The sequence below is a fragment of the Phragmites australis genome, chromosome 16 (genome assembly GCF_958298935.1).
Source record: "Phragmites australis chromosome 16, lpPhrAust1.1, whole genome shotgun sequence".
Taxonomy (NCBI): Eukaryota; Viridiplantae; Streptophyta; class Magnoliopsida; order Poales; family Poaceae; genus Phragmites; species Phragmites australis.
This window is the reverse complement of record NC_084936.1, coordinates 27,018,538-27,083,161: the sequence shown is the minus strand read 5'-3', so window position 1 is coordinate 27,083,161 and position 64,624 is coordinate 27,018,538. Positions and strand designations below refer to the sequence as shown.

Sequence of the window (64,624 nt, the reverse complement as noted above, 5' to 3'; positions counted from 1 at the left end):
AAACTTTATGAACCGTTTTTTTTATAGGATATATGTCACATGGAGCAAGAAAGAAGTCATAGAACAATGAGGAATATACTCATTTATACAACAAAATATGATTATTGCTGGAATATGTGTTGAATACGTGTACTAGTCGGTTACATTTAGACTTGAGTTGTATTCACTACAACAGAATAGGTCATCCGTGTCGCTCCATCAGTGCCGGTTAGACACAAACCGGTACTGATATAATATCAGTGTCGGTTCGGAACATTCTGAGTTCAATCAATGATCGAGTCAGGCTGAACCGGCACTGATACTCATTATCAGTGTTGAGTTCGTAAACATGAACCAAAACTGATATAGGGTCCGGACCAGAAATTTTACTTCAATGAACTTTTAGCTCGCAGGCCCTCACGTTAGCTCTCTCCTATCTCCTCTGCGTCGTGCGCCCTTCTCGCATCATCCTCTCTCTCTCTCTCTCTCTCTCTCTCTCTCTCTCTCTCTCTCTCTCTCTCTCTCTCTCTCATCCCCTTTCTATCCTCCCTCTCTCGAACTCTCCTCCTCTCTCGCCGTGCGCCCCTCTCTCCTCCCTCTCTCGCTACCAGGCCGATCACGCCGCTACCAAGGCTGAGCTGGTGATGCTGTAGGAGCCAGCGCCAGAGCTCAAGCTGCATGCGCTTGCCAGCCTCAACTCCCTCATCCACGCCTTCTGGCCGAAGATCTCCACCAGCGTCCATGCCTTTTGCTACTGATCCACGACAGGGCCGCAATTCGCTCAAATTTGGTAAGGGATTCAGGTTCTTGGAGGGTCAAAGATGGGTTCTTTGGGTGGGATTTGTTGTTCTTAGGATGGAAAGGTGAGATCTTGGCGCCGATTCAGGTGTTTCTTGGCACAGGATTTAGGGTTTTGGAGGTGGTCGCGGTGGTGGGTTTGTGCCGCCGGGAGGTATGGCGGTTGTGGCGTGTGCGGAGAGAGCGATGAACAACATGCTAATCGGCCTAGATTGGGCTATGAACATTGAACTCTGCGATATCATCAACATGGATCCCGAGTCTGACCAAACTCTCTCTAACTTGTCTCTGATGCGTTTGTTCTTTAATATGTATGGATCGGTGTTGATGTTGCATCCATTCAAAATTATTGTTGATTTGCTACTATATTCATCCTAGGAGATTAAGCAGGGTTCCGATGGCATTTTAGCACATTGCCTTGGTTCCAATGGTTTAGTTGTGATTTCATTCATTATCCATGGTGACGGAGGGGGAGCTTGAGGAGGCGGTGAACCAGCTCAGCACCACTATGCTCGTCGTCGACTTGCAAGACAAGAGCTTCCTCTACAAGTGAGCGATCGGATTCAATCGAAGCAACCATTTGTTATGTGAATTCAATTCAGAGTTCAGACCTATGTTCTAAGCTCTGAATATGCAAAGTGGTTAATTTCCTTCTGAATCATCGGCTTCAACAATGTCAGACAAGTACAGTGCATCAGCTTCATCACCTACAAGCCACCTAACCGTGAGGAGTCTAGTGGTGCCTAAGCACTGCTAGTCTCAGTTTAAGTTGCTTCGCCACAGTGAAGTAGTTAATGTCCATTACTCAATGGAGTACATCAGAAGTTTGTTTAGAGAGCTTTGGAGCCTTTGATTTTCTTTTATCTGTTTTTTTTCTTTGTCCATCAGCGTATTGTGGATGTGCTACATATGTGATGTCCCTTTGGCAGACTTTGCGCTAAGACTACTACAACTACAATTGTTGGGTGAGGAACATGCCAATGCAAGCACTGGCTATACCCAAAAATATTGTATCATGTAAATATGTGTGTCGAATAAAGTAAATGTTATGAACAAGCAGCATATATGCTGAAATCATTTTTATTTCTAGAATGCAAGTTTTTTTGGCCTTGTGATATGTATCACTGCCAGTTGGTATTAGGAACCAGCACTGATAGTGCCAGTATCAGTGTTAGTTCTCTGTTAGGAACATGCATTGATACTGATTATCAGTGTCGATTATATAATTGGCACTGATAATCTATGATTATCAGTACTGAGTAATCAGTGTCGGTTAAAAAACCGTCACTGATGGTATTTTTGAGCCGGCACTGATGACCATTTCTATACTAGTGATTAGCGGTAAGGGTATAATTTGTGTTGGACTCGTATAATCCAGCCTCCTCATAAATATGGGAGAACCACTATTGTAATCATCATTACCGATAGCGACGGGCTCGTAGGGAGTGCTTGTGGTTTTGTAGAGATCTATCTATCCATCATAGTGTGATGTCCATTAGGGTTTATTTGGATTTTCATTTGGTGTTATTTATTCCTTCCCTAGTATAGACCGTTAATGATCGTAGTCATAATTGCAAAACCGCCAGAATTCTACAAGTACTGCGCAGGAAGCGTCAGGAGCGAGGAGGATTCGGACTACAACCAAGACCTTAAAGAAAACTTCGTAGAAGGCAAGTCCTATTTCCTTGATCATATTAAGCCCATGTTTTTAGATAATCTACATGACCAACTAAAACTTGACTTATTATTACATGTGCTATGTATTGTGCTTTTACAAACTACTTATGGTAGTTACTCCTATCAAATACTTATCATGCATTAAATATCATCATCCAGAATACATATCACCTTAGGATTTACCTGTCGTTATCTATATTAAGGTTGGATGACACCTTGATATTTAGCATGTATAGGATTGATTACGTCTCGTCGGAGACGTCACTTTTAAAGTACATCTCTTTGGAGATAACAATTTACTATTACCAATATTAACTCATATACCATGAATCCTTGATGGTTGTAAATTCTGTGATGGTTGTGAAATCCTTGATGTCGTGTGGGATATGAAGAGTGATGTGTAAAAATGGGCGAAATTATTTTGGCATGGCCAGGTAGAGTGGTCCTCTATGGAGGATGCTCTTAGGGGCTTGAGTTACCTAGTGGTATTCATTGTCAATGAAGATGCCTGGCCCGACTACTTAAGGACCGATTCATTGTGCCGTCATGCTTAACCACCCCTATACAAACATACATCCTATATGGGCAGGATTTGACTTTTCTTTCACCTGACTGGGTTGGGCATCGTACTAGGAGGCTGGAGAGCAGCAATGAGTCAAGTGACCATCTGTCCCTATGTTTGAATGTTTCGAGAACTGGCCAACAACCTAAAAAGGGGGCTAACATTCAATACAAGGCATCTGGTACTTAGGGTATATCATAGAAAAGTCTGGTAGGAAAGGTGATTGAAGTGTCTCGGTATGATTCTCTCCTTTGCTTGCAACAGTTTGAAGGTTGAACATATTGCATGGGTACAGTGTATAACCTCTGCACAGTGTAAAACTATTTAAATAGTTGTGTCCACGGTCATAGACATGCGACAACAGTAACTGTTTTGACTAGACTCCGGGTGTGTATCTTGATGAGTGAGTGTGTGGACTAGATGTCCGTGTGATGAGGTTACTGGCTCAATCTGCTAGGAGCTGTGTGGTACTAAAGGTATACCAGATGCGATGATAATGACTACGGAGCAAGGTGTAACCCCTTCCAGGACCGAAAACCCCCAGATATAGTTTGTTACCTTGTTTTTAAACTATTCAAAATGTTTTAAGGTCAATAATAGATGATACAATAGAATACCTATATAAAACTGCTTTGCGCTAACTAAAATTGTAAATCCCCATCTTTGAATTACCCTTTTATATATCTATCAATATTTTGATGTAGTATAGGACTTGATGAGTACCTTTCGTACTCACCCTTGTTATAATTCAGATGAGAAGCTGATGCAAGCGAGGATGAAGAGTAGTCGTAGAAGTCGCGCTCGCATCCTAGCTGCTTGTGGCTATGGGTCTTTGCTTTTCACTGTGTTTTCTTGGCCCTTCGGTTGGGTTTGTAATATATGGTATGGTTTGTAAATCTTTTGTACTTTAAACCTTATTATTTACATATAAAGTTTGACTGTGATACTATAACTGATATATTGTGTATATCAGCTACTTGATACAGGGACTAATATAGGAGGTATAGGAGATCCCGGGTTCGGGGTCTTACAGTAGGCTTCGATTAAGGCTTGTTAACAAATATCATGTCTCCGGTATTGTGTATGGCATCTCACGCGCATCGCTTCGATAGATTAATCACTTCCGCATGTTTCTAACAATTATATGGAATTGATCCTTATGGAAATTTTACCAAAAACTTTTCATGTAACAACCTACAACAGTCAACTTCGAGGATTTTTCAAACCCCACACCGAATGGAGTTGTTCTCTCTATCTTTAATTAGCACATAACATAACATTAGTGGGATTAAATTAAGAAAAGGAGCACTAGCACCTTGTCAAAAGATATCCAAATATATGCAAATCTAGCTACTTTTTGAATTTTGGCCCCGCCAAAAAATGTCCAAGAAAAGGTAAGAAAAAGGTTACGAAGAGGATGGCCAGCATGCAGTTTCTAGGCTGATTCGTCATGCTGGTTGAGACAGGGTGAGGTTTGGTCATGTCACTTTAGTTTTAGCACTTTTAGGTCACTGGTTTTTTCTAATTAAGCACCATATCGTGGCCTTGAGTAAGTTTCCACCATGAGAACACGTACGTGCAATGTGCTTGACACACTCGCAGTTTGGCCCTCATCTCCTCGCGCTCCCATCGACCTAGTGGCCGTCAACTCGGCCGGCCGGCCGGCTCCCATGCCTATATAGCTAGCTCCACGTACGCCTGAGCAGACAGCTGCGGACGCCTCACGGTGCATTTCGGGAAGGAGAGATAGGGATCAAGGAAGAGGCTGGTGTTGCCATCGATCAAGCATGGCTTGGAGTAACAGCTACTTGGACGTGGTGCTGATCCCTCTCGGCATCCTCTTCCCCGCCGTGTACTACCTCTGGCTTTGGCGCACCGTCCGCCGCTGCCCGCTCAGCTCCACCGTCGGCATCAACGCTGCCGTTCGCCGCCTCTGGGTCTTCGCCATGATGAAGGTACGCGCGTTCTTGCATGCGTGCGTGTCGCGCATCTTAGCTTCTTGATCACTCGTGGCTTCCCGTTGCGTCTGCGAGTTCATCATGCGTGCCGACTGATCCGATCCACACGTATCTGCGCGCGCGTGCATGCAGGACAACGAGAAGAAAGCGGTGCTGGTGGTGCAGTCGGTGCGGAACGTGCTCATGGGGTCCACGCTGATGGCGACGACGTCCATCCTCTTCTGCACGGGCGTGGCCGCCGTGCTGAGCAGCACCTACGCCGTGAAGAAGCCGCTCAGCGACACCGTCTTCGGCGCGCACGGCGAGTACATGATGGCGCTCAAGTACGTCGTCCTCCTCGTCATCTTCCTCCTCACCTTCCTCTGCCACACCACCGCCATCTGCACCCTCAACCAGGCCAGCTTCCTCGTCAACGCCCTCTCCCCAGCGTCCTCGTCTGCCGCCGCGCTCCGCCTGCCCGCGGTCACCAGGGACTACGTCGTCGAGGTCCTGGAGCGTGGCTTCCTGCTCAACCTCGCAGGAAACAGGCTGTTCTTCGCCGGCGCGCCCCTCCTGCTCTGGATCTTCGGGCCGGTCCTGCCGTGCCTCTGCTCCATGGCCATGATACCGGTACTGCACAACATCGACATGGTCGAGTACGCCGAGAAAGGGAGCAGCAATGGTGAGGCCAATGGGAAAGTGCAGATGGATGTTGGTAACGATCAGAGCAGCATGGAAGTATGAGATGATGATGCAAGACAAAAGCATCAGCATGGGAATATGCTTCAAATTGAAGCCCATCCATTCTGCAGTATGTTTGTTGGTGATGCATATATGTGCAAGCTAGGGTTCCTTTTCGCTGGCAACGGGCTAGTTTGTGCTCTAGCAACTTACTAGCTAGTGGGTTGCATTAGTGTTTTTTTTTTACCTTTTTTATCTGTAAGGAAACTCCATGGCGTATTGACATGACATCGATTAGTACCTTTTCAGTTCAGGAAGATATTTTCTTCCTTATATGTCGGCCTTTTCTTCTTTTTAAAAATCATATGTTGTAGTGCTGCCCCCCTCAATGTAGTAACCATAATCAAAAGATAAATCAAACACTACTATAAAAACCCCAATAAATAACTGTCGTTTATTAGTGTCGGTTTAGCTAGCACCGATAGTGATAAGTATCACTCCGGTTTATGACTAGTAACGACAAAAAAATTAATGAGTATATTAGAACCAGCAGTGATATCGATTCATACCACTAATCGGTAGTGATGTCTGTCAGCCTGTGGCATCATTCAATAGTGATAAGGAGTGTATCACTGCCGCTTTCTACCATAAACCGGCAGTGATACATCAATGTTATCTTATGGCTAAAATCAGCAGTGACACATTTTATCAATATCGGTTGATACCAATACTGCGCAACATCGACATGGTCGAGTGCGCCGAGAAAGGGAGCAGCAATGGTGAGGCCAATGGGAAAGTGTAGATGGATGTTGGTAACGATGAGAGCAGCATGGAAGTACGAGATTGAAGCCCATCCATATGCAGCATGTTTGTTGGTGATGCATATATGTGCAAGCTAGGGTTCCTTTTCGCTGGCAACGGGCTAGTTTGTGCTCTAGCAACTTACTAGCTAGTGGGTTGCGTTAGTGTTTTTTTTTACCTTTTTATCTGTAAGGAAACTCCATAGCGTATTGACATGACATGGATTAGTACCTTTTTAGTTCAGGAAGATATTTTCTTCCTGATATGTCGGCCTTTTCTTCTTTTTAAAAATCATATGTTGTAGTGCCCCCTCAACGTAGTAACCATAATCAAAAGACAAATCAAACACTACTATAAAAACCCTAATAAACAACCGTCGTCTATCAGTATCGGTTTAGCTAGCACTGATAGTGATAAGTATCACTCTGGTTTATAACCAGTAACGACAAAAAATTAATGAGTATGTTAGAATCGATAGTGATACCGATTCATACCACTAATCGATAGTTGCTTGTGGCATCATTCAACAATGATAAGGAGTGTATCACTGCCGCTTCCTACCATAAACCGGCAGTGATACATCAATATTGCCTTATGGCTAAAACCAACAGTGATACACACTTTATCAATGTCGGTTGATACCAAGAGCTGGCAGTGCTACAGGACATGTCTCCAGAGAGGACTTTTTGCCTGAGGCTTGAAAGTGCAAAATAAAACACTAAGCATGAAAGTGCAAAATAAAACACTAAGCTTGGAAGTGTAAAATTAGACTAAGAAGGTAACTACGAAATAAGTTCCTAATTGCACTAAGAAATATCATGATTACACAAAGAAATATGTTCTTGGTTACAATAAATAATCTGATCGATTACAAAATATATAAGGTTCTAATTACAAGAAGTTCCAGATTACACAAAAATCAACATCTGGATTGCACAAAATCAACACTAAGCTTATGCTAGCTAGCCTACACTTCTTCGATGGCGGGCCACTATTGTCGTTGTCATCGTCTGACGACGACGACTACTTCTCGAGCTTGTCCCAGTCAATACCACCGCTGCCGTCATTATCGTTGTTGTCGATGATAATGGGGTCATTAGGATCTCTAGTAGCAACGGCTTCCTCCTCCTTGGCACCGGCCTTCTCTTCTTCATCGACATCGGAGCCCTTGATGTTAGCATCCTCCTCTTCTTTCTTCTACTCCTCTTTGAAGGACGTGTCATCCATGGTGTCAATATCCTCTTAGCTCATAGGCACGCATAGTTGCAGAGTGCCCTCCATGAAGTTTCCCTAGTCGTAATCGCGCATGGAAGAGGAGAGTGATTGTAGGAGGCCTCCATTGCCTCCTACTCCTCTGATGCTGGTGGTGGCGATGGTGGAGAGGTCGGAGGTGATGGCGGTGAAGGTGGAGCGATGGGTGGAGGTGGAGACAATGGCTGATAAGTTACGGATGCCAAATTAGTTGTAGACTAGATTTGGACACCTAAATCACTTCAAATAAAACATTATTAACTACAAAGTTGTAGATCTCGTCGAGGGCTACAATTTTTATATAAAATTGTCTCTATCCGACTCCATATGAAAAAAGTTATAAAATTTCAAAAAGATGAGTTGCATTATCGTTATTGTTTTTTTTTAAATCGACAATGATAATACTACTATTGGTTTATGACATGATATCATATGATATCGGTTCATGACATGATATTATATATTATCGATTCATGAAATGATTATCGTTATCAATTTTTTTAATAGACTATTATTATCGGTTCGTGTTATTAATCGATAGTGAAACTTTATAATTGCCTATTTTAAATGAATCGATAGTGATAGCTTGATTGGGGATGAAAATATACGGGAATGGTAGGAAAAACTCCCTAATCGTTTTCACTTTTCCATTTTCTCAACCGTACGGAAACGAAAATAAAAATCAGAAATGAAAAAGAACATGGGATTGACGGTTATAAAAAAATAAACCAATCCGAACGGAAATATGTCAGTACCAGACAGAAAATGGTGATTAAAATCGGGAAGACCGAATCTCGGAACCATGAATCCATGACTTGAAACATTGAAATAAAAATAATGATAACATTATCAGAGTATTGAGTAAGGGGACATTTTGAATAACGGACCCCACAAGGGATGTGGAGACCGGTGGTGGATTTCTTTTGAACCCTGACCCATCGAGCGACCAACCCTTGGCTCGCACGACCAGCGCAAGGCTTGTGCGGCCAGCCTCCTTACGATATAATATGGTATCACGACCAGCTCTTGTTGGTCGCTGGACGCCCATACCTAACATGTCTAATCGTATTTATTGTTGTCTACTCAAATGTTTTTCTTCCCAGAGCACCTCCTCCAGCGAACAAAGTTGTGGCTGACACAGATGGGCAATGCCCTGTCCCATAGCATTATTTGCTACGGAGTGGGATGTTGCGGACCGACTTGCGTCACGCAACGGATGGGATAGGATCTGCAGAACGAGCGGACAAGTGAATGATTTTGCAAGTAGACTCATGGAGCGCAGGGACGGGATGGCTTGGTAGACAAACTTGTGGCGCAAGGCGATGGGACAGGCTGGGTGATCGGGGGAGGCAGGTGCGGCGGCGTTCCACGGATGGGACGGATAGGTAGAGCTTTCAAGGCAAGTTAGGTTTACCTGATTCTCCATGATAATGATCTAAGAGTAGAATATCTAGCTAGACATTGGTGTGCTAAACAGGGCTCACTTGTAAGTTCTCCTTCTTTCTAGTATATAAAGAGAGGAGGACCCGATTTGTAAGGGAGGAAGAGGCAGGAGTAAAAAAAAACTCATCTGTAACCAGTTCACAAACACTGATAATAAAATACATATGATATAGGGATGTTATACTTAGGGATGCCTAAACCTGGATAATCCCTGTGTTCTTGAGTTCGTCACAAACACACGCACACCACATGCATCGTTCATGCGCCCATCGACCGGTACAGCCCAGTATCATTATCAGGGATTAACCCTTGATACTTGGCGCGCCAGGTACGGGGGCGCGTTTTTGCATTTAGGTAGGTGTTGAAGATTAGATTAGGCTAACCATGGCCGGATCCACGGTAACCGTTGAGTCCAGTTCCAAGGATCTTGGTCACCACGATGTGTTCGTCATAGGATACGACCTAGATGAGCCTAGTGTGCTCCAAGAATAGGATACCGAATCAGAGTCCGAGGCCTTCAAGGCTCAACGGGAAGTTTGCATGACAATTCATCCAACAAGGGGCAGTGGAGGTTCTGGTGTCCCGGGTGCCGGCGATGATCCCGAGGCCACGCGCCCAGAGGGGAACCAGGCCAGCGCTGGATAAGGGGATGCTCTGGCATAGCCCCAACCACCACAACATCGGCTGGAGGAGCTTCCATAGAGGACTCGGTCTTTGGCGGTGAAGTTACCAAGGCCGTCACGCCACATAAATGTTGAGGCTCCCCCCTCGCGATATGTCACCACTTCGCACTTGGCAGCTAGACTATAAGGCCATGACGCCTGCACAAAATCTGCAAACCGTGTGAATGCTTCTTAGTCACTCACCGGTAACAGTACCGGAGGGTTCGCCAGTTGCGCCATGGTTGCATGACCTCACCCTCCTGGTTGATACCGCCCGACGCCAAATTACAGTGACAAACACCACATCCGTCACTAGGGCTGATAAAGGTTGTGATCGCCAAGAATCGTGGTAGCCCCCACGGCAGGAAAGATCTCGTCCTCCCTTAGTAATAGGGAGCACTCAGAGACCCCCACAACATCGGGACAGCCAACCCTATGACATGCTTGACTCTCTGTGTCAATGCAACATGCGTGGCGTGATCCAAAGCCAGGTGGCCACGCGAGAGCAGGAGGACCGCGCCCGGTGAGAGTAGGAAAAGGGCAAGCAGCCCTACCACTCGCCCCCCACGTAGGGAGGTGTCATATTCCTCTATCCCATCCCCAGGATCTTATGACCGTCGTCTCTCTGCCCGAGCACATGTTATCGCCCATCAGTGTGTGACTCCCTGTTACGAAACAGGGTGCAACACCCTATCAGCCAGACTACGGGAGGATTCAAGAGAGGGGTTAGAGACCAAAAGATGATCGAGAAGCTGGCCACCAAGAAAATCCGAAGAACTACCAAGCTCTTCGAGCTCACAAACAATTGCCCATAAGCCATTGAGGACCGAAAGCGTCAGATTGACGCCAGGTCGTGACCGACCTCTGATCAGCCCGCCTCCTCCAAAGGGGTCGGCCGGAAGGAGAAAAGAAGAACAAACGCGATGAGGGACCATCCGACGTCATGGCGGTCGAGCAAATCGACCGATCGTGCGACTCTTCGAGAAAAGGGAGGGGCAGTAGGGTCGTGACTACTGCCCGATCCATCGCATAGACGCCCACAACCTGACCAAGTGTAAGATTGTGGGGGCCATCATCGATAAGGAGTTTGGAGAGCGTAAATCTAGGCACGATCAGAATGGTGAGGATGGGGCTAACCTTGACCAGTCATCACTAGGTACCAGTAGGCCGATCACATGGTCCATCACATCTTCCGGGGCATCATGACACCTCGAACAAGGAATACAAGTTGGTGGTCTGGGAAGTGTGGACGACCACGCCAGGCCCAAGCCCACGTCTGAAGTGGTCGGAGGTACCCCTTACCTTCAGTCAGGCCAACCACTCCACGAGTGTCAAGCGACCTGGTCGCTACCCTATTGTGGTTGAACCTACCATTCAGAACATCCGACTGGGTCGCGTGCTAATCCATGGAGGGAGCTCCATCAACCTTCTCATCACTGACGCGCTGGACGCCCTGCAAATCCCAAGGAGCGCATTGAAATTGTCTCCCTCTTTCTTCGGGATTACCCCAGGCTCTTCAGTTAAGCCCTTAGGGCGGGTCAAGCTACCCGTCACTTTCGGCTCGTCAAGTAACTTCGGTACCATTTATAACGTGATCTTGGGGTGACCAGCGATGGCCCGGTTCATGACTGTCGCACACTACGCATATTATGCGATTAAGATCCCTAGTTCGACCAGGGCCATCACCATCTTTAACAACGCAAAGATGGCACTACACTGTGATAAGAGGAGCCTCGACATGGTCAAGCTAACTCCCAGGTCATAGTCGAAGAATGCTGCGCCTAGTCACCACCCGGTGAAGGCTCATGTCATCGCCAGCTAGGACGAGGGGCTCAAGGTAGCATGCCTTGATGACTCTAATCCAACATGGACGGTCCAGATAGGGGTCGGTCTGGACCCCAAATAGGAACTCGCGCTCATCACTTTACTCCGAGCGAACACGAACGTCTTTTCATAGAGTCCGTCTGATATGCCCAGAGTCCCTAGGGACGTGATCGAGCACAGGTTGTCCATGCGACTTGACGCACGACCAGTCAAACAAATAGCAAATCGGTTCGTAGCCGACCAAAAGGAAGCACTTCGTAAGGAGATCGACAATCTCCTGGAAGCACGCTTCATCCGAGAAATACAGTACCCAGAGTGGCTGGCTAATCCAGTCATAGTCCGATGGTAAGTGGAGGATGTGCGTCGACTTCACTGACCTCAGCAAGGCATGCCCAAAATATCTCTTCTCTCTACCCCGGCTTGACCAGTTTGTTGACTCAACTGCTGGCAGCGATCTTCTTAGCTTCTTAGATGCCCGTTCAGGGTACCACCAGATTAGCATGTATAGGTAAGATGAGGAGAATACTGCTTTTGTGACACCCTTCGAGGTCTTTTGCTATGTAAAAATACCTTTTAGTTTGAAAAGCACCGGTGCCACTAATCAGCGTTATATTCAGCTCATTCTTTGATCATAACTCGGGTAGAAACATCGAGGCGTATGTTGATGATGTGGTTGTCAAGAGTATAACTAAGGATGACCTGGTCACGGACCTCCAGGAAACGTTCGACAACCTTCAGAAGTACCACATGAAACTAAACCCTGAGAAGTGCACGTTTGGAGTCCCATCAGGGAAGTTGCTCCGGTTCCTCGTTTCTGGTCAAGGGATAGAGAAAAACCCTAACAAGATCAGAGCCATCGACCGGATGAAATCCCCGACCAGGCTAAATGAAGTTCAAAAACTAACAGGATGTGTGGCAGCATTGAGCAGATTCATGTCAAGGCTGAGAGAGAAGGGGATGCCGCTCTTCAAGCTCCTGAAGAAGAACGACCACTTCCGGTGGAACCTAGAAGCAGAAGCGGCCCTCCAAAATCTAAAAAGGTACATATCATCTCCTCATGTACTGACCACACCTCGAATAGACGATGAGCTCTTGCTCTATGTTGCAACTACCCCAAAGGTCACGAGCGCGGTACTGGTCATCGAGCGAGAAGTTCTTCAACAACCAGTTTACTACGTCAGTGAGGTCCTACATGACGTGAAGGCTTAGTACCCACAGGATCAGAAGCTACTATACGCCATTCTGATAACCTCTCGTAAGCTCATACACTACGTCCAGACCCACAAAATCAAGGTAATCCCCTCACTCCCAAAAACGGCAACTATAGGGAGTGAATAGATGTCTTACAAAATTCTTATGAAATAGATGACATACTCCTTCACCTAACACTCCTCAAAAACGCATAAATGAAAACATAAATTTTAGATAGACAAAGCGAGAAAGAAACTTACAAGGCAACATGACTACAAGGATGAAATATAAATCGTAGCTCTATTCAAAACCATTCTATATATCTTTGAGCACAAAAGTTTGAAACTTGAATGAAGAATAAACCAAAAAAGTCATCGAAATAAGCAATTCTCCAAATTGATGGTCTAGAGACAAAAAAATTCAAGACCCTCTTAAATACATGAATATATGAAAGTTTATGCCTTTAGCAACCAGAAGAACAACTTACAAAGATTGAAAATCGCAGCTCAAAGATAAAAACAAAAACCAACAAGAAAATCACAATTGAAAAAGAAAAAACTTGCAAATGAATTAATAGAGAGAAATTAGAAGGAAGAGAATTCAAACATATATAAAAACATAAACTTCATTGTTCAAAGAGGTCAGCTCTATTTTAGACGGATTATAAGGATTTTTCTCTCAGAAACTCTCCTCTAAAATCCTAGCACTAGCTCTCAAATGGGTGGCATAAGGGACTCAAGTGGCTATTTCGAACTCTCATAGCCATACCTCTCTATCTATAAGCTTATGAAACTTTATCGCTAAGTTTGCTAGCTTGTTATTAAAATATGTCTCTTATAATACACTCCTACCTATCACGAGGGTATTTTGATTCATTTCTTGCTTCGTTCAGTGAACGATCGCAGCACCTTCATAACTTAACTTCGCATCGACACATGCTTTGTGATGGTGCCACATACTCCTCGAATCTTACTATAGTTTTGAGACCCAATCGTGAAATTCTCTACACGCTTCTCAAAGCATGACTCACCATTTGTTTACACCTTAAGCAAGCGCTCTAATATCAACAAGTGTACTCCATCTTACGATTCTGACCGCCGACAAGTCACCAGCTTCTGATCTCTCAGGCCGCCTTGTAACATGCACCGGCATCCATTTCATTTAATTTTATCAACACGTTGTCTTCATCCTTCGTTTCATATTTTGTTTGACCTCCACTTGTACAGCTAGGATCATCTTTGACTCCAACCGATCTCTTTGATCGTCCGATAACAAGCACTCACTTAGTCTCGATGATCTGTCATTAACCGTCAAGTTGCATCCGTCATCTGCACACCACAAGATAGTCAAATACATTTCAACTCCAACTCCAATTAGTACATAATCAAAATACTCAAACTATACTTAAACAATCCAAAATTCGACAAATCAAATCGATAACTTGTTAATTACTCATCTCATATAAATATTTACCTCATATTTTAACTTGATGTCTCATTTACCTCAATAGTTCTTTCATCTTCTGAAGAACCTCCGTATCACGCTTGCTAAATATTTCAGGATGGTGCATGGCTGCTGCAGAAGAAGGAAGCTCCTCTGGGTCATCCACAGGTACAGCAAGGAAGGTATATTTTGTGCAATCCAGAGGGTCCTCTGCTCCGGAACAATCAGTCTCTTGAAGGCTTGCCTGGATACTTCAGCTGGTAAAGAAGGCCACCTGTAGTTGATAGTTGGCAGTGCAGCTCCTGCGAGCCTGGACACACAAGCTATGTAGCTTTATATCTCTGAAGAGTTGCATATTTCATCAACATGTGGCTGGAGTTGCTATTTTTGCCTGTGAGGTATATACTGGAGGCATCCCCAAATTGAGTATCCTCCCATTGAGACCCCTGAGACATAGAACTTCTGCTCAAGCTCCAGCTGGTCTGCAAGCTCCTTAATATCCAGTGCCTCGCTCTTGACATCCCGCCTGGGGTTCGGGTCACTTTCCCCATAACCAGCTCTGTCAAAAGCAAGGAGTTAAATTCCCAATTCTTCACAAGTTCCTGAATTGACGAGCAAAGAAACCAGTAAGCGTAATACGAAGAAATAAACCGGTATTTCACTTCCAGTTGTGCTGTGCTGTATGCTTTACCTTACAGGCAAGGGGAAGTCCTTGGTGCTACCGAATGCATGTACCGTGATGATCTTGTACTTGGCCTCGTCTCTCTGTACTCCGTCTTCTCTGTATGCAAGGTGCCTTCCGTCCCTGAGCTTAATCCTGGGAGATGTCAGAGGAGACCCACCTGGGGAGCCACACAGTTTCGGAGGCAGTGGCCGGAGAATTGCCTCGAGTGTCCAGCCGAGGAGCACAATTGCCAGAACCAAGATTAACTTTGGAGCCATTTCTCCAAGATCTGGTGCTTTCAGGTGAGAGAAGTCAGATGCCAAGATAGCTGGTGCCCGCATCTTCCGCGGGGTGAGGCGGCGCGGTGGAGCGGACGAGCGCGTAGTCGCGCGGTGCTGCTGCTGCCGCCGCCGCCTTGCTAGGTTGGCCTGGACAGTTTCAAGATGCGGGCATACGGCGTGTGTGGGCAGTTGGCTAGGTTGGCGAGTTGTGGCCTCGTGGGCTGGACCTGTACGAAGTGCAAAACGTACTAAAATCAGGATCCTTCTGAATAAAAATGGATTCCGAGAAAATGGGTAGATGAGACATCAACCGTTTTTTGCCTTATTTTTAGACTTTATCATCCTGTTTTCCTCCCGTTTCCAAGTAAGAACCAGAAAAACAAAAACGATCAGAGAAAAATGAAAAACGGTCACAAACAAGATAAGATATTCTGGTACCGCTTTCATCCCTAATCTTGATGCGAATTGGTATTTTTTAGCAGTGTGACTATGATGCGTTGAGTCTAGAATATTCCTTGTTGTGAGTGGTTAGCATAGATCTCAATCCACCTACCAATGGAGTAGACAGACATTGCAATCACTTTTACAGGTAAAATATACAATCTCCACTATTTTTTAAAACCGAACTGGCAGGAGAGTTGTCTATTATATTAATAAGAAGAAAAATCCGATAAGCTAGATTGCTTGGTTAATTAAGGAAAAACTGAGTAAAAATCACAAACACAGTGGGTGAAATACCTATCTAGATTAGGTCTAGAGCACCGAAAAAAATAACCTAAAAACCGCAACACCTAATCATCCACCTAACTAAATTAGACTTGAGATGGTCAATAACACCGCAAGACAGGCCAAAGCTGGACCTAAACCAGCAGCCACCCAAAAACACAGGGAAAAGAAACTCCAAAGCGACACCTCTAAGGAGGGCACGACGTAAAGGACATCACCGTCACCATTCAGAAAATCAGATCTAGGTTTTCACCCAGAGAGAGAAACACCATAGCACCGCCTCCATAGAGCGAACGGTGCCCGAGGACGTTACCGGTGCCAGCATCAACAAGAAGCCGAACAGGACTTTCGCCTGATAGTCTCGCACCCAACTAGTTCAAAGGGGTCAAAAAAAAATAGTAATGCCACAAGCTCAGTAATACTAAATTTTGACTCCAGCAGGTGGAAAGACATAAGTTATCCAAAATAAATTCATGTTGAAGGAACCGAAGGAGTATGTTAGGTGGACATGATTTCAGCAAAAGGAGGCCTTATTTATTCAGCTTTGAAGCGTCACGTTGTCCGATCAAGAATTTAGCATTGTTACAATGCATGATCAATGTTCAACTATGCCAAAATTATATTATGGTTGATTGCCCTATACCGTCCAATACAAACACTGTTGCTATGGACTGTGTAACTGACATACCAGGAAGGTTTCAAGCCCACAAGATATCTGCACTTGAACAGGCATCAAGAAAGGTGAATCCTTTTGCTGCCAAGAGCTAACTTTAGAGCAGGCTTCGTCTTAACCCATATCGCATCGACTCAATCATTGAATTGTCAAACTCTAACTTGTGGCGCAGAGTTACACTATGAACCAAAATCGAAATTGTTTGCTTGTCCTGTTTTGAAGCAAGAACATGCATACATGCTGCAGCAATGTGTGCATGATGTTGATTGATCACTGCAATGTTTATTGGTTTGGCCTGAAAGTTCCAGATATAAATCAACCCACAAATCAAGGGATGAATCTGCAGAAGACTCTGAAAGAGCTAAGATGGCGACGGCCATGGTGGATGCATGCTGTAGCGGCTGAGAGGTCTCAAGGAGGGAGGGGCCGACGAGCCACAGCGTGCAGCGGAGGAGGCGTTGCATCGACCCCATGGGGCGGAAAGCATTTGATGTAGAACATGGTGGCCATTGCGGCGGCGCTCCGGCGAGCCACGGCGTGAAGCGGCGGAGACCGTAGGGTGGTACCTGAGAGCCGTCTTGTACTAAACATTGAAATTTCATAATGTATAGCATGGCTGACGACTCTGTCATGATCATATAGTTTATTGAAACTCGATGACGATTATGAATCGTAACGTTTCCTGAATATTCAGAATGAATATTTGATCATGATCGACGCAGAAGTACGCACCAAATACTTGTTCAGCCTCATATTTCCTATTCGCAGGCGTCATGAAGGGTTCAAACTTCAAAGTCTTTGACTCACATCTCATCGCGAAACCGTATAAAGCTAGGGAAATTCTTCTACACGACCACCTCTTCTCGGTGAGGACTGAGGACGAACTGGATGGCCAGCGTGTAGTAGTCGGCGTACATGATGCGTACGCATGGGTGCTTGGCCCGGAGCTCGGCGATCTTGCGCTGCAGCGCGTGCTCAGCCACTGTACTGTACAACTCCGGGCTGCTTGCGACAGGTGGACAGGTACAGCGGGACACGATGGGCAGCACCCCTGGCACCACCAGCTCCACCGCCCCCTCCCCGATCAGCTTCTCAATGCCGCGGCCGATGGAGTCATCGATGTGCTGGAGAAACGCGAAGATCTAGCTCTGTCTCGCGTTGGCGTAGAACTGCCCACGTCGTCAAAGGCCTACCCACCGCCTACCAAGCTCTGCCGTCTGTCAGGAGCGGCAACTGAAGAAAGCGTGAAGCGTTAGGTGCGCTCCAGATGGATTCAATTCAAAATTGTCTAGCTATCGTGAGTGGTGAGCTGGCGTGTGTAGGGTTCAGAGGGCAGAGTGTTTGCTAAGGGGATATATAACCCGGCCGTGTAATTAGAACAAACTAAGAAATAAAAAATAGAAATAAATACTTCCAAATCCTCTTGTTCTTCTCTGTTCTGTGATGAGTCGCTAGCTCACATCACGATGATCGTCGCCAGTGACCACGGACGTAACAAGTGGTATTAGATTCATCATCCTCGGTGGCGCTTCGATTGATTGTCACGGTATTCCTTCGACTCGTGTGGTAATTCCTAAGTGGTGGTCGAGATCGAATTCGTCTGTGTGCCAACACGATGAATTTGACATCCTAGAAATCCATTCTAATACGTTAAGTTTGAGGTCCGACGAACACAGTGCCATCGAAGCCTTCTCCGTAGACGTTATTCATGCTGGAGAAGATGAAGGCGGCCGAGAAGAAGTCCAATGAGCATTGGGATCGTGTTCTGGAGTGTTTGGACTTGCTATTCACGAAGGTGACCACGATTGACGACGCGCAACATCAAATGCGTGCTCAATTGGACATCATGATGAAGGCCATCGAACAATCCAGTTTCGATCAGCAAATCCTGGCGCAACGAGTGGAGGCAGCGAGTCATGCCGTGGCCAAGCTAACGTTGTCACAATTGGCGGATTCCGTGGATCCACAGGGCGGCAGTCCTGCTCGTCTGGCCAATCCTCGGGGTGATCCGGTTCTACCACGACTAGGTCCTCGAGTTCATCAGACAGCTTCTCCGTCGTGTTCAAGTGAACCTCATAATACCTGTTCGACGTTTGGTCCATATCGGAGTGGGGGATAATCAGCATATGCATCGGAATGTTTTGCCCGAGTTGTCATTTCCTAAGTTTGATGGTGAGCATCCGCGGATTTGGAAGGATAAATGCTTGGATTATTTTCAGTTATATAATATTGGGGAGTCCATATGGCCTATTGTGGCATCTCTGCGTATGGAAGGGAAGGTAGCCAAATGGTTGCAGGTGCATAAACTGAGAGTGGGTTCAGGTAATTGGGACCAATTTATTGGGGCTGTCGAAGAGAAATTCGATGCTCAGGACTACAGGGAGGTAGTAGGAGCTCTGTTGGAGTTAAAACAGACAGGATCAGAGGAGTTGTCGGAGGGTGAACTCCTAAAGCAGGGATCCGGAGGGACTCACTTTGAGATTCGGCCGGGGGAAGATTCTGAATCTATTTGCGGGAGAAATAAATGGGCGTAAATGCGATGGCAGGTGGAATGGAATGATCAAATGCAGAATGCAGTAAATGCAATGGAGGTTTTTAAACAGGTTCGGGTCGCACTAAGCGTAATACCCTACTCCTGTGTGGATGCTATAAATACACTGAGAATGTCTCTCAGGGATGTTGCTGGTTACAAGAATGTCTGTCTATCCTAGAGCTTCAGGCTCCTTGTTCTTCGGTAGTCTCAGCTTCTGTGCTTGTACTGAGTGTTCTTCTGTCTTCGATCTTCGTCCGGGTCGGAGAGAGCGAGAGAGTCAGAGTCTCTGTGTCCACTGGCTCCTCTTAAATACTCGCCGGCGATAGCGTGCCCCGAATGGGAGGGCACGAGTTCCAAGGCACCATAAATGGAAAAACAATTATCATGGGCTGCTGCGCGAAGTGACAGGGGGTTGAAAATACGCCCCCGCCCGATCTCGGACGTCATGATGCCGTTCTGCAACGAGCGCCGCGGAGAGGGCCCACCGGGCAGCCACCAAGCAGCCTTGCGCGCCCGTTCGATCTTGTACGCCTGACACCGCAGGGCGGCAGGCGGGGCGCCTTAGGACTCGCGATGCTATCCCGAGGCACGCCGGATGACGCGGGATGGGACCCGTGCATTAAATGTCCCCACGCCCTCCCGCCAGAATGTGGCAGGGGCTGACACCGAGCGTGGCAGGGGCAGTTGGAAGTGACGGGCCATGCGCCCTCTTAAATGTGGCATCGGACCTTTCACTGGTTGACACCTCACCGCTGGACCTCTATGGGGGCCACCGGCGAAGGACTTCTTAGGCCGTCGGGGAACCGAGTGCTCGGGGCTCTCTGTTCACAGCCCCGAGCACTCTCTTCCGGATATGCCTTTTCTTGGTCCTCGGGGAACCGAGTGCTCGGGGGGCTACTGTTCATGGTCCCGAGTACTCTCTCCCAGAATTCATTGTTTAGGTCCTCGGGGAACGGAGCGCTCGAGGGCCGCTATTCTCGGCCCCGAGCACTCTCTCCCGGAACTATCTTCCTTGGGTCCTCGGGGTACTCGGGTGCTCAGGGGCCACTGTTCGCAGCCCCGAGCACACCCTTCCCAGTACTCGACTTCTCTGGTCGTCGGGGGACTTGGGTGCTCGGGGGCCACTGTTCATAGCCCTGAGCACTTTCTTCCCGACACTTGGTCTTCGCGGATCATCGGAGAACTCGGGTACTCGGGAACTACTGTTCATAGCCCCGAGCACCCTCTCCCGGGACTTAGTCTTCTCGTACCTCGCGGAGATGATCCCCGCGGGAGGACGCCACGTGGCAAATTGCGGATCTGGCCTCGGGACTCAGGGACCCCTGGTTCCTGATTCACCGACAGGAGTATACTCAGGCTTTTGAGGATCTGCACTATCAGATAGCTATGCACAATATCGGTTATGATGAGCTCTTCTTTGTTTCTCAGTTTGTGAAAGGGTTGAAGTATGAACTGAGGGGTGCAGTGCAATCTCAAGTTCCCAAGTCTGTTGATAGAGCTTCTCTACTAGCTCGAGTTCAACAACAAGTGCTGGCTAAGGGTAAGCCCAAGTATCAGTTAAATAACTTTGGCAATAAAGCCACAACGGCTCTGGGAAAGGATGAGTAAAGAGGAAATAGATTATGGAAGGAAAGACTATTAAGAGAATATAGAAGGGTTAATGGTGTTTGTTACTATTGTGGCGACAAATTTGATCCCACTCATGCTCAAAGTTGTACAAAGAAAAAGAAGCCACATGCACAGCTTCATGCTCTGACTACTGAAGATATGACAATGGCTTTAATTGATATAGTGTTACAACAGTTGGAATTTGAAGATAAGTTGGACACTGATACATATCAGCTTCCTCTCAATGCCATTTCTGGAACCAAATAGAAAGATCAATTGAGAATAAGAGCCCAGGTTCGAAATAAAGTCATGTTGATCTTAGTTGATAGTGGGAGTTCACATAGTTTTGTTAACATTGCTTTTGTAGACACTTCGCCCCTACCCACCATGCCGGTTCAATCAGAACGGGTGAAGGTGGCTAATGGAGATGTTATGGTGTGTGATAGAGTAGTACCTCAATTGGAATGGTGGACTCAAGGTCACACTTTTCAACATGAGATGAGAGTTCTGGATTTGGTGCTTATGATGTCATACTCAGTTATAATTGGCTTAGGAAGTTTAGTCATACGCTATGTCATTGGGAGGACTAGCTTATTCAGTTTGAGTATAAGGGCAAGACAATTACATTGCAAGGCGTCGGTGTTCCTTCAATACCTATTTCTGAGATGCCAGCAGAGCGGGTGGTCAAATGGGGTCAAGCAAATGAAATTTGGGCTCTAGTAGTGTTGCAATATTCTCTATCTACCCCTCAAGCACAGATACCTGAGGAAGTACAAGCTGTATTGGCTGAATTTCATGATGTGTTTGCTTCACCAACCTCATTACCACTAATAGATCACATCAAAGAACCTCATTACCACCAGTAGATCACATCAAACAAATGTTGGACAAGTTAAGAAAGCACAAGCTCTATTTGAAGTCATCCAAATGTTCTTTTGCCCAAAACCAGTTGGTGTATTTAGGGCATATTTGTTCAGCAGAGGGTGTTTGTACAGATCCAAGCAAAATTGAAGCTATGGTCAAGTGGCCTTCACCTACTAATGTGACTGAATTGAGGGGTTTATTAGGCCTCACTGGTTATTACAGAAAATTTATGAGGAATTATGGGATTATTGCCAAATCTTTGACCAATTTATTAAAGAAGAAGAGTTTTCAGTGGAGTGAAGAGGCTCAATCAGCATTTTCTATACTGAAACAGGCTATGACCAGTACTCATGTGCTTTCCTTACCTGATTTCAATAAGAGGTCTGAGATAGAATCTGATGCATGTGCTTTTGGTATTGGAGCAGTGCTTATGCAAAAAGGGAGACTCATAGCCTTTTTGAGTCAAGCTTTGGGGGCAATGCACAAACTCCTTTCGACCAGTGATGGGCCTCACTAGTCGAAGATGCACTCGTATTCCACCAACGTTGCTGCATCTGGCGAGCGCGAGTCGGAAGTGATGCCAAGGCTACGCATCAGGACATTTTGAGCTTCAGTTATCAGGTTGGAGACACGCGACCTTTGCACCACCACATGCTTACTACGACGGGGCAAGGAGATAGCACCCTTGCCAGATTTAGGTGAACGCGCCCACCTCCTGGGAGGTTGCGAGCTCAGGACGAGCTGCGGGATTGGAGTGGACACTGAGGTAATGAAGTTTGTGACTGTTTCCCCCTCGACCGGATCGGAAGCTTCCACCAGGAAGGGCAGGGGTGACCGCGAAGCAACCGGCAGAACAAGAGTAGTCTGCAGATCCTGAGGCAAATTCGCCTGAGTCACAATCGACAGGGCGCATTCTGGTTGCGCCGGTTGCACCAGTGAAGAGGCACGTTGAAATGTAGGAGACATAGCTCCAAAGGGGGGGGGGTCACAGGGGCCCATCAAAAACTTAAGCTCCTCTAGAGTTGAAGCGTCCAAAGTACCAAGCCCAGGCTGAGGCCCGACTTCCTGTGGGGCACAATAGAAGGGGAGCTCATCAGGCCGACCGGATTCGAAGGAAGGGAATCGCAACCCCTGCCCGGACATGGGGCGCAGGGCTGGTTTCAGTACAGATGTGACTGGGCCACTGGCGCGGCAGACATTCCAACCACTCCTCCAAGATGATGTGTCGAAGGCGAGCAGAGCGGCCACAACACTCCAAATGCATTGGATCAAAAGCCTCTGGGGGAGGAGCAGAGTCAACCTTGGGAGTGGGGCAAAAGAAGTCGTCAGGTACTCGGCAGACGTCACGTGACCCGTCCAACGCACCGGCTCCTTTTGCTTTTGCGAGTGGCGGGGGAAACGACAGGCACGACGAGGTCCCCACCCCATTCAAATGACCAAAGGGGATGAGGGCCCACAAGGGAGTATGCCAGGGAATCCACCGGTGAACGATCTGTTCTTCCCAAGCTCGCCGGCAAGGAGGCAGTTACCCAGCGGGAATCGCCACCGAGAACCATGGAAGCAGTGCGACCAGCCAGAGGACGACCCACAAGACCGGCGAGCGCGCTCGATCCACCGGAGCTTGGAACACGACAAGCGACAATGCCTACAACAGGACCGCCAGACCCAGGATCGACAAAAGCATCTGAGGTACCAGAACTACCAGCCGCCGATGAGTTATCAAAATGTGTTCGCTTCAGCCAAGGCTTCGAGCGGTACGGGGGGTCGAAGCCCTGGTAGTCATCTCCATCACTGTCCCAAGTGTACGGAGGCGTACCTCCATCGGAGGAGTCCAACGGCGCACCCCAATCGTGAACCTCAACAATGCGAATGGTGACTCGGTAGTGGAGGCAATGGAGTTTTGAATGGATGATTTCCTCCTAGCGTAGGAAGAGGCCTCGCTCCACATATTCTTGGACGGGCTCCGGCACAATGTGAGTCTTCTCAACTGGAATAAGGTCTGGATCAAGACACCATGCGACCACACCAAAACAGCTCAAGTCCTCCTTAGAGGTGGTCTCCGGCATTGGTTGCAAGTCTGAACACAACGAGCCTAGGATGCACTCAACCGTGGACAGGCTCCAAGCATGCGCCGGAATCCCTCTAATCTCCAACCAAAAGCGGAAGACACCCCCCCCCCTCCCCCTCAGGAAGTCCCGCGATGATGTCTCAGGGAGGAAGGAAGACGCATGCGGTGAACTGGGGGCACAGCACGACCGCAACAGCAAGGCTCAGCGAGAGACATGGAGGGAGCTGGAGCCTGGAGCGACCTTAGGTGGAGGTCGGGGAAGCCTGCAATGCTGTGCCTGGTGACCTTTGCGACGACATCTCAAGCAACGCGATGGGTTTGAGCAGACCACCGTGACGTGCTCGATAGAGAAACAGTTGAAACAACGACCAACCAAATCCACCAGCACATGCCTGGAGGGAGGCAGAGGCGCACGAGCAACTCGAGGCCGCCTCCTTTTCTTCTTCATGACCAACTGTCAGCCATCCGGATCGACGACCGAACGGCACTGACGCGCAGCAACCTGATGCAATGACAACGCAAGGCCAATCACGAGGCAGGGAGGCGGCGCAGCATGAGCCGTCTAAGGAAGCCGTGACTCCCAAGCCGGGTTGTGCGGGGTCTCCTTATGCATGGCTGCGACAGAGTGTGGAGGATGACGGGATGACGAAGGAACATCGGAGGCCAACGAAGAAGCAGAAGAGGGGCTAAAATGGAGCCACTCCAGCAGATCTGTGACAGTGCGAGGGTGGCCAGCCGAACCAGGTTGGAAGGGGGTGGCGTCAGGGTTGAGGGGGGACGGCGGTGCGGCCAGGGAGGCCGACACCGTAGGGAGAGGGCTAGGGGAACCGTCCATCCGAATCGAACCATTCATTTTCTTTTAAAAATCAAACTAAAGATTCGTGTTATGAGAAGTAACTTCTTTTCTTTCCAGAGTCTAACCATCGGCAACAGAGAGAGTACACATTACTAGTTCATGTTGACTGTCGGCATGCGTATCTTATATCGAGCTGAGTTGATGCACACAACACGGTCCCAATGGATTCCCAGTTCATGCATGTCGATCAATTGATGGCAACATTGCTGAAGTCCTCGTCATTCACTGACGAGTAGAAGGAGTACTCCTCGTTCGCGAGCTCCTTCCCCTTGAGCTCCTCGATCCTCTCGATGGCGGTCTTGAGCTCCCACCTGCTCTCCACGTTGCCCTCGCAGCACGCCATGCCGATCCTGATCAGCTTCACCATCTCCTCCTTGTTCTCGTCCTCCTCGTTCCTCAGGTCCGGGTCCACCACGGTGTCCAGCCACTCCCCCTCCGGCGTCGAGCTGACAACGCCGAGTAGGTCGTTCCCCGCCGCCGGCTCCGGCTGCTGCTGCTGCTCTGTCCCCGGCGCCATCGCCTTTGGCGGGTCGTAGGTCGCCGGCCTCCCGGTTAGGATCTCGAGGATGAGCAGGCCGAGGCACCAGACGTCGCTCTTCTTGGAGGACCGGCCGAACTGCTTCCGCTCGGGGGACTTGAAGGCCACCATGAGCTGTGCGGCGTGCGACTGGTTCATCACCGGCACGAACGCGTAGTCGGTGAGCAGCGGCTCGAAGTGGCCGTCGAGCAGGATGTTGGACGACTTGAGATGGCCGTGCGGCACGGTGAGCATGCACAGCTCGTCGTACAGGTAGTTGAGCGCCCGCGCCACGCCCTTCACAATCTTGAGCCGCGCCGTCCAGTGCACCACCGCCTTCTTCAACCCGCGGCCCTCGCCTGCGTCCGTGCAAACACCACGCAACCTCAAAAAATTAGAGATTTTTTTTTCTGTGCACGCAAATGATTGATTAATCTCGAGATGGTCAGTCACCATGGAAGAGGTTAGCCAAGCTCCTGTTGGGGACGTAGTCGTGGATGAGGAGCTTCTCCTCCTTGCGATAGTAGTAGGCGACGAGCGGCAGGAGGTTGGGGTGGCTGAGCCGACCGAGCCGGCGCATGTGCTCCTCGAAGTCCTCTCTGCTCACCCGGTTCATCTCCTTGAACCGCTTGACGACGACGGAGTGCCCGCTCGTGAGGGTGGCGCGGTAGCAGACGCCAAGGTTGGCGATGCCGAGCACCTCCGCCGTGGCCTTGAGCAGGTCCTGCAGCTCGAAAAACCGGCCGCTGCCGTCGCGCACGAACGTCAACCGCCCCTGCTCCACCTTCCGCACCGTGCTGCCGCCCACGCGTCTGCTACGGTCCTCGTCGTCGCCGCCGCCACTCGGCGCGACGTGCGCCGCGCGGGCGTCCTTCGGCGGCGGGTGCGGCTCTATCTTCGGCGGCATCGACGTCTTTGTCGACACGGCCGGACCGAAGTTCTTGGTGTTGTACTGCCGCCTCCTCTGCAGTGCGACGAACGCGATGCCGATGATCGCCAGCGTGCCGAGGAACGCGGCGAGGACGCCGGGGGCCGTCGAGCCCTCGGTGGGCGCCCGAGCGTTTTGCGCGGCGTCATCAGCTGACGGGCCGCCCGTGGACGTCGCGGCGTGCGGTGCTGGCGGCGACGTTTGGGTCCCGATTTTGTCGGAGGTCGGAGGCGACGATTTTGGCGGCGGGGACGACGGGGCCTCGCATTTGGAATTAAGCGGTGCACCGCAAAGCTTCTTATTGCCTGCATGGCACAACAAGATCGTATAGCTTACACGTGGACGTTGCACGAACATCATGTTGCAAACATATATGTTGCTCACCGGCAAGCATGTCAGTTTTCATGGATTTGAGATTCGCCGGGATCTCCCCCTCGAGCTCATTGTTTGCCAGATTGACTTCCTTCAGCTCCTTCTGCGGGAAGTCAGGGATTTTGCCCTGAAACTTGTTGTCATTGAGCTGCAGTTCGAGGAGCCTCGGTGCCTCGGCGAGCGACGCCGGGATGGGACCAGAGAAGCTGTTCTTGGAGAGGAACACCTTCTTGAGGGAGCCCATCCCGGCGAACGCGTCGGCGGGGATCTCTCCGGAGAACTTGTTTCCGGACAGGAAGATGGCCCGGAGTCCCCCCAGCTCCTTTATGTCGGGCATCGGGCCGGCAAACTCGTTGTCCATGAAGCTCAGCGTGCGGAGGCCGCGCAGGCTCTTGAGAGGGAGCAGGTCGAGCGTGCCGGAGAAGCCCATCTTCTCGAGCTGCAGGCCGTGCACGCCGTCCTTGTTGCACATGACGCCCGCCCAGTTGGAGGCGTCGCCATCGCAGGGGCTCGTGCCGGGGGACCAGCTGCGGAGCGCGTCGGTGTCGTTCTTGATGCCGGACTTGAGCTGTAGGAGAGCGTCGGCGTCGGCCGCGAGGGAGGCCGGGAGCCGCGCGGCGTCAGCGAGCACCAGGAGGCAGCCGGCCAGCAACACGAGGCGCGCGAGCGATGGCACTCCGGCCATGTCCGGGACGGCGGTGCCGGGGAGCCAGCCCGCCGGCGCCAGCGCTTGACGACGGCGGGTGATATTGGCGGCGGCACCCTGTCGTCGCGCGCGCTGGTGGCTGGCACGCAGTTTTCTTGGGAGGGAAAGCAGGAGGTCGATGCGAAGAGAGAGAAAGAAAGGCGGAGAAGCGGGAGGAGAGAGGATTCAGGAGCCCCCCGCGCGCGCGAGGGTGGTGGGGAGAGAGATGAGGCGTCGCGCATAGGATGGGGGTGCGGCTGCTGGTTCTTGGCCAAGAATAGCAATGCCTACATGGCACACGCTGATGAGGTTGTCGTCGTTTCAACGCGTCTCCTCTCAGCTAGTACTAATTAGCCTATTTGTCTCAAGCTGTAATCTTGATTTTTTTTTTCTCCTGGGTTGCTCTTGCATCCGCGATCCGACTCATTTGATCCCAGTAAGCCAAATTATTGATTGAATCATCCTGTAATATATCGGCCTATTAGTATTTTTAGTTTTGATTCATGTGGCTCAAATATTCTAGTACGATGAATTTAATATCATCTTATTAAATTAAGTAAGTTCAAGGTAGCTTATAAGCTTTTATGTTTTAAATATAGCACCTCTTGATTTACTCTTTTTCACGAAACGGTGATAAAAATGTAAGAGATGTGTTATGTACACATGGCCCGTCCGTCCCCTGACGTTGAAGCTAGATTGTAAGTGACTTTTGGGGTGAGACCTCCGATTTACCTTTTTTACATAAAATAAAGATATGCTATAACTACAAATGTGGTGTGTTGTAAGGGAATTTTAAAGATAGCATGTGTGTTCCTCTCCTTCTATTTCACATGACACTAGAATGATAAGTGTTCCACAGTCATCGGCAGTTAGAATCAGAGTTTTTGTTTACTGGTAAATAAATTTTCCCATAAGTCACGGATAAATACGATTTATCGGACAAACCAAACAAAATTTAAACAATTTTAAATAAAATTCAAACAAAAATTTAAATAAATATCAGTAAATATGATAATTTTTTTCTACCAGAGTCCACTGATAAACCGGATATATTGGATATACCGGTCTGAATTTTTTCCCTAATTAGAAGATGATGTGCGTTTCTTACACTTATCAGCTATAAGGGCATAGGAGGTTGTGTCAGTCTATTCGCCATTCAGAGTCGATTTTGGAGCAGGTGCCAAGAGAAAAATTTGCATTTCGGCGCCGCCGAGGACTTGCAGACAAGCTCTTGAAAGGAGGTATACGTGGAGCCGAGGAGCTGTGCTCTATATGCTCCATCGCCAAATGGAATATATGTGGCTGCCGCGAGGAGTCTGGCCGTTTCATCGCAAGGTGTTTCCATACTAATCCATGTATTTGCCCGGTGGTTTCCATTAACGCCAATTGCCAAAGCCATCGCTGACGAAGGGCCCGAACAAATTTCTGGAGGTTTTGGATTCTAAGCCTCCTAGGTCCGTCGGTCGGCTAACCCGTTTCCAATTGACCTTGTATTTCTCACCCGGAAGCTCTCTCATATGATTTTGCATTTTAATCAAGACAGTCGTAGCTGAATTATCTTTCAACCAATAAGTACACTTGCGATCAAACACAGACGTAACTGAATTTATTCCCAATAAATCAGATTAAATGATGATCCGACCATCTTAGATACATATATACACGATCCGACAACCTACCACACTGACAAGTTCTTGATTTACTTCAAAAACCAAAGCATATAACACACCGGCGGACAAACATGGAGTTCAGTGGCAACGCTCTCAGATAGAGCTGAGCCGACAAGAGTTCAAGCTCTATCCCCCAGGTCTTTAATGAAGATCGCGCTGTGGGGAAGCGCCGAAAAAAAAAACACATTCCGGAATCGACATAGCCATTCGTATGGTAGATTCTGCTATCTTAGTACCAGGCGGGCAGCAGATGTCATCTCGAAGACGAAGATCTTAGGAGAGGACCACAACTTAGGATCCATAGCACCAGACTCATCTCGAAGACGAAGATCGTGTGGAGGAGTTCCCTGTCGAGCGTGAAGCCGAACAGGGTGACCCCGCCGCCGTTGTAGCACAGGTACGTAACTGCAGCACACAGCAAAAGCAGTAACAAAATTAAGCTTCGGTTAGAGGCAAACAATGCGAAAATCACAAGCTCGGTTGCATTGGTTGATTACCGAGTGCTTGTCTGCTCTGGTACGAGCACGCTGCTCCGGGCTCGGCTTGGAGCGACGCCGGCGCGGCCGTCGACGACCCGGAGACGTGGTCGTTGTCGCTCGCCGACGTGCTGGCCGGCAGCGATTTGCCGTGGTGCATGGACACCATGCTCATGTGCCACTGGCTCGCGATGGACACGATCCTTTGCGCCTTGTGCGTGATCCTGGCCGCGACGAACAGGCACATGAAGAACCCGCTCAGCTGCACCGCCGAACCTACCTGCAAAACGAGACAGGCTCCAGTACGGTACGTGCTCTCTCGAGTCTCGAGGTCTTGCCGTTGTACGGTGCCAGGAGGACGCCGGAGTTGGCAAAGCTCTTGGCGTCCCTGGAGGAGAGGGCGACGAGGAGGGCGCCGAGCTGGCTGACGGTCATGGTGACGAGGCAGAAGATGATGAACACCCTGTACCGGTGGTTGGTGGCCAGGAGCCGCGTGCGGATGCGGCGGTGCTCGGCGAAGATCTCGGCCGCGGCGGCGCGCGCCTCGACGTCGAACATGTGGTAAATCCCCTCGAAGCGCAGGATCTGGAGCTCGCAGGTGAGGCGGTGCAGCACGCACACCAGCAGGAACACTCCCGTGCGGTACACCCACGACGCCACTGTGGCCACCAGCGCCACCGCGCGCCACCGCGCGCCACGGCACCCGCGGAAGGACTGGGAGCGGCGCGGGCGGCTCGACCCTCACCGTGCAGAAGAAGAAGACGGCCTTCTGCGCGGCCTCGGCGCAGATGGAAGGGAGCAGGAGCGCGGCCAGGAGGCGGAACGCGCGGTCCAGCTCCCACGCGTAGCTGCGGCGGACGAAGGCGGTGTCGTCGATGTTGGCTTGATCTCCCAGCGCCCGTCGCCGGAGAAGATCAACCACCCCTCTGGAACTCTAGAGAACGCACGCACACACACTTGAACGAATGGACGCGGAGTGTTTTTGGTGCTGTCCAACTGACCAGCGTTTTCTGTGTTTAGCTAACAAACTTATACACGAAATTACAAGACTCAAACGTGTGGCAATCATCCACGACGCAGCGATCTTCTCGCCTCCGTAGTAGTCGCATTATCCCACGACTTGGAGACCAGGCCACCACTTCCACCTAGCCTATGATGCAACGGAAAAATAGCAAAGCCGGTGCATGCACTTATGCAGCAACGGTCTGTACATGACGCGCTCAACGTGCTATCATTGAGCCCTTTATTCTAGCTAAAACATGCAGAGAGCCGAGCTTGGATTATCTAACAATCTCCCCCTAATTCATGCTCGGTTCTTACCTCAACTTGACGACTCCAATTCTGTCACGAAGCTCACAAAATCTTGCACGCCCAAGTGACTTCGTCAGAATATCAGCAAACTGCTCCTGTGTCTTCACGTAGTCCAGGCATATCCTCCCTTCCTCCACACATTTCCGGATGAAATGAAACTTAGTATCAATGTGTTTACTCCTGTCATGAAGTACGGGATTCTTGCTCAGAGCTATCGCTGACTGGTTATCCATCTTCAGAATAGGTTGCTGGGCGTTGGTACCTGCAATGTCGCCCAGCAATCTGTTGAGCCACACAGCTTGGCATGCTCCTGCTGCCCCTGCTATGTACTCAGCCTCACATGTTGACAGGGCTATGGTTTTCTGCTTCTGAGACAGCCATGAGATCACCATCTGCCCCAGGAAGAAAATCACCCCTGTAGTACTTTTCCTCTCATCTACATCTCCCCCATAGTCACTATCAGAATACCCTGTAATCCTGTTATTTCCCTTTTTGAACTTGGGGTAGACAAGGCCATAGTCCACTGTTCCTGCAATGTATCGCAGCAAGTGCTTGACAGCAGCAAGATGTTCTTGCCTAGGCTTCTCCATGAACCTGCTAACATATCCCACAGCATAAGTGATGTCTGGCCTTGTATGAACCAAGTACCTCAAACTGCCCACCAAGCTTCGGTACATCTTTGCATCAACTTCTTCTGTTGTGCTCCTGGTGGATAGCTGAAGCCGAACCTCCATTGGCGTACTGCAGGAGTTGCAGTTCTGCAACCCTGCCTTCTCAAGAAGCTTCCTTGCATATGCAGCTTGACAAAGTGAGATGGAGTTGTTCCCTTGCTTCACCTCAATCCCCAGATAAAACGAGAGAAGACCAAGATTACTCATACGAAAAGTTTGCTGCATCTCTTCCTTGAAAGCTTCTATTGCCACTGGATTAGCACCTGTGATAATAAGATCATCAACATAGACCCCAACCACTACTCGTGCTTCTCCAATGCCCCTGGTATACATCCCATGCTCGCTGATGCACCTTGTGAACCCCATGTCCTGCAGACTGCCATCAAGTTTCACGTTCCATGCCCGCGGCGCTTGACGCAGCCCATACAGTGCCTTCTTCAGCTTCAGTACCTTAGCTTCGTGTCCAGCAGCAATGAAACCCGGCGGCTGCTGAACATACACCTCCTCTTTGAGTTCCCCATTCAGGAAAGCCGATTTGACATCCATGTGATGCACTAACCATCCCTCTTGAGCTGCCACTGCTAGCAACATCCGAATTGACTCCATCCTTGCAACTGGAGCGAATACTTCATCGAAATCCACTCCCTGCTGCTGCACATAACCCTTTGCAACAAGACGTGCCTTGTGCTTGACAATGTTCCCAGCTTCATCACGCTTTAACTTGAACACCCATTTCAAACCGATTGGTTTATGACCTCGAGGGAGACTCACCAGTGTCCAAGTCTCGTTCTGCTCGATGGAGGCCATCTCCTCCCTCATCGCCTTGACCCAGCTCTGCTCATGTTTTGCTTCCTCGAATGTGGCCGGTTCCCCTTCACCTACAGCCACCATGAGCTCACCATGTACTGCTCCCTGTTCAGCTTCTCCCAGCAAAGCAGCTCCTCTGCTCAGGATATTGTCCAGTGTCCTGAACCGCAGAGTCGCTCCTTCGTCATGATCGTCGTCGAGGTCAAGGCTCTGGCTTGGTGGAGACGCGAACTCCACCCCTGGCACTGCGGGTTCAGGGTCGCCGCCCTGTTCAGCCTGCAGTGGCGTGCGCGCGCCACTGGATGCGCCTGGCATCGCTGGCGCATTCCCGGCCGCACTAGGCGTCCTGGACACCGCGTGTGGCGCGGCCTCAGCAGCAGGCGTCGCTGGTGTCGCGCCTGGTGTGTAGACGTACTCATACTCGACGACGAACGGATCATCGTCATCGCCCGTGCTGCTCCCGGCGCCATTCTCCTTCCAGTTCCAGGCACGCCCTTCCTCGAACACGACATCCCTCGAGACGTGCACGCGATTCGTCGCCGGGTTGTAGAGTCGGTATGCCTTCGTGCCCAGCTCGTACCCGATGAGCACCATTGGCGTGCTTCTGTCGTCGAGCTTCCGCAGGTGGCCGCCTGCCACCTTGACATGTGCAACACAGCCAAAAGTGCGGAAGAAGTGAACAGCGGGCTTGTGACCATACCAGGCTTCATACGGCGTCTTGTCTTCCAGAGCTTTGGTCGGTGCCCGATTGAGGACGAACACCGCCATTGTCACAGCTTCTCCCCAGAACCGCCCTGGAACGCCCATCGCCTTGAGCATGCACCGTGCCATCCCCAGCACGGTTTGGTTCCGCCGTTCAACCACCCCGTTCTGTTGTGGCGTATATGGCGCGGTGAGGTGGCGCTGGATCCCCTGGCCGGCGCAGTAGTTGCCGAACTCCCGTGCCGTGAACTCACCGCCGCGGTCGGTGCGCAATGTCCCCAGCTTGTGCCCGACCTCCGCTTCTGCCCTTGCCTGGAGACGGATGATCGCAGCAGTAGCTTCGTCCTTCGTGGCCAGGAGCACCACCCACATGAACCTGCTCATGTCATCGACAACGAGCAGGAACGTCTTCTTGCCGCCCGGCGTCGGTGGCGAAACCGGTCCACACAAATCAGCGTGGACCAGCTCCAGCTGCCGCGTCGCCCGGTACTTGCTCGCCGCCGGGAACGGGTGGCGACGCTGCTTGCCGATGAGGCAGCCATCGCAGACCTGATCGACTTGCTCGATCCGCGGCATCCCGCGCACCATCTCCCCCTTCGACAGCCTCTGTAGTCCCTGGAAGCCAAGGTGGCCATACCGCGCATGCCACCGCCACGCCGTCTCCCCCGCACACGCAGCCAGGCACACTGGCTTGTCAACTTCGGCGTTGAGGACGTAGAGCCGGTTCGCCCCGCGCCGCACAACTGCCACGAGTCGCCGCCGTGGATCCCAGATCTTCAGCGCCCCATCCTCAATCACGATCTTGTACCGCTCCTCCTCCAGTTGGCCCAGGCTGATGATGTTCGCCGTCAGCCTGGGAATGTGGTACACGCCCGTCAGCTTCTGGTGCTCCCCGGTCTTGCACTTGAATAGCACGGTGCCGCGCCCCTCGATCCCCACCGTGGACCCATCTCCGAACCGGACAGAGCCATGGACGCCGCCGTCGAGCTCCGCGAAGGCCGACCGGGCACCAGTCATGTGATTGGTGGCGCCCGAGTCGAGGATCCATCGCGTAGTGGCACCGTCGCTTCTCTCTCCGAGCTGGACGAAGAGGTTGCTCTCGTCGAGGTGGATCGCCGCCGCCGCCGCCGCTGGACGGATTGGGGAGGAAACGGCATTGACTTCCTCCACGACCGCCGCTACCAGGAGTGTATGGGCCTCCTGGTCTTCCTCTACTTGGGCTGTGTGGGCCTGCCCATCACGACGGCGTTTTGGGCACTCCTTGGCCCAATGCCCCCTGGTGCCGCAGTAGCGACACTCGTCGCGCGCGACGTCGCGGTTGCCGCCGCGTGCAACGCCGTCCCCACTGCGCGCGCCACCGTCGCCCTTCTTCTGCCAGCCACCACGGCCAGTCTTGTCACGGCCACCGCTGCGACCGCGCTGCTGGCCTCCCCATGGACTGCTCGAGCTCCCCGACCCCTTGTCGGTGTTGAGTTGCAGCCGCTTGGACAGCCGCGCCACGAGCTCGTCCTCCGTGAGGTTGAGCTGCGGGACGCCGGCGCCGCTGCCCGTGAGCCCGTATCTCTCCTCCGCGGCCTTGAGGCGCCCGACCAGCTCCTCGATCGGAACCTCCCCCAACTCCAGGAGCGTCTCAATCGCCATGGCGATCTGGTGGAAGTGCTTTGGCAGGGCCTGCAAGAACTTGCGTACCACCACCGGTTCCTCGATGTCGTCGCCGAGGGTGCGCAACTGCTGCACCACCTTGTTGATCCGCACGGAGAAATCGTCGATCGACTCACCATCCTTGAAGGACAGAGAATCGAACTCCTTGCGGAGCGTGTGCGCCTTGGCCACGCGCACCCTCTCGACGCCGAGGTTCGCCGTCTTGAGATCTTCCCAAGCCGCCCGCGCGCTGGTCTTGTTCGCCATGACTTCCAGCATCTCCTCGGGTACCGCCTTGCAGATGGCCTCAAGTGCCATCTGATCTTCGTCCTCCTCAGGGTCGCCTAGGTTCACGGCGTCCCAAAGGTTGCGCGCCTTGAGCATGACACGCATCATCGCCGACCACGCGCCGTAGTTCGTCTTGGTGAGCGTCGGCCACTTGGCGCTCCCGACGTCCTTGACGCGGCGCTCCACCGTGCGCTCGATGACGACCGTGCCGTCGCGCTGCTGCGGGCGCCCTCGACGCCGCGGCGGCGAAGGCGACTGCCGCCGACTCCCCGCTGGCGTGTTCGACCTCCCACCGGAGTTGGCCAGCGATGACATCGCGTCCCGGGTCCGTAACCGCTCTGGTACCACTTGTTGGCTTGATCTCCCAGCGCCCGTCGCCGGAGAAGATCAACCACCCCTCTGGAACTCTAGAGAACGCACGCACACACACTTGAACGAATGAACGCGGAGTGTTTTTGGTGCTGTCCAACTGACCAGCGTTTTCTGTGTTTAGCTAACAAACTTATACACGAAATTACAAGACTCAAACGTGTGGCAATCATCCACGACGCAGCGATCTTCTCGCCTCCGTAGTAGTCGCATTATCCCACGACTTGGAGACCAGGCCACCACTTCCACCTAGCCTATGATGCAACGGAAAAATAGCAAAGCCGGTGCATGCACTTATGCAGCAACGGTCTGTACATGACGCGCTCAACGTGCTATCATTGAGCCCTTTATTCTAGCTAAAACATGCAGAGAGCCGAGCTTGGATTATCTAACAGTCGAGGAACAGCAGCTGCCGGAGGCTGCCGCAGCGGCGGAACAAGGCGGCCAGCGTGAGGAACGAGATGACGGTAAGCCCCGTGGCAGGGAGCTGGTTGAATGTGATGGCCGACGCGGAGGCCGGGGACAGGGAGGCGTCGGCGCGGAGGGAGAGCGAGACGGCGGCGGGGACGAGGAGCGCGAGCGCCAGGAAGGCCGCGTACGAGGCGGCGCGGGAGGAGTGGTCGAGCGCGCACCACTGCAGGAACACGCGGAAGTTGCGCAGCTCCTCGTGGACCACCGACTTGCACCGCGCGTACGCCGGGTTCAGGAGCAGCGGCCGCTGTGACGACACCGGTGGCGACACTGGCGACAAGCCCTGCTCCTCCTCGTCGGAGTCCATGCGTACGTTGTGCTAGTAGCTTCCACGCAGTCGCGAGTCGTGACTAGTAGTGAGAAGCTGGTCGGATCGCAGGTAGTGCAATATATAGTGGAACGTGTGGCGATCGATGACCAGTATGGTACTATCCATGCTGCGTAAGTGTGCATGAAGAGAAGGGAGGTGAAAGGAGAGGCGCGCGAAGGGAGGCTCGTGACCGTTCACGAGGGCGGCGACCGGCGAGGGCGGCGGAAGACTTGCGCGCTGCCTGTGTGTGAGTGATGCTGCAAAAGGAAGCGAAGGCTGGGACTAGGCAGTAGGCACGCAAATGCGCGGGAAGTAGTGATTAAAAGCAAGAAAGGTTGAAGCTGGAAATGCATTGCATGCTTTACAAATTTGTTTAGTCACAGTTTGTCAACTTGTGAAGGCCGGTACTCTCTGGTTTTACAGTAGTTTCCCTCCCCGTGCTTACATCTTCAGAGTTCAGAACTCGAGACGTACAGTGTCTCAGGTTATCAGACACGTACTTCAGAATTCAGATACCGCAGAACCTGTAGTATTCAAACTATTCATGTTGGTCGTGAATTCGTGATCATACTCTTAGTCTCTAGCACACGCATTCGCCAAACTACGAGCAAGTTAGGCTCGCTTAACAATGTCATTGTCTGAGTGAGCATATGTTAAGGACATTTTTAGTGAATGAGATGGTCACCGGAGATAACCTAACAGCTTAGCATTTTTTTTTTCAGCCATTGGCCCATTGCATTCGTTTGCTCACTATACATATAGGTGCATCTATATATCAATCACCTGAAAATTGAACATATATTTCCGTCAAATTCTAGGCTGTTAGTTCATAACCGCACCTATCCCTATTGTTGACCCCTGTCCAGTTCTACTAGCCTCGTTCTTTCCACCTCCCCCACGAAGCCACGATTCAGCAACCCAAGAAGCCAAAAAACTTGCCGTTTCAACTCGCATGGTTCGTACGTCCAATCCAACCAAAGCATCGTTCTTGAATCTCAAAGGTCAGCCTTCGCCCAACTAAACCCGCATCAGCCTTTGACCAGTACAAATCTACAGGTGGTCGTAACATATTGCCAAATCAGGTAAAAGTGACCACCCACGCAAAGATGGGCTTAAATGCCACACGTCTCACCGTCCCGAGTCCCCGCCCCATCCGTGTAAATAGGATGTGATCGGTTATATGTATGAATTGTATAAGTAGGTTAGGGAAAATAGGTTTAGTAGAGTTAGGTTGGTTAAAAAAAAATAGTGTTGTTTCGTATAACTATTTAGATAGTATGAGTCGTGTTACTATTTGATTGACTGAATTTAAGATTGTATGTGCAGATATAAGAACTGATATTCTGATTGTTTGCTCGTATGAAGATATTTGTAACACTAACAAGTGAATCTGCATGTATGAGCGGATGCAGGATATGCTGAGCTAAGTTTCTGTTTAGTTAACTGAATCTAAGGTTGTATGAACGGATGTAAGAGCGGAGATTCTGATAGGTTGTATGTATGAAGATGCTTTTATGACACTGATAAGTGGATCCAACATTCATCGAGTTAGGATGCGAGCGTATATTTACATCCGTCAAATTAGACTGAAACAATAAATACAAATAATCAAACACTTTTCTCTTTAAAATTATATGTATCCATCTAACTAGAATATATTCGTGTAGGCAACCAATCTTCCCTTACACCCGCCGACGGCTACGATACCTGTGGTAGAATTTGCTCACTCAGTTTCGAGAACGATAATGCTTCGTCTCGGACATCCGATGCCAAACACGATTGTCAAACACTCCAATGGACCTACAACAACAAAAAAACTAGCTGAGTCCAAAATATCCATCCGCTCAATTTAGGCTCCCTGTTTTTCACGTTTGTCACTCATCTCCCTACCTTCAAATTTCCAACCATTCGTTCTTATCCATCTCACATTGATTCACTTGCTCTCACTTGCCCCGTGCACCCATGATTGCTTGCTTGCATCTTGAGTTGCTCGTGTCCACTTTCCACTTGCTCACTCCTTCTAAAGGGAGGCTGTGAATAGAGCTCACTAACTAAAGGAAGGCTATGAGTAAAATTCACTAACACTACTCATTACTCCGTGAATGTGTAGGGGTAGCTCGCCAGTAATGGAGAGAGGCCCAGAGTAGCTCGAGCACCCTATACTGCCTTTAATTTTGGTGGCAGGTAGCTGGATCCAATGGCTTTCAGTGAGGATGTCGGACTCCCACTCCCTACTCTTTTGGTAGTGGTCTCATAGCTCACTGGAGAAGGCAATCACCATGGATGATGCACCTCACTGGAGGTTGACACATAGCAACTGTAAATTTGTGATGTTGCAATAGGTAATTTATGATGTTGCAATAGGTTATTTGTGATGTTTTCATTTTTATTTGAGATGTTGCAATGCGTGATATGGGATGTTGCGGCTATTGATTTGGGATGTTGCATCATCTTATTTTGGTTTAGTACAATAGCCGTTTCATCATGAGATATTATATCTTTTTTTTATGTTGCAAGAATTGGTTCGATTTGTTTCACCAATGTTTTATGGTTGTTGTAATAGTTGTCTCTATATGTGGCACAAATGTTTATTGTCCGTTACAGTAGTGACATCGATTTATTGCACTAGTTGCATTAGGTCAATCAAGATGTTGTGATAGGTATTTTTAGATATTGCAGTTGTTCTTTGTTGATTATTTAGAAGAAATTTTTAGGACATGTTGCATTACGCCCTTCTAGTTGTTGTGGTAAGTAATTAGTTTTGATTTGTTACACTAAAAAATCAAGTTTCTTTTAATTTTTTTTTGCTTCAGTGTTGCATTCTACTTTTACAAATGTTGCTTCTGATCCTTCTGAATGTTGTAGTGAGATATTCAAGATTTTGATTGCCCAATCATAATGTTTGTTTATGATTTATGTAATTTTTGTTGAACGCGTTATTATATATTGGTCAAGATCTTGAATTTATCTATTTTTGGCTATGAGTAATATTCGATTTCTTCTGTTGAGATACTTATAAATCGAGCTCGTCGTCTAGCATATGACAAATGAGCAGATTTGAGAGGGAAATCTAAGTTGCATGACGCAGTGGTGTTGTGAGCAACAAAATGCCTTATTGTGGTGAGATTTTTCATTTGTAATTAATCCAACAATGGTAAATTATGGATCTTCTTGAATCGAATAGCATCAAAGCGTGTGTTTATTGGTGAAAGCGTGTGCCCGCGGGAGTACCTTGTAGGCGTGAATGTACAAATTACACCCGCCGACGCGGCGCCAAGCTGAAGCCGCCCGAGAAATTTCCTAGCCAAAATCGAGGGGAGGAAACGCAAAACCCTAGCCCCTCTCGCCGCCGGATTCCTCCGTCCGCAGCGCCCGTCTCCGCCCCCCTCGCCCCAGAGCAGTCCAGGCTTCTCGCTGCGCCGCTCGCTAGGTTCCACCACCAGCCATGTCTTCTCAGGTACGCCTCCTCCTCGTCCCCGCAGATCGATTAGGGTTTGAGTCGGCGTCGAGGTCCATCCATCCGTCGCGCTGGGAGCGTGGATGGATTCCGAGTCTCTCGTGTGCTGTGCTCGTCGATCCCCATCTGGATCCCAGCCATCCACGAAGTCTCACAATTCGTGTGTGGGTTTGCAGGTTGACAGCCGCAGCCAATCCGCCGGGAAGCGAGCGCGCACCGACGGTAGGTTGCTCCGCCGCTTTGTTAATCTCTGTGTCTCCCCCTTATCTAAGCACATCTGAGTGGATTTGCCTTCGTGTGGTCCGAACTACCGCGCCCCAGGCGGACGGCGTGAGGACGACTGGGTCTGCCCCAGCTGTAAGAACGTCAACTTCGCCTTCCGCACCACGTGCAACATGCGCAACTGCAACCAGTCCAGGCCTTCAGATCACACGGTAATTGCAGCTGCTTATTGTTGTTGTGCTTATTGTTGCTGGGTGCTCAGAGTGTACCTGCGAGTAGCTCCACTTGTTGCTTGCGTGTTTGCATTTACCTTGCGGGCCGTTGCTTTCTGTTCAGAAGGCTATGCAGAAGCCTATGCAGACTCCACCCCATTACGCCACGTCGGGGGGATACATGGGCCCAGGGACGCCGCCTTCGATGTACCTCGGTGCGGGTGCACCCCCGTATGCCTCCTCCCTCTTTAGTGGGCCTGCAATGCCACGGTATGGTATTCCCCAGTTCCCTGGGGGTTCTGCGTATCCATATGGCTATGGTGGACGCATACCGATGGGGAGCCCCTACGGGCCGATGCATATGACCGGGCCACCTCCTTATTCCGGCGGCTCTATGATGGGAGCAGGTAAGAGGGCTCCTGGTGATGATTTGTATGCCATTTGATATGGCTCCTGAATTAATTAATCTAGCTATCAGATACAATAGGCAAAATTTGTTATTTCCAATTCATCCTTCTATGCAAATCATAGTGCGTTCACAATTGGGTCATACATAAAATAAGCAGATGACTTTCCTTTCGCTTGATCATCCATTTACCAGACTACTGGCTATGAATGATAACATGTAAAGTATCATGTCTTTAGGGACTATTTCTCTTTTGTATTCTGCGGCATGTTCTCTATGATGCATGCTTTTTGTTTCCTCTCCTTTTTTATTCCTTCTAATATAAGATCAGCAATTCTCTTGCTGTCCGTTCGGAAAAAAAATCCAAAGTTTATGACTTATGACAATTAAGGCCTACAACTCTTAAAAGAATTTAGTGTATATTGGGTTTTAAAACTTGGCTTATCTCGTTTCCTGTCCCATAAACAGGTGGAATGTACGGAATGCCCATGGACAGATATGGCTTGGCCTTGTATGCCGGTCCTGGTGCAATGGTACGCTTCTCTGAACTATGATTACGCTCCTGTTGCTTCACATGACGAACTGTCTAACTGGGTTGCTGTTACATTGTATTGCTGCTTTATATGATGTTCGTATTCTGCAATGCTACTTGAGAATGCTCCTTATTCAGTGTGTTCATTGCTTTTGTTGTGTCATGTGTGATACCATACTGAGAATTGTTATGATTCTCATTTATGTCATTTCTTGAACTTTTGAAAGGGCATAAGGGCTGGCTCCTATTCTGACGAGGGTTCCCAGAAGAAGCCTGCAGGCATAAATCTATAATATTATTTGACTTTTATTAAATCAGTTGGGTTATAACTTGCTTGATTCTATGCCTATTCTCACGAAATTTTACTGTAGGAGCTGGGCACGATAATGATTGGGAATGTCCAAATTGTCACAACATCAACTTTGCCTTTCGTACAGTCTGTAACATGAGAAAGTGCAACACACCAAGACCTGAAAATCAGGTTTGAGACTGTTCTGTTATACTGTGCTATAAGTGATCCGAATCCAATATAACTGCTTTCATTTATATGAAACTAAGATAAGATTATTTCCATTTTTTTCACAAACATTGATAATCAGTGGTTCTATACTTCAGTTAGATTGCCTAGAGTACAGTACTGGAACTTCACAATTTTGATTGAAATTGACATTACTGCCAGAAGATTAGTCATGTACTTGGAATGTCCATGTCATGTTGTATACTACTGTCCTGAACTGTTGGGCAAAAGCATGTGCTATGCACCTTTTGATATTTGTTGTGTATTAGTCCATCAACGCACTTGTATGCTTGTTTATTTGTTAGATACCAGGACCTGAGTACTTGTGTTGATTACCTTTTTTTGTGGTTATGACTCTTTCTGCTCCAAAACACGATTTACTAAATTTCTCTAGGAATGGTAAATCTGAAAAATAACTCAATGTAATTTGTTTGTGCTGTACATGAACTGAATCAAATACTTTGCTAATGTAATTGACCATTAGGTATCACATGACTGTCATCATACAGTTGCAACTGTTAGATGTTCAGTAGTGTTGGTGTGGAATGTGATTTTTTCATTCCAAGCTAAGTTAGAGCAATTTTGTGAACTGTTACTAAACTATTTTTGGCTATTTTGTTGTCTTGAAGTAGTTTTCTTTCATCAGATCTCCCTTTCTAATGCTTTGGCTTCTATATGTATTTTGTAGAGCTAAATATTTGCATTTACTGTACTGATTGCTTGCGTATCAACTCTTTCTGCAGGGGTCCAAACCTGATGGTTCAAGAGGCTCGAGTAAGTTTTAACACCATACGTTCTTTGTGCTCCTTTATTATAAGATATTATTTTTTATGTATTACTAATGCCTTGAAATCAGTAGATTTTGAGAAACCCAATAAATTGGACAATATCTGCGTGCAAATAGTTTGATTTATTTGAAGTTCTGCACATAACTTATGGACTATTTTATTTAATGGTGTTTCATATTTATTCCAATTAATTCTATCCAACTTACATCTAACCTCATTGACAGAACCAAAGATGCCAGAGGGTAGTTGGAAGTGCGAACAGTGCAATAACATAAACTATCCTTTCCGGACAAAATGCAATCGTCCTCATTGTGGAGCAGAAAAGCCATTGCAGACAAACAATGCAAATGATTCGGCTACAGATCAGGACAATCAGGTCTATTTTCCTGAATCTTCAGTATGGTCCTAAACTTCTGTGATGTCTTTATTTAGAACATTAAGTTGCATGCCGTATTCGATATAGTAGTTGTTTTTAATTATTTTCTTGCCTTCATGTTTGCTTGCACATAGCTTGATATATCATGTCCTTACTGTTACAGTGAGTCCTAGAACAGTTATGCGGGTCAAGAAGGTCCAGCGTCATCATCAAGGTTCAGTCTGAATGTGTGGGGTCCATCTGTGTCGAGTAGTCGCTGCTGTTGTTACAAGTTTCTTCGTCTTGAGACCTTAGTTGAGTCGGCGTCCTAATGGTAAACGCGTTGGAGTTGACAATGGAGTCTTGCGATTCCTAATTCAGATTTTGATCAAGAACATCCATTTGTTAATTTGTCATATCCTGCTGAACTTGGTTACTTGTTTTTGTTACTGATACTCGGGAAAATGTCATCTGTTATGTGAATTTCTCGCTGGCTGTCTGTCTTAGATTGTCACTCGTCAGCTATGAAGTATCACTGCTGCTAATCATGTTTTCTCGGTTGGTTTTGTTAAGGCTGTGTTTCTGGTCTTTGTTTTCGATTTGTGTCTGGTTTGGTATTTGGTATTTTATTGTTTTTTTTCTGAATGGCCAGTGAGGCGACCTTTTTACCTTCCAAAAGAAAATTGTTACGCTTTTTAGCAATTTAGCATTTAGTCCTGGTAGGTTCTCTTTACCCAGGGGTATTCCCTTCACAATTTATATCTGCATGGTGCTGTACTAAAATATGTTTAGGAAAGCATCTTTCCCTGGTGGTTTCATTTACTTGTAGTAACAGTTAGGTCTGAGAAACAAGTCAACAATTCGCATCGGTTGTCATTAGATTTATAGTTGTGTCAGTGTTTTGTTATATTTTTTCTGTCGTCTGGCCCAAACTCAAAATTTTGATTTACCTGAACACGGTGTACTACCTCCTTATGTCAACCTACCTTAACATTTCTATGGGGCTATTCCAATTTTCATTAGGACTCTGAACACTTGCTTGATTTATCATTCTATTCATTCATGTGATGCAAGCTGTGGTCCACATGTGAATGCCATTCGTAATGGAGAACATGTGCGAATGCTTGTGTGCCTTTGAATGGTAATGTAAAATAAGCATGTTGTTAAACTCTCTAGAGCTCGCCAAATCTTGATATGTGCATAACTGCATATGTTAATTTTATCATGTTTTATGTTCTCTGGAGCTTAGCATATTCAAGTTTTACCAATCTCATGTGTTTGGTTCAAAGAGAGGCTCCATGGTGAAACAGCGACTCCATGTGCATCATCACATTGTATTAGTTTTTGTCATGTTACATTACAAAGCTTTTATCAAAGCTGCGACTACCACATGAATTTCAAGACAGCAGTGAGCAGACAGAGACGGATCTTCGTGGTTATGCTGCTGGAGTACCAGCAAGTTCTCACACCTTGCGAATGGCAGCATTCAGTGAGTTGATGTGCTACCATTCATTTGCATAAGGGTGAGAAATTCGCGCCGGTGGATATCTTCTGTAATGAGCAACTGATAGCCAGCGTTGGCAAAGAAATTGTAAATGGTAAGAGCTTTGTGACGGTCAGGGGCCAGACTCTTGATGTAACCATTTTAATATTTATTTGGAGTGGATACTTTCTCGTTTTGTTTTTCACCATTTTAATATTTCTTTGGAGTGGATACTTTCTGCCCCCCCGCCCCCCCCCCCCACCATTTTAATATTTGTTTGGAGTGGATGCTTGTCTTGTTTTTCTTTTTCCTTTATTACTGTTGCGTTAACAGCTTCAACGCTCTGTTGTTCCCTATTTATCGTAAAGTAAAAAAATCGTTTCTCTGCTTCTAAATTGGAAATTTGTCGAGGCAATGGAACAGTCGTGGATCGTGCATAGAATGTGTTGCATCGTCTGCCGTAAAGAGGCATTGTTATGTCCCACATGCATGTCTCTTGGTTTGTGTTATCACGATTCATGGATCTACTCGCAATATTACGCGAGCAGCCACAGAGACGTTTTCACTCCCGGTTTGTGTAGCAGCTAGACTTAGGATAGTGTGCCAAACGTCCGACGGCCGTTACGTCTATTCCCGCTGAGCAGTGTGCGTTTTTGAGCGACTTCATGCTTTGATGACTGCTCGTTTCTAGATGGCTTTTGTTGCTCAAGATTGTATGGTTGAATATGACCGGGTGCTGTCAGCAGCTAATCGCGCACAGGGATGGCAAATGGGCCTGACCTGTCGGGTAGTGCCACCCCTTATCGGTACCCATGTTAAAAAAAATATACTCTTTAAATATTTTCTTGTACCCATATGGGTAAACGTGTATCTGATGGGTTATCCACAACCATTGCAAAAATGAAGAAAAAAGAGGCAAATTGTAAAGAAGGGCTTGAAAAGGATAAACTGTTATGAGGAATGGTGATGTCATGAGAGAGTGAATTAGGATACTTAAAAATTAATGATTTTAAAAATATCATAAGATAAACCTATCTCAATTTATATCTAAATATACTTTAGATTTATCTAGTGTGTTTACTTTATTGCTCAAGAGGATTACAACATACTCTAGCAAGATAAATTATAAGCATGTAAATGTAAATAAGATAAATAGATAAATTTGACATAAGAGATTTTTATCTCATGATATCAGTGACACATAAGTTACCCCTAGTCCACGTTGAAGCTCAAAAAGAATATACTCCTAGTAGCCAAGTCTCTTTTGATCATAGCTCTTGAGCTACCAAGTCACCAAGATAAGACCTCAAGCACGATGAGTCACCAAGATGATGTCTCACCACTAACCTCTCTTCCGGTCTCTTGTGCGTCATCTTCACTGTGATGCTTTAGTCACAAAGATAAGGACCTTCGCGTCCCCGCATAATTTTCTTGCCACCGCTCACCAAGTCGGAGGGTCAATAAGTTATCAGCGAGTCACCAATACTCAAAGGCACCGACGTACCTCTCGGTACACGATTGGATCACTGTTTGATCTACTCTCTAGGTTGCATCACCTAGCAACACTTCTCTGTATGCCTATAAGCATTAATCACCCTCTAATCTTATGCTTAATCGTCTTGGATGAACACTTTAAGCACTTTGATAGCTTAAATATCTTCTCAAATGTATATGAGATTCTCTAGACTCCAGTAGATTCAAATGACCTAGTGAATGGATGTTTATAGCCTCAAACCCACCAATAAGCCATTGCTCCAATGACTCAACTTTACTTTGAACACCGGATGATTCGGTGACAATAGTTGTACAAGCACTGGATTATCTGATGTGTACATCAGTGGATACTAGCCGTTGAAACTCCACTCAAACTTCTTCTTAACACAGAATATTCCGACGTTGCCTTCAATTCCATCATCGGACTTTTCGATGTGTAGAATGGAGCCTGATCGAGCCATCTTCTACACTGTTCAACTATCCGGTGTGTAGATCTTCTGATCATCAGATCTTCTGATGTGTTGATTTCTATGTCTTTACAAACTCTCTAGAAAATACTTTGGTGTGCATTGTCATCTAATCATTGGACCTTCCGATGTATACAACATACATCACCAGACTATCTGGTGAGTTGTCTTGAGCTAACTGAGCCACTTGAACTCTCTCTGCACAAAATGCGCCGGTGTAAGCCTCTGGTGCACATAGCATTGATCACCGGATCATCCGGTGCCTTGATCTCCACTCTTCAACTCTGGAAACACCTATGTAGGAAATACTCTGGTGTAGGCCTCCGGTGTTCACACTTCTTCACATCGGACCGTCTGACGTATGGCTTCTTCTCTTACTTTCTTTGGAAATGCTTTGGTGTATACTACACATTGAGCACCGGACCTCCGGACCTTCCGATGAGTACAATCTGATTTCAACTTAGTTTTCTATCTTTCTGGAAAATGCTCCGGTGTGTATAACTCTGGTAACACTGGACCTTTCGGTGCAGTCATTTTTCCTGGTACTTCTCTAATTCAATCAAAATTTATCCCGACTTCGGTAGTTTTTTCATGTATTGCATTCATGAGACCTACTAACATATATTATTGAAAAATATGTTAGTTCCAATGACTATGTTATCATTAATCACCAAAATCGCAATCATAGTCTAATAGGGCCATTTTTGCTACAACTGTGAAAGCAAATTACGACGAGAGAACCCATGAGACAATTAGGGCCATGGAGCTAGACTAAATTATGCATGATTGAAGCACTAAATTGTGAATAACTGAATTTGTCTCAAGCTAGATTGAATTAATAAAACGTAGATGGTCTTCTACATGACACTGTAAGCTCGAGAAATGAGCATATGCAGGTCTGGTCACAGATCGCATACAAGATGAGTAGATGCTGGGGACAGATGCCATGCAGAACACTCTAGAGTTGGGCTATGCTCGGCCAACCTCAACAACACAGGTTAAAGCCAGAGGTTCTTCCTGGCGCGTGCGACTTTGCTTCTGTAGGTTTTCTTGCCTCCATGCGGTGCATGAGGATGCGCACAGCATTGACCAGTACCGACGGAGGTTGAGTGGGGGCGAGACAATTCCATGAACGCGTCTCGGGTCACCTATACTTCCCCTGAGCTAGTGGACTAGCACTGCCTTCAACCCCTGAGCCTGTAGAGGAAGACAACTCCTAAGATTTGCCTAATAAGCACGTACAAACCCTGTTTGGATGAACAGGGCCAGGAGGGGAACGACGACGGGAGAAGAATGACGACTGGGAGGGGAATGACAGGACGGAGATGGCCAGGATTTGGGGACTCGGTGATGGCGGTCGCCAAAGGGAGACTGGGAGTTGGGAGAGTGGCTGAGTGGGTTGGGATAGGTCATGGTGCTAGGTTTCATTTTTGTGGGTGGGCCGTCTGGGCTACTTGTTACATGGGGCAGAATCATACTGTAGAGACCCACAGGTAAACGAGTTCGACACTACAAGAATAGATCCAAACCTGCTCCACCCAATGGATGAGGTTTTTTATCCATTAATAGACCCGTGGGTAAGAGAAATGCACCATACATGGCTTTTAATAGAGTAATTACCCGTTGGGTAGCAGGTAACGGGTACCTATTGTCATATGCACACACAGAAGCATGCAATTTTCATAAAACTATTACATGTGTGTACATGGATATTCTTAATTTAATGAAGCAATATGTGCTCGATACTAACAAAGACCTATAGATAATATATGCATGTAAATGATTTCAGTGGAGAAATGGATATGCGGTTCCAAATCAATGTGCTCCGCAAAGGGACAACAACCAACAAACTGCATGGTTACATGCAAACACGTGGTACAAAAACTAAGAGAGTGACGGCTCGAACACGAATCAACTACATGGTTGGGAGTGAGAGTGACGGAACTACGTACACCGTGTTGATGTTAAGCGTGCAAGGTACACATGGTTGGGAGTGAGAGTGACGGAACTATGTACACCGTGTTGACCCAACGCAGAGCATCCTTGAACCAACATGTGTACCTTGCACGCTTAACATCAACGCGAAGCCTCTATATCAACTAGGGGCTTATTGGGGTGCATACTAGTTGGGTACAGAGGAGGCGGTTCGATGCTACATGACACGCACTTCGGCTTGTTCTCTATGGCAAAGTCATGTGTCTGACACATTTTCAGTTTTCAATAGATGATCTATGATAACGTATGTGATTGTATGAATATGTCTCCGTGTTCTACTGAGGTGACAAGGGCCACGGTGGACACGACCAACTCGGTGCATCGCTAGGACACCAGCACCCGAGCCCACATGCATAACAGATCCAACAGGCCCAGATATAGGCTCACTCACCCTGCGTCCGTCCATCCGTCCCCGTGGGAAGATGTCAGACATCAATCGCATGTGTACAAATGTAATACTTATTTCGATCCCCTCGGAGTGCATGCATATATATCTTGGTTCTAATCTTATATACTTCGAGGGGATTATGACTTGGACGACTTTGGTAATTTTCAATCACCTAGAAAATGTTCTTATCTCTTGATCACCTAAAATCGATCACATATACCTAGTTTAAAATTGTACAAAAATGCTATGTGCTATGACTTTAAGAAAAAGAAATCGTTCTTACAATTTTAACACTGCATACAGGAGCAACACATGTGAATTTATTGTTGGATTTAATCTACTGATTAAAAATATGACTAGGAGAGTAAGAGTAATGAAATTTCTAGGCCATGTTGATGTTGAGCACACAAAATGTTTTTTCTTAGAAAAAGGACACACAATTAAGTGCAAGGTGCCATTTCAGTTATCGTCATATTTTCTCCCAACTGTCCATCGCCTAGGCCTGGCCTAGAGCAAGTATAAGCCAGGGCTTGAGCCGGGCCAGGTGTGATTTTCTCATGTCTATTTTAAAAGGGCCTAAACATGCACATATACATATATGCATGCATATTTATGTGTGTAGATATGTTTCCTCCACCTGATCTCTATAACAATGCATGCATGACACATAAATCGATGCACTATATTTTTGCTGACTAAAATTATGGCCTTGATTTCAAATAATGCGTGTATGTGTATAGTACACACTCATTCTTTGTGTGTGCGCGCACAAGTGTGTACTATATATGTAGCATATAGTTTTAGGAAAAAAAATCTTGCAATTCTTACGTTGCACACAAATGACACATGCGAGCTATTGGATAATAATCTAGTTATTGAAAATGTGACCAATGTAATGACCTCGTTGTCGGTTGAAGAACGGACACTCCCCAATTTTCATTGATAAAGTAGAGTACACACAATGTGTTTCTCTAAGAAAAAGGGGACACATTGTGCAAGGGGCAATACATGCAAATACATAAATGCACTATATCTTTAGCACTAAAACTCTAACCTCAATCTTGACTTATACGTGTATTTATCAATGTATGCAATACTCTCTCTCTCTCTCTGCGCATGTACATACTTCGATTGTAGAGATAGATTTGCCATGCAAACAAATATAGCAAGTCTCTTTCTCACTGTGTGTGTGTGTGCAAGGTGCCATATCAGTTGTCACCATTCTACCAACTGTCCACCGCCTCGGCCTGTCCTGGAACAAGTATAAGGTCTGGCTCGAGCTGGGCCAGGTTTGATTCCTCATGTCTATTTGAATAGGGCCTAAACATGCACATGTACATATGCATGCAACCAATCTATTTGCATGTAGACATGGACATGTTTCCTCCATCTAATCTCTATATCAATGCATGTATGACATACATCGATGCACTATATCTTTCCTAACTAAAACTATGGCCTTGATCTCAAATAATATGTGTATGTGTGCAACTCTCTCTCTACGCGCGCATACATATGTATAGTATGTAACACATAATCTTATCTTGCAATTCTTATAAGATATCAATATAATGATTGGAAATGTGACTAAAAGTAATGAAACATTGTGAGTGTAGTTAACTTTGATATAGATTCAAATTTACAAACAATGTTTCTCTAAGAAAAAGGTCACAATGGCGTGCAATCTGCCATATCACTTATCACCATATTTTCTCCCAATTGTCAGCCACCTAGGCCTAGCCTTGGACTAAGTATCAAGCCAGGTTTGAGTTGGGCCGGGCTTGATATGGTTGTGTTTATTTGAAACAAGGCCGAAGCATGGGCGTGCACATGCACATGCATGCAATCTATCTATGCGTAGATGTGTTTTCACCTAATCTCAAACCTCTACACCAAAGCAAGATGGCCTGCACAATTGAGCACCTAGATCTCATTATATGATTATTCCATTATACAATTTTAATATGATCAAAACTGCAAGTATATTGTCTTTTTAATTCAAGAGCAATTATATTTGCTATAGCCTTTAACTGAAAGTAGAATTGTATACTTAAGTTCAAAAAACTGGAGGGTAAAAATAAAATAGATGCACTAACCGATGTGTGGTGCCCATTCGTTAGCAACCGCAGGCATTGTGTATTGGCAACAACTTTGGTACGACTTGTGTTGCTTCCAATCATCTTAGCCCTCACATTGTGTTTTCATACACATGACTATGGTGTGGGGATGCGACACATGGACCACTATAGAGATATGACAGCGACGCTGTACGACTATGCATGGCCCATGCATGGGACATGCTTAGGAGTTCATTGCCATGAGAGCCCAATGAAACATAGTGGTGTGGGAGGGCAAAAACAATAGTGCAGATGTGAGGAGGCATGGTGGTGGATATGAGGAGGTGACAAAGACCGGTGGCAACACGGATGCAACACTGTGCAGGAGTTCGCCCTGCACTGAGCATGAGTTCACTGCCTTCGGAGTCCCTCAGATCCATGACAACACTGAAGTGATAATGTGATGGAGGTCAAGGTGAGGTGCGTGACGTAGGCGTAAGCACATACATGTGGAGGCGAGGTGGAGAAATCACGATGTGCATGAAATAATCGTAGTTGGAGGGGGTTTCAAAAGTTTTTGATTGGGACTAAATGATTGGGCGGTATTTTGGAAGGAGGAGATGATGCGTGACTAATTAATTGGGGATTTTCAAATTGACCAGGACTAATTAATTGTGGTGGTATTTCAGAAGGAGGAGATGGTGCAAGACTAATTGATTGGAGGTTTCCAAATTGACATGTGCTGTAGTTTGGAAGAAAGAGCGATGATATTGGATCAACATAATCGTTTAGATCATCAAGCAGGGTTGTATGGTAGAGATACTTCGAATAACCCATAACTCGTGCTTTTTATATCTCTATACCTATGTATGCATGACATACATAAATGCACCATATCTTTGCTAACGAGAACTATAGCCTCTCTCAACTTAAACGTGTATGTACACACAGTATTATAGAAACACCAAAGCAAGAAACACCAGGTATGACCCTCCACTTTTGGTCATGCTTTGGTGTTTATTGCATGAAGGTTCTTCATTCCATGGGTCATGCCATAGTTGCTTCATATACTTCTTCAAATTAAGACAATGAAACAGATAGGAATGGGGACTAGGGATGCTGTTTTTAAAATACCAGTACAACTCGTAGACATCACCATATGTGTGTCGCTATCGATGGGTATGTCACTTACCACTAAAGAAAAATTTCGTGTTGGTGAGACACACAAGGAGCAAACCTAGGGTTTAATCCCTGGTGGGCAGGGTTAAACCACCTCAACTAACTACCCAAACAAGTCCTGGTTCTCGACTGGGATGCTATTTGTTCATGTGCAAGAATGAAGTTTGGTGAATCCCACTCCCACAATCTAGCTCAGCAAAAAAGCTTCATGATCAGTTGATTTGGAATCATTCACTACTATAGAAAGGCACAACAGTGCCGGTTTAAAAATACAATCAGTGTCAGTTTTTCAACCGATATTGATTACTCAGCATTGATAGTCTAGGACTATGGGTCTGGAACCGGCAATAAAAATCCTTTTCACTGTCGGTTCGTGCCTTCATTCGGTAGTGAAAAGGTTCTCAAGCCAAAAAAATAAACGAGCCGGCTTGAAACAGCTGGCTCGGCTATCGCTCCTGTTGCCACCAGCGCCGCCATGCTCCTGCCACCGCTACCGCCGCTGCATACTCAAAACGACTCATCTCATCCATACAAACACATCTCACAATCAAACTGACTCATCTCACATAGTCTGAAATCATGAACGGAAGAACTCAACAACCTCTAACATTTGATCCCCATCAAGCACTGTCCAAAGTCTCTAGAATCTCAATCCACAAAGTTTACAAACTAAGTATATTCTAATAAAAGATTCAATTTCAAAAAAATGCACATGGTAACGATGCCATCAATTCCAATAGCTCAGATCTACGAGGAGTCAAAGGGGATTGAAAGCTAAATCATGTGCCAACAGCTCAGTTCTGATCCCTCTGGAACCCTTTCCAGCAGATCTCGCACACGAACTGGTTTGTCTCCATTAGCGTCGCTAGCAAAAGCACCACCACCTCCAAGTCAGGGTCTGACATCCATCAAAAAAAGAGAATGAGAGATGCCAGTGATAGGTTGGTTTCTTGGAGCTAGCTCATCACAGAAGAAGCAAGAGCTCATGAGTGAAGAAGGATAAACTCATTGTCCACATACCGGGGTTCCCGGGAGGCTCTACTTGCGCTTGTTGCCACGACACTCGCTCGGCCCTCGTTGCCTCGCACGTTGCAACGCCACGATGCTCGCTCACCGTGCCCCAAATCAGGAGAGAGGAGGGGAGATCCAGTTTGTGTGAGAGAGAGGGAGAGAGAGGGAGAGAGGAGGGGATTGATTCGGTTTGAGGGAGAGAGAGGCAGAGATAAGGCTCTGTGGAACTTGGGACTGAGCCGGACGTGAGGAAAGAGATAAGGCTGCGGACGTGAGGACTGAGCCTATGTGAGCCAAAATTGTATTGGAGGCTAATTTTGGATCCGGACACATCGGTGTCGGTTGATAGCTCAAACCGGCACTGATAGTTCTTTTCAGTGCCGGTTCTTAAACCGCTTACTCATTTTTCGCGCGCGAGGGATTAAGAACCAGCACTGACTAATTATAACATGTTATGTGGTTGTGGTTGTGATTGTTCTAGTTAACCAGACAAACCATACCAACTACCAACATTTAGTAAAGTTTCCGTTACTATTTGAGAGACACGTCCTTGGAGATATGATGAGGTAAAGCAATGGCATATCCCAGCAGATGCATCAACTACTCGGTTGAAAAAGCTTTTTTGGTGTATGCGAATTTTTTTCAACACCAACCAGAAATTAGATTCTAATTATAGTGTTTGAACCATAAAAGTCATTGATTCTGTTGTAGTCTAGCTGGTTAGGATACTCGGCTCTCACCTGAGAGACCCGAGTACGTGTTCCGGCAACGGAAACTATTTTGCTATTCTTTTGGTCATTTTTCAAATTGATCTGTACTTTTAGCTTCACCAGTAATGTTCACATCAGAAAATGCTATAACGACTAAAAATTACGCTTCTGTGTCTACTTTTATTCGTGTTGTTGATCACTAGCTTGAATCCTTTTTCTTATTGTGCTTCTGTAGTTTTTTTTATGGTAGAGATCTCCAAAAAGAAAAGGTAACAAGGTAGGCTATATAATTGTCTCTCGAGTGCTTGAGTACTGATGAACGCAGTCATAGGTGGGTGGTCAGTTCATGCACCAAAAATTAATCATCTGGATTCAGAAATTAGATCTGGACTTTGCTGTCTGTCATCAATTGGATTGTACAGTACTACAAAGTATAAACATCATTTTGGATTTTCGATACACCAGCCATCAAATTTCGCATGAACCCATTCCCACATCAATCCCTAGAACTCAGAATTTGACAACTCCATCCAACCATGAAGTGGTCAGGGAAGATGGTTGTCTCTCTCTGTATCATGAAAAAGCTTCAGTCTACTCAGGGTTCGAAAATGCGATGGTTATTGAGCGATTATCACGGTTACCGAGGTTATCGGTCCGCACCGATTTCATAATGTAAACGGTTTTCGAATTTGAATTCAAAAAATTAATTTTTTAAGAAAATAAAAAAATCTTTAAAAACTAGAAACAATTCTAAGACCTGTGAATATTTTTTTAAACAATAATGTCGCTTGCATCGGAGGAAGTTTGAAAAAAAAGAAAAAAGTTGAAACGTGCAGCTCATTTATTAACTCATGTTAAATAAAAGCTTTACATGCAAACACATGTTTTTCTTGTATAGGGTGTATCTTAGGAGGATCTTTAAAATTGGTTTCACTTCATTTAGGGTTTTATTAATTTCTCCATGTTTTCTAAAAAATTCACAAGCATAAAGTGAATATGTTAAGAAACATCACTGTAATTAACTTTATCATGTCTACCATTATTTTTCCTACATAAAGCATAGTATAAGTAAACTAAGAAAAGTGATTTCACTAATTTTAGAGGTGTGATGGGTTAGTTATGAATTAATCTAGTTGCAACACATTTACACAATCTTGCATGTTACAATAACTATTTCATGAGTTCATGTACTTCTAAAAGACATAGGATCATGTAATAAGACTAACAAAAATTGGTTTCATGATTTTTTGATTAGCAAAGAGTTAATTATGCATTTAACTAGGTTTAGCAAATACATTTTCTCATAGAAAATATTCAATATTTATGAGTATAAATACTTCTATCATGTAGATCATGTTACAAGAAAATCAACAAAATTTGTTTTACTTGATTTGAAGCTCAGATGGATTAGTTATTGATTTTGCAAGGTTGAACCATTTTTGGTTTTTTTTGAACTTCACTGAAATTCGAGAAAACCGCTCGATAAATTGAAAACACCGAACGGTTACCGAGAAATACAGTCAATGCGAAAAAACCGGTCGATAAATCGGTGAATTCGCTCGGTTGTCGATGCAATTTGACCGGTTACCGAATGTCGATTCGGTCGATTGTTTCTCCGATTTTCAAATTTGACCGAGTAAATTTTGAACGAATTCCCACCAAATTTTGAGTGGTTTTCACGATAACCATAAATTTTTGGTTACCACCGGGACCAGTTTTTGAAATCCAAACGATATTGTAAACCTTGAGTCTGCTGCTGAACCCATGAATGATAGCCTCTCAGCAGCAGCTGCTCCCCCAACATGGGAACATGCCTCTGTCCAGTAAGCCTTGCATCAGCCTGCCAAAAAATGAATTCAGTGCAAATGTCAAATCGAAGTATCATTAGTGATTGTGAAAAGTAGGTGCTTAAGCATCTCAACAGCATTTTTCAGAAATCCCAGAGTGTATTTTTAGCATTATTATTCATTTTTAGAAATTTCAAGAATGTCAAGGCCTACGTACAGGTCGCCAGGTTTCTTCATGGCAGATAATGGAAGCAAGGCAAATATCTTAGTGTAGACCTGCTATTAAATCAACAGATAACTTTAGGGTTCTTTGAAATGAAAGAAACATGCATAGAGGATATTTTACAATATATTAGAACTATATTTTGTGTTGTATCTATTTTTTCACAACCGTTACAACCCTCTATCGTTCTCTTATGCAAGCTAATTTGTTAGTGTAAAGGAGTTACTCCTATTTGATTTTATTTGTTGATCCTTGTGGATATATACAATAACCTTGGAATACTCCATGTGTGTTGAACTATAAGTTTTGAACTACTACATTTCTCGGTGACCGGTGCTTTCTCGATTGTACAGATAGGAAGATTTTTGTAGGAACAACCAGGCTGTATATATGGTGAATATAGTCAGGTGTGCCATCAATATCTAGCTGTACCGTGTACACAGGGAGGCATGTAATTTTCCAAAAACCAATACACGCGTGTCAATTGATGCTCTCAATTAATATACTTAACAAAGATGTGTGCTGGAGTATATAACAACACAGCCGATAATACATGTGTGTAAATGATTCCGGTCGATCGAGCGATGCCTAGCAAGTCTGTTCCAAATTTATGTTCTCCACCCAAGGATAACAACCAACAAACACTACATGCATGCAAACATGTGCTACGACCAAAAGAGACAACGTCGACCAACAAACACTGCATGCAAACGTACACTGGTACGCTCCAACAAGAGTCAACTGCACAGTTGGGAGCGCGTCCATCCGACGCATGCACGCAGAGGCATCCTGGGACCAACAAGTGTACAAAGGTCGGTCTCGTCGCGGGGCTCATCGGCGGGCGGGCCGGGGGCGCTTCGCCGGGTACGGAGGAGGCAATGCAAACCGATCGATGCTCCGTGACGCCACGCTTCGGCTCCCCTCCTCGGTGGCAAAGTCAGAGGTGCATGCCTCGCCCCGCGTGCGCTCGATCCCGCGCGCGCTGCGGACAAGAGCTCGTGACGCGCGCTGCGCGCGGCGCGCGGCCAACTCGGCATGCGATGATGCGAGGCGCGCGCGCGGTGCCGCGGCCAACTCGTCATGCATGCGAGGTGCGCGCGTGGGCGCGTGCATCCATCATGTTAGAATTTGATTATAGTTAGTGATCAATTAGTAATAATATGTCTTTACTAAAGGATATTGGAGAGTGATATATCTCTTCAACTTTATACCTTTTTATTATGTTCATTGGAGGGGAGATATATCTCTTCAATGTTATCCCTTTATTATATATATATATATATATATATATATATATATATATAATTAATATAAGAGTTTTATTCTCTATTTTCTGTCTCTACTTTTATTTTCTATTGCAACACGTTATCACACACTTTGCTCTCAATAACGCTAATCGACCGAACTCACTGGTAAGTGAGAAACTAAGTTAAAATATGCTTTGATTTGCATGTGATGAGTCATTGATAATGTTGAATTTAAAATGATTTTGGTTGGCATGAGCTTGTGCGTGTGAAATCTTATTTATAGCTAACCAAAGTTTATATTGTAGTTGACTGTTTCGGGGTTTAGAAAATTATGTCTCACCGGAATATCCGGTGTGTGGTTTTTTGACCATACCGAATAATCCGGTGTTACGGTGAAGTGAACACTAGAATATTTTCAGTGCTGAAGCAGAAATGAAAGCAAACATTGGATAGTCCGGTGATGGACTTTGAGAGCGTCAGAGTATTTTCTACAGAGAGGAGATTTTTGGCGCTAAGTTTGATTATGTACGTCGGATAGTCCGATACTGAAATTGTGAACACCAGAGAGTGGGAGACACTTGCCGATGGTCAATATCTCAAGACGGAGGACACGCGTTATCATCGGAGCGTTTGCTTCAGGTGGGAGCAAGTGATAGCTAGTCACGCTTTGAGAAGCATGCTATGGTTTCATGGTTTGAACTCAAAACCATGGGAGGGCTAGAGGAGTACGTGGTACCATTACGAAGCTTGCGTTGAGACGAAGCTAAGTTATAAAGGCGCTGCGGCAGTCCGATAAATAGAGGAGAAAACAGGCTAAAATGCCCTCGGTGGTAGGTAGAAGTATACTATAAGAGAGAGGTATTTTAGGAAAAAGCTAGAAAACTTGGGGATCAAGTTTTCTAGGCCTACAAATAGATAGGTAAGGCTATGAGAGAGGATGAATCAGCTATTTGAGCTCCTTATGCCACCTATATGAAAGTATTGTGCTAGGGTTTTAGAGGACAGGAGGATGAATGCTTAGCCTATGTAATAGGTGAGAGTTTTGAGAGAAAAATCTTTGTAATCTATCTAAAATAGGGCTGACCTCTTTGAGTAATGAAGTTTATTTTGTTTCATATGCTTGAATTCTCCTCCTTCTGGTTTCCCTCTCTTGGTTTCCTTGTCTTGTGTGCAAGTTTTTCTTCTTCAATGTTGATTTTCGTTTTTCTTTTTGAGCTAAAATTTTAACACCTTTGGAGGTTGTTCTTCTTGATGCTAAATGCATAAAATTCACACATGCATATATGATAGGGTCTTGAATTCCCTTGCCTTTAGACCATCATCTTGGAGATCTTCTTCACCCGATGTTCATGTCTTGTTCCTTGAGTGATCTTTTCTCAAGATTTAACCTTTTGTGTGGGGATGAGTTATATATTGGTTTGCTGTGGAACCTAGTATTCGACTCCAACCATGATACCCACTTTTTGTTGAATCTTCTAGTTTGTTTTTTTTATCTTTCTCCGGAGTTTCTGGAATTTCTAGGTAGGTGTAGTTTTTTCACTGTGTATTTGTATTGCGCTCTATTGTGATTCTCTTGTAGAGGTGCATTGGGTATTCGAATAGGAGAAGGTCATCAATTTCGTAATTCTCGATTCTACAATTGGTATTAGAGCCGGTTTGATCACTTATTGACTTTAACCGACTTTGTGATCCGTAGACGATGTGGAGAGAAGTGGACATATGCTGCTATTTAATGGCCGTGATTTTTTTGTATTGGAAGGTCTGCATGGAGGCTTATCTTCTAAGCCAAGGAAGTGCAATATGAGAAGCAGTTGATTCCAACTACGAGATCGCTGCTACTCGCACGACTCAGGTTCAAATCGAACAATATGAGGCCAACAACAATGCCAGAAATATTTTGTTCACTAGCTTGAGTTGGAATGAGTTTGACAGGGTCCAGCACCTCCGTACTGCCTGAGAGATCTGGAATACTCTGAGTATCTTTCATTAAAGTACTAATCAGATTAAAGCCAGACGCCGAATCACATACAACCTAGAATACCAAATGTTTGTGCAAGGACTTAGAGAGTCTTTGGATGTGATGTTTGCTCGCTTTGATGGGATTGTTAGCAATCTTTAAGCAACTGGTGTTTTGCCCTATTCTGACCACGAGAGAGCGATCAAGTTTCTCTATGCTCTTGACCGTAGCATATGAGAAGTGAAGATCTCAAGCATTAAAAAGTCTCTAAGTTACAACATGTTGATTTGTGATGAGCTCTTCAACAAGCTCAAGTTCACCGAGATAGCCAAGGTGGCCCGAATGGGTCTCAGAAATCTCATGTGTCCAAACATGGCGTTGGTTTTCGGTACTGGTGGTGGCAATCAGTCTACAGTTGGCTTTTCTTGTGCTAATATTTCATCGAGTGGATTTGCTTTGCCTTCCTTGGTTTCTATCATAGAGGAGCAAGTGGACACGCTGGATGATGAGGTCTCAAAAATCGTCGAACCCGACAAAGTCTGCGAGAAACGGTGTAAATTTTTCTGTAGATGTCCATAGAGTAAAAAAAATGTCAAAACGGAGTTCGTATGCAAAAGTTATGCCTGTTTACTAAAGGTACTCAAGGTCACTGTAATGCTTCGGCAGAAAAGTTTTAAAGGATATTTTATACAATTTCTATCACAGATACTTTATAGGTGAATTGGTAAGGAGGTTTGTGCGTGAGCGGAGGGTCCCGGGTTCAATTCCTACCGAACGCAAAGGCTGAAAATAGTGTGAAAAAAATAGTATGGCTTGTGACTTGCGACAGCGTGACAACGAGAGTTCCTTGGGTGATTTTTTTCCCTTTTTTTCGGGCAAAAAAAGTCGATTTGGGGACCGACTTAAGGAACCGCCTGTAGTAATTGATTTTCACAGGTGGTCCGCTTAAAGAACCACTTGTGTAAATCTATTAACACAGACGGTTCACTTAAGGAACCACATGTAATAAGAGGTTTCCACAGACGATCTCTTTTACGCCTGTGAAAATCGTCTATTTTATAGGCCTTCAATCATAGGAGGGTTGACTAAACGCATGTGCAAATGGGTTATGACACATCTCTAAAAATAGTTTTTGCTGTAGTGAATGACTTGAACGAACAACTTTGGTAATTTTCAATTGTATAAATTTGTTTGATGAAGTAAACATGATGTGCAAGGTGGCATATTAGTTGTCACCATTCTCCCAACACTACTACAGAAACCCCCTTCACTGCCGGCTCCAAAACCTCCTTCATTATCGGTTTTGGAGCCGGCAGTAGGTAGCAGGTAGTGATAGTCGGGGACTATCACTGTTGGCTCCGTGGACCGGCAGTAAAAAGGGTTATCATCGTCGGCTGAAGAATTTGGCTGGCAGTAATGCCCTAGGTATCACTGTCGGCTGGTGGTTTCAGCCTGCAGTGATTCCCAAAGCAACACTGCCAGCTGAAAGCTTCAGCCGGCAGTGTTGTGCCTCCCCTCTTCTACTTTAGCCCTGTTCTCCCTCTCTGTCCTCCATCTCTTCGTCTCTCTCCCACTCAATACATGCATACAATGAGACATATATAATGTAAATTAATAATAAAGGCACCTTCATTAATACATAGTAATTCATGTCACACACATATACATAATAGTTCTTACAGGTCACCCCCGCAAAATAGGCATAAAGGTACTAACAATTGATACATTAATCTTACAAGTCACATCATCTTACATAGCAAAACAATGATGATTACAACCAAAACTAGGATTACAATATCTTTACACGTGACATCACACTTCTTCTTCTTTTCGAAGTTAGCCAATTTTAGCTCGGCTTGGATGATTTGACTGTTGTATGCCGCAACAGTTTCATGTTTGAACTTGTATCCTTTATAACATGCTCTTTTGAATCCATTAACTTGTGCGTGGTATTCCTCCCAACTGGAGAACACTTCACTTTGCCGACCATAATGAACACCATACCATGTCATAGCAGTCCTAAATTTGATGGAATATGTAAAAATGATATACTAAAAACCACACTAATGCTCTCTGAACTAGTATTGCACTGATAGCCAAACCAACTAGTATTTCAAAAGCATGGATAGTATACCACATATCAAAATACAAGAGAATATTTAAGAGTATTCATTACGCATGATCTTGAGATAAAAAGACAACAAGCCATAAAGGACAATATCTCTCATCATGTATACAGAAAGTAATGGACCACAGGAACACAATTTGTGTAGTAGTCTAAGATATTGAGTAACAATTGACCCTAGAACTGTTAAGTTCTGCTCCCTAATTGTTCTAGTTAATACATCATAGATAGGGTAATATTTCTAAGATTTTAGCTAGTAAATAGAACCTGATCTAGTTCTTCAAAATTTAAGACATCATCATGGACATGACCACTATGCCAACAAAGTGCACAAACTCTGAACAGAACAAATAATAAAGTGCTAAGGTAGGAGAACTGAATATCAGTTTGCAAAATGACTGCTTAGAGAAGCTAACATAACATTTTACCAAGTATGAAGTATATTAAACATACTTTGAACTCATAGAAGCACACATCTAGGGATCAACTTAACATGTATTGCACTGGGTAGTAACAACAAGTACATTCTTTCATCACAGAGCATTTAGGTCTGTGCTAGTGTACTTAGAAATCCAGCCCAGTCTCAGTGCATTCTTTCATCATAGAGCATAAAACACATGTAACCTGCTGTCCAGATTAACATAGTAGGGAGTGAGGTGATGATAAAATTTACCTTTGCTCTATCGGCCGGCGAGGTGGGCGGGCGTGGACGATGGCGGCCTTCGGGACGGGGGACAGTGGCGTCAGGGATAGAGACGGCGGCCTCCGGGACGGGGACAGCGGGGCTCCGGGGAAGGGAATGGTGGCCTTCGGGACAGGGACGATGGGGCTCCGGGGGTGGCGGCCTCCGGGATGAGGACAACGGAGCTCCATGGACGGTAGTGTTGGGGAGGATGCGGCGGGGACGGCGGCATCGGGGACGAGGCAGCGGGAGGCGTTTCGGCGCGAAGGGCACATGCCGGAAAATTTTTTCTAAGTGTCAGAGGGCAGGCGTCGAGCAATTATATAGGGGAGAGCTTTCACAGCCGACTCAATATGAGCACTGGTAGTGAAAGAGTACCTTCATTGCCGGCTCAATAGGATGAACAATAGTGAAACTAATTTCACTGCGGCCCAATAAATTTACCGGCAGTGATAGTAGTTTCACTGCCAGTCCAATATATCCACCGACAGTGAAACCCCTTTCACTGTTGGTACCGCAAGGTGTAAAAAAATTGTTTTAGTTTCGTGTGCTCGCCCAGAGAATCGAACCCACGACCTGCACCAAGTAAGAACGAACAAATCGCTAGGTTACTCAAGAGTTTTCGATTGATTTTATACTATCTATATTTATTAACATTCTGTTGACTTAAAATCCTAATAAATATTTATTTAAATTTGAAAGATTACATTCACTGCTGGCTCAATAGGACGACCGGTAGTGAAACTACTTTCACTACCAGCTTAATAAATCCACCGACAGTGAAAGTAGTTTCACTGCCGGCCTAATATGTGCACCGGTAGTGAAACCTTTCTCACTGTTGGTACCGTAGGGTGCAAATTTTTTTTTTAGTTTCGCACGTGCAAAGAAATTGAAGCTTCCATAACAAAAATGAGGTATAAATGCATCTAAAACAAATTCATACATAGTAATTCATATATATTGTAGACTTCTAAATTTATTCTTTTGGTTCATTAGGATCAACTTTGAATATTTGCCTAGGTCTCTATAGGGATAAGATCAACTTTGGTTTTTCATGTTACATTTTGAGTTAAAATGCTAAATATAGGATTAATCTTTGAGATTTCAACTTACTTGAGCTCAAGAGGCTCCTGCTAGAAGCTTGCTTGCTGTTGGGGAAAAATCCAGAGTTCACTTGTCGTAAAAAATGAAGAAATGGCAAATGAGCAAATGGAGAGGAAAGAAGGGCTTTTCTTTGGATAGCTAGAGAGAACTCATCTAGACCTCCTTCTTGACCAAAATTGAGCTGAGTGGTGGGAGAATCAATGCGGGAGAATGGATGAAATGGTTGTTGCTATAGGAGATTTTATGAGGGAAAGAGTACTGAATGGCTCTGTTAGCTCGAGGTAGAAAAATGTTGGGAAGAGTAGGATATTACTGCTGGCTCATATAATCTATCGGCGGTGATGTAGAGATATCACCGCCGGTCAGTAGATTAAGCTGGCAGTGATGAGGTGTGGGTGTATCACTACCGGCTCAATCCATCTACCAATAATGATGACTATTATCACTGCCAGTTCATAAACCATGATAATTAATTCTTTCCATGCAGCTAATGACCCGGTAGTGATCTATAAAGAACTGATATTGATAAGCCAACATATAAGCCCTACTCTATAGCACAATTGTCCACCGTCTAGGCCCAGCCCAGACCGAGTATAAGGCCAGGCCGCGTTTGATGCCTCGTGCCTATTTGAATAGAGCCTATACAAATGCACATGTACATGTGCATGCATCCAGTCTCAATATATCTACGTGTAGATATGTTTCCTCCACCTAATTCGTATATCAATGCAACTCTCTCTCTCTAACACACGTGAGTTATAAGACACTGATCTAATGATTAAAAATATGACTAAAAGTAACGAATTTTTTGTCAATCCTTCTAAAAAACAGGCAGGACTGGCCATCGCCGACTCGCACCGGGAATTTTCTACCATATTTTCTCCGGAAATTGCCGTAGCCACACCCGTTGAACATGAAAGAAAATTTTATAAGACCGATCATTCGAAAGATCCACTATCTCTTTTGTACACGTGTCATTCGTTGAATTAAGATAAGAATCGATATGAATCAAAATCTCACAAAGATTTTTCACGCTAAAATCTTATTAAATTTCCTTCCGTAGAACATTGCCTGCATTTTCTACCCCATTTTCTCCCGACTGTACCAGGCCAGGTTTAAGTCGGGCCGGGTCTGATTTAGTTGTGTTCATCTGAAACAGGGCCGAAGCATGCATGCACGTGTACATGCGGTCTATCTACGTGTAGATATGATGTGTGTCCACCAAATTTCAAACCTCTATACCAATGCATGCATTACAAACATAAATGAACCATATCTTTGCTAACCAGAACTGTAGCCTCGATCTTGAATTAAACGTGGACTTACAGCAGTACTCTCTCTCTCTCTCTCTCTACTTCAATCGTAGAGATAGGATTGCGTGTGCACCGGCTACGGTTTCCATTTGGTGGCAAGGCGTCCGTAAATAATCGAATAAAAAAATATCTGTATTTTTTGTGTGATTTATCTCTGCAAGTTAACCTGCCAAGATGCAGGCACACTGGGCTCTCACGTACCGTCGTCAGTGAGCGCATTCAGCCACGTGTCCACTTGTCGGGCCTATAAAACCCACTCCCCCTCCGCCTACACCACCACGCGCTCTCTTCTTCTACCTCGCTTGTGCAGTTTCTTGCGGCTTGCAGGTGACGTGCTATGGCGGTGGTGGGGCCGAGTAGCAGCGGAGCGGCGAGCAGGGACCTGGCCCAGCGCCGCCAGGGGCAGTCATCGTTAGCGGTTGCTAATGGGCCGAAGCCGAAGATGTCGGAGTGGACTGGCGTGCGGTACCGCCGGTGGGACCGGTGGGCGGCGGAGATCCGCGTGCCGCGCACCCGCTCCAGGCTGTGGATCGGCACGTTCGATCACGACCTGCAGGCAGCGCTCGCCTACGACGCCGCGATTTTCTGCTTCTACGGCGAGCGGCTGCCCAGGCCGCGGAAGTTCAACTTCCCCGCCGCTCCGCGCCCCGACATCCCCGAGTACGTGCGCGTCAGGCTCACCGTCGCCAACGTCAAGGCCATCGCTGAGAAGTACGCACGCAGCTTCGCCGGCTACTTTCTGCCGCCCGTGCTTCCCGTAGCCGCACCTCTGGTGGCGGCGGCGCCGGCTGTTGTTGCTGCTGCCGGCGCGGGTGCAACTGTTACTACTGACCATGGCAACACGAACGACATGGATGACGACGTCGTGACCAATGCTGACTGCCTGCTCTCTCTCAGCCCCGAAGATATTGATTCTATGATGGACTTTGTGTACTCCAGCGAGTACTGATCGATGAATCGATCGATCACCTTGCTGTGGCTGTGTGAAGCCATATATGTGCATGTCTAAGTGTGTGTGTGGGTCTAAAAAAAGACTAGAGTCTGGTGTTATGCGTGCAATAAATCACTACTAGTTTGTAGTGTGTGCTAGTGTGCAAGATGTACTACAACATGTTCTTGAAATGGGAACTGTTTTATGTGTCTGATCGATGGCAGTGGTTCAATCGCAGCAAG

General features: G+C 46.6%; 4 protein-coding genes and 2 pseudogenes across 6 annotated transcripts; 3 read left to right on the top strand and 3 right to left on the bottom strand.

The window, feature by feature from the left end:
- Positions 1-4,612: 4,612 nt before the first annotated feature.
- LOC133896010 (uncharacterized) lies at positions 4,613-5,934 on the top strand. The gene is made up of 2 exons (XM_062336527.1): positions 4,613-4,971; positions 5,107-5,934. Exons 1-2 carry the CDS (start codon positions 4,804-4,806, stop codon positions 5,695-5,697), a joined length of 759 nt encoding a protein of 252 aa, XP_062192511.1. The 5' UTR covers positions 4,613-4,803; the 3' UTR covers positions 5,698-5,934.
- Positions 5,935-13,773: 7,839 nt separating this feature from the next.
- Positions 13,774-15,380, bottom strand: LOC133896163 (uncharacterized; annotated as a pseudogene).
- Positions 15,381-24,544: 9,164 nt separating this feature from the next.
- On the bottom strand, positions 24,545-27,309 carry LOC133894871 (probable LRR receptor-like serine/threonine-protein kinase At4g31250). The gene is made up of 3 exons (XM_062335052.1): positions 26,352-27,309; positions 25,493-26,272; positions 24,545-25,398 (listed from the first exon to the last, which is right to left on the bottom strand). The coding sequence occupies exons 1-3, from the start codon at positions 27,022-27,024 to the stop codon at positions 24,710-24,712; spliced, it is 2,142 nt and encodes a 713-aa protein (XP_062191036.1). The 5' UTR covers positions 27,025-27,309; the 3' UTR covers positions 24,545-24,709.
- A 1,492-nt stretch (positions 27,310-28,801) lies between these two features.
- LOC133896152 (uncharacterized) lies at positions 28,802-35,771 on the bottom strand (annotated as a pseudogene).
- Positions 35,772-38,963: 3,192 nt separating this feature from the next.
- LOC133895305 (ranBP2-type zinc finger protein At1g67325-like) lies at positions 38,964-43,908 on the top strand. 3 transcript variants are annotated; one of them, XM_062335531.1, is made up of 10 exons: positions 38,965-39,197; positions 39,374-39,419; positions 39,519-39,631; positions 39,756-40,038; positions 40,506-40,570; positions 40,797-40,848; positions 40,941-41,050; positions 41,830-41,860; positions 42,099-42,250; positions 42,414-43,908. In XM_062335531.1, the coding sequence occupies exons 1-10, from the start codon at positions 39,186-39,188 to the stop codon at positions 42,414-42,416; spliced, it is 867 nt and encodes a 288-aa protein (XP_062191515.1). In that variant the 5' UTR covers positions 38,965-39,185; the 3' UTR covers positions 42,417-43,908. The 3 variants fall into 3 exon arrangements, with proteins under 3 accessions (XP_062191514.1, XP_062191513.1, XP_062191515.1); XM_062335530.1 differs by having other exon boundaries at positions 38,964-39,197; positions 39,759-40,038; positions 42,099-43,908; XM_062335529.1 differs by having other exon boundaries at positions 38,964-39,197; positions 42,099-43,908.
- Positions 43,909-63,788: 19,880 nt separating this feature from the next.
- LOC133895187 (ethylene-responsive transcription factor ERF015-like) lies at positions 63,789-64,400 on the top strand. Its single transcript, XM_062335352.1, has one exon. The coding sequence runs from the start codon at positions 63,789-63,791 to the stop codon at positions 64,398-64,400; it is 612 nt and encodes a 203-aa protein (XP_062191336.1).
- Positions 64,401-64,624: the final 224 nt, after the last annotated feature.

Coding starts and splice junctions, on each gene's coding strand:
- LOC133896010 (XM_062336527.1), top strand. CDS start 4,804: ATGGCTTGGAGTAACAGCTACTTGGACGTGGTGCTGATCCCTCTCGGC. Junction 4,972..5,106: donor GGGTCTTCGCCATGATGAAG/GTACGCGCGTTC, acceptor GCGTGCATGCAG/GACAACGAGAAGAAAGCGGT.
- LOC133894871 (XM_062335052.1), bottom strand. CDS start 27,024: ATGGCCGGAGTGCCATCGCTCGCGCGCCTCGTGTTGCTGGCCGGCTGC. Junction 26,273..26,351: donor GAAAACTGACATGCTTGCCG/GTGAGCAACATA, acceptor TGTGCCATGCAG/GCAATAAGAAGCTTTGCGGT. Junction 25,399..25,492: donor CTTGGCTAACCTCTTCCATG/GTGACTGACCAT, acceptor GCACGGACGCAG/GCGAGGGCCGCGGGTTGAAG.
- LOC133895305 (XM_062335529.1), top strand. Junction 39,632..39,755: donor CCAGGCCTTCAGATCACACG/GTAATTGCAGCT, acceptor CTTTCTGTTCAG/AAGGCTATGCAGAAGCCTAT. Junction 41,861..42,098: donor TGATGGTTCAAGAGGCTCGA/GTAAGTTTTAAC, acceptor CCTCATTGACAG/AACCAAAGATGCCAGAGGGT.
- LOC133895187 (XM_062335352.1), top strand. CDS start 63,789: ATGGCGGTGGTGGGGCCGAGTAGCAGCGGAGCGGCGAGCAGGGACCTG.